This window comes from Notamacropus eugenii, chromosome 5, assembly GCF_028372415.1.
Source record: "Notamacropus eugenii isolate mMacEug1 chromosome 5, mMacEug1.pri_v2, whole genome shotgun sequence".
Classification (NCBI taxonomy): domain Eukaryota; kingdom Metazoa; phylum Chordata; class Mammalia; order Diprotodontia; family Macropodidae; genus Notamacropus; species Notamacropus eugenii.
Window position 1 is genome coordinate 64262037 of NC_092876.1, and position 72089 is coordinate 64334125.

Genomic DNA, 72089 nt, shown 5'->3' on the forward strand with positions numbered 1-72089 from the left:
AAGAGAGGGGGCAGGTCTCATGATCTTCCTCTCTGGCATCTCCAGCTTCTCTTCAGACATGACAGTGAAACAGTCTCCAGCTTTTCTCAAGCTGTCAGTCCTAATAGTTGCTCTCCAGAGTCATTCCTTATACAATTCTCTTTATAATGTTCCATTATAAAATGTTACCTATTCTCTCAAGTTTTTTCTCCTATTCTTTTTTTGTCTTCATAGTTTTTGTCAAACTATTCTCTTTTCTGTTTCTCAAAAAACTGCCAGTTCTAACTTCTGTTGTCGTTTAGTCATTGCCATTGTGTCCATCTCTCTCTGACCCCATGTGTGGTTCTCTTTAAAGAGATATTGGAGTGGTCACACTTTGTAATAAAAAGAATAAAAGTGGTAACTTCTCTCTATTGTTTCTGAATGTAACAAATATATAAGACAGAACTGATAGATAAATGGAATGGTAGATAAGTGGAATAGTGTTTCTAATGCCATTTCCTTTTCTAGCTCATTATGGAGGTGAGGAAACTAAGGCAAACACTGTTAAGTGACTTACCCAGGGTTACACAGCTAGTAAGTGTTTGAGACTGGATTTCAGCTCAGGGCTTCCTGACTCCAGGTTGGGCATTCTATCCACTGTACCAGTTCCAACTGCCATATCCTAAATATTCCTTTTGGAAAATTTAGGTATGTTGGAATATTAACGGTAATTACTACCTACCTGATGAATGGTCCATCTAATCTCTGCTTGAAGACCAGGAATTGATCTTCCCAAGGCATCCCATTGACTCCTGTGGTGCAACACTCCTAAGCAGCACTAATTGTTAGAAAGTTCTTTTCTTGACATTAAGCCTAAATTTTTCCTCTTAGCAACTTCTACCCATGGTTTCTTTTTTTGCCTTCTGGGGTCAGACACAACAAGCTTAATCCCTCTTTCCTGTGAAAGCCACTCAAATATCTGAACATAGCTCTTATATTTCCCTCCCTGTCTTCTCATCTCCAGCTTTGTATACTAGTCCTCCAGAGCCCAAATGGGTGACTTCAATTTCTGAATCCCCAGTAAAAGAAAAAGAAAAGTCCAGGAAAGAAGCAAGTCAGATTTGAGGACATTTTTGGACCTCATTATAATAAAAATGGTACAACAAGATGGAGAGACTACTACGCTTTACTGCATAGTAGGCTACTATGAACTGCACTGGGAGAAATGCTTATTTTCTCCTAAAAGCACTGGAACTTTGTTGGAAATGTTGAATGATTCCCAGATTTAACTGCACAGATAGTGGCATTCTTGTGGATCTGGAAAAATAGCTGGAATCATGCAGCTGCCCTTAAAAATGTGAACAATGAAAACTTTGGATTTGATCAATTAATTAGGGACAATTATTCATGACATGATGTATCTGTGCTCTGAGTAGTAACTGCTGGTGCCATCCTTGTAATAATGAGAGTAAAAGTGATAACTTCTCTCACTGTTTCTGAATGCAACAAATATACAAGCCAGAATTGGTAGATAAATGGAATGGTGTTTCTAAGTAGCTGATTTGGCCATGTATTCAGTTGGATTAATGTTATTAGTCTGGCAGTAAGTTTAGTGTTTATGTTCTAAGTCCACGAGATGGTTTTCTGTTAATGTTATAAGTTCATTAGATTGTGATTTTTAAAACCATTGTATTGAAGTGCAGTTGGAATAATTATTTTGGAACAATATCTGGTGGGCACCACCATCCTTCCAGTCACTCAGGCTCACCATCTTGGTGTCATCCTCAACTCCAGATCTTGGAGTCATCCAGCTCCACCCCATATATCCAATTAAAAGTCAAATTTTATCCTTTCTACCTCCCTAGTTTTTGAATATGTCTTCTGTTCTCCACTTACCCAGTTAATACCCTAGTGTTGGCCATCATTACCTTTTGGCAAGACTATGACAAAAGCCTCCTATATGGTCTCCCTCTTTTTCACCCCAGTCCATCCTTCACACATCCACCAAAGTGATATTCTAAAAACATAAATATGACCATGTCACCCTATCCCATTTCCTCCTACTCGATAAACTCCAATGGTTCCCTATTATTTCCAGGGTAGAATATAAATTTCTCTTTCTGACATTTAAAGCCCTTCACAAATGACAAATGCTGGAGGGGATGTGGGAACATTGGGACACTCATGCATGTTAGTAGAGTTATGACCTCATTCAATCACTCTGGAGAATACTTTGGAACTATGCCCAAAGAGCTATAGAATAGTGCTTTCCCTTTGATCTAGTAATACTACTTCCAGGTCTGCTTCCAGAAGAGACAAAAAGAAAGAGAAAAGAACTTATATGTACAAACATTTTTGTAATAGCTTTTTTTATGGTGGCAAAGATTTGGAAACTGGGGGGATGCTCATCACTTGGGGAATGGCTGAACAGGTGTGGTATGTGATTATGATGGAATAGTATTATGCTATAAGAAATGATAAACAGGATGGTTTCAGAAAAACCTGGGAAGATTTATATGAACTGATGCAAAGTGAAGAGAACTTTGTACACAGTAAGAGCAATGTTGTAATGATGATTAACTGGGGAAGATGGCTACTTTAATTAAGACAATGATCTAAGAACCCATGGTGAAAACCACTTCACCTCCAGAGAGAAAACTGATGAACTCTGAGCATAGATTAAAGCTTTTATTTTTCATTTTCTTTATATTTCATTTTGTTGTTTTTTTAAAAAATAACATAACTAATGGAAAGGTCTTACATGATTTCCCAGGTACAATTGAAATTGTATTTCTTGCCTTCTTAATGGGTTAGAGGAGAGGGAATGAGGGGAAAGGAGAAAATTTGGAACTAAAAATTAAAAATAAATAAAGGTCAAAAATTAATTAAGAAGAGAAAGGAAATTAAAAAAAACTTTTTTACAATCTAATTTCATTCTTGCCTTTGGGTCCCTACTGTTTATCACAGTGTAGGTTCACATAGTGAAGCTTAATTAATGAAAGGCAGCTTGGTGGAGTGGATAGAGGACTGGACTTGAAGTCAGGACTTGGGATCAAATCTTGCCTCAAGCACTGTGTGACCTTGGACAAGGCCTTTGCCTCAGTTTTCTCACCTGCAAAATGAAAGGTTGGGTTTAAATACCCTCTAAAGTCCTTTCCAGTCCTAAATCTGTGATTCAGTAAACTACTTGATTGATTCATCGGCACTGACTATATGACTTTAGACAAATCGCCTGACCCCTTGGGGCTTTAGTCTCTCCATCTGTAGAAATGAAGGTGGAGACAAGACACTCTCAGGTATTCCTTCCAGCTCCCCATCTCTGATCCTCATCATTATCCTTCTCTACACACTGTTTAATGGCCAGTTTCTAAAACATTCCTGGCCTGAATGGCTGAGTCCATTCTAGAGGATGCATTTAGTTCTATTAAAAGTGACTTGCCCATGGTCACAGAGGCAGAATCAGGAGTTGAACCCAGGTCCTCTGCTTCCCAAGCCCAGTGCTTTTTCCATTAGGGAAAACAAACAAAATAACCCTTCCAGAGGTGAGGATGGAGCCTCAGAGACCAGCAGGGGGCACTGTGAGCCAAAGCCTGAAGCTCAGGCTCTGACTGATGCAACATGTTCCTTTTACCGCTGCCTGGAAGCCTGTGAGATTGGGGGTCAGGACTGGGTAGGAGATGCCAGAAAACTTCTTGATGCCTCATAGGACTTCAGCATGATCTGCCATCTGGGAAGCCAAGAGAAAAGCATCCCAGGGTTAGAAGGAACCCGGAGCATACGGAGTCCTCAGTTACAGAAAATCACTCAGAATCCTAGAATCAGAGGGCTAGAACTGAAAGGGACCTCAGAGGCCATCTGGTACCACTCCACTATTTAGATGAGGAAACTGAGGCACAGGGCAGGATGTAGACTTGAGTGCTGAGTCCCCAGCAGTGGAACAGAAGGCACAGCTCTTACAGAACAGCAGTGAGGGTGGTGACAAATGGGCTATACAAAGGGGTGCCTTTTCTGCAACCAAAGTGGGAGGCCCAGGATCATGGGCCCCATTTCACAGAAGGGAAAACTAAGGCTAAAACTAAGTTTTAAATTCTCCAGGGTCATAAACTCATGGTTGTTCTTTGCTCTTGAAGAGGACATGACATCAGGCAGGGGAGCCATGACTTGCAAGGGAATTGCAAGAATTTATGTTACAGTAAGCATTTCAGTTTCTACCCTTCCTCCATGCTCCTCTTTGTCTACTGAAAATATTTTTAAACAAAGTTTAAGCTAAAATTATTTTTGAATTTTTGCTTCAGAGTATTAAGAAATATCTACATGGCAGTCATAATTTAAAGCTTTGGGGGTTTATGTTTTATTTGGATTTTGGGGGGGGCAATATGTGTTTTGCTGGCATATGCAGTGTGAACCCTCCCTTTGCTGGGAACATGGGAAAGCTGTTGAAAAAAATGAGAAGCCGTATGTGCATGTCCCTGATTTCTGTATCATTCTTAAATGAACATTTCATCATTGGAAAATGAATAGGAGTATCAAAAAAAATTTTTTTTAAAAAAAGGCACCACCTGCCCTTCCTTTCCTTCTACTCTTAATTCCTCCAATTTTGTTCTCTTTTACTTGTCCAAATCTCACTCATTCTTCAGGGTGGAGGTCAAAATTTCATCATTTTCATAAAACATTTCTAGAATCCTTCCAGGGTCACAGTGATTTCTCTCTGCTGTCACATCAGAGTGAGACTATGGTCCTCTTCCAATTTCTCTGAGGGCTTAGTTTAGCTCTCTCCTTTCCAACCAATCAGGCTAATAACAAGCATTGCTTATGTACTGATAATGTTTAATATAAAATTTTGGAGTAATTTCTTTGTTCTCTCTGAAGCAAACACAGAGAATGCCTCTTCCTATGTCAACAAAAGCCAGCCAAGGCTGACTTAACATTCCTTGGGAGACCTTTAACCTAAGACACTATCTTAAATAATGGGACATTTTTCATATTTTAATATTTTTAGACATATACTATGTTATGGCATGTTAGTGGTAAAGAAAACACAGACATCTTGGGTCATAATTTCTATGGGAAACTTTGTCAAACTCTGTTATCTTATTGTATTTACAACCTATGCAATTAAGAAATTCCTTTCTAATGGTCTAGTTAATCACTTATGGAGACCATAAATCTGAAGGACACAGAACACTTCTTTATCCTAAAACAGATTTAAGCCTGCCCAATTCTTTGTATTGGTAGCCAGAACATTTTCTGGCTCCATAATGCATTATGTTACTGTTTTCTTTAATAGTGAATTGATCAATTAATTAATTAAATCATAAAATGGATGTATTTAGCCTGTTGCCTTTTCTTTAACCAAGTTTTCAGGTCAACAGTACCTACTATGTGCCTGGAGCTTTGCTGGTCACTGGGGGTACAAAGACAAAAGTGAAACATTCCCTGCCCTCTAGAAGCTTATATCCTAATAAGGAGACAATACCCAAACTGTATAAGATAAATACAAGGCAGTGGGGCTGAATTTTAAAGGAAACCAGGCACTCGGAGAGAAGGTGAGGTGGGAGTGTGCTCTAGGAAAGGGCTCCGAGCAGTGCAAAGGTATGGAGATGCTGGACCACACCGTGTGGGAATGAGGGGATTCAAAGTCTGGGAACCTCCCTGAACTCCCCTGGAATTTCCCCACCTGACCTTTCATACTCAAATTTGCAGACAGTTTCCCTCTGAATCTTCCCACTTAATCTGACCTTTTATATTCAAATCTGTTGCCCTTGGCCTCGACTGGTCTTCCAAAGTCTGCTACCTCTGGATTGCCCCACCCGTTTCCCACCTAAACCCTCCATGGTCTGATATCACCTGATTGCCTCCAGCTGTTTCCAACTCTTGACCAGTCCCATTGGGGCCTCCTTGGACTTCTCCTCAAGACCCTCCCTAAACCCCTCCTTCCATCACCCTAGACTACCCCCAGATACCTCCTACAGTCTTTTCTGTATTTAAGTTCCCTCTAGCATCTCTGAAGGTGCTCAGATTCAATTCAGCTCAGACTCTGTCTAGCTGAGATTCTATCTGGCCTGCTTGTGAATACAAGCCTTACAAATGCTTAGGCTCCGTAAGAGTCAACCCAATATGGCAAATCTTTAATAAACTTGGTTTTTCTTTGGCTTTAAGAAAGCTTGAGTTGAATTCATTCAAGCAGGACCTGGCATGTCAGTATTTCGGGGTCCCCAGCACCCCTCAATCTCAACAGGAAGGGCAATGATGTATAAGTTTGGAAAGCTATGTTGGGACCAGGTTGTGAAGGGTTTTGAAAGCTAAACAGAGGCCTAATATTTGATCCTAGAGGTAATAGGGAGCCCTTGGAGTTATGGAGTGGGGGACTAACATGGTGAGACCAGTACTTTAGGAAAACCCCTTTGGCAGCTGTGCGGAGGATGGGTTGGAGAGAGAAGTGATTTGAGGCAGGCAGATGAATTAGGAAGCTAATGTGTGTTATACTTCTTTGTATGCATGTTCCATTTCCCCCTTTACACTTTAGGTTCCCTTAGGCCAGGACTAGGAAGTTCTTCATTTTTGTATCCCTGTGGGGTCAGTCACCATTGTGGTTGAATTGTGGCAATAGGGCATCAGTTTGGGAAAGTCCGTTGGCAGGATCCTGGAGGGCCCTGGATGCCAAGGCAGGAGCAGTGGGAAATACCCTGAAGTTGGAAACCTCACTCTGCCAGCCCCAAGTGTGACCTGGGACAAGTCATTTCAGCATTCTGACCTTCAGCTCCTCCAGAAAATGAGGAGGTTGGACATCTTGAGTCCTTTCCCGCTCTAAAATTCTATGATCCTGTGATTTAAAAAAAAAAAATGCTACCTTTTATTATGATTTAATGGGTCAGTCTTATCTCTTTAACCAGACTTAAAGTAATTTGAGAGCAGGGAATAGGATGCACACACACACCTCTGAATCCTCCTATAGCAACTAGCTTGACATTTATACATAATAGAATGAGGAAATGTAAGTGCTGGAAGAATCATCTAGTCCAAACTCCTCATTCCCCCTCAGAGGGGGAAACTGAGGCACAGAGTAAGGAAGGGAGTTGCCCGAAGTTAGCAGTTCAAACCCAAGGTTCCTGACTCTAGTTCTTTTCACCATTTCAATAAATTTTATTATTACCTGCGGCTTTCATTTAAGGTCAGACTGTAAGAGCTGAAAATAACTTTAGTGATGAACCCTTTCCTCCTTCAAACTCCCTTATTTCTGCTGAGGGCATTACCTTCTATTCCAGTCACCTAGGTTCACAGCCTCTGACTTTCCCTCACCTCCTATATTCAATAAGCTGGCAAGTTCTGTGGAATTTACCTCCAAATCTCTCCCACTTGTCTCCATCTCTTCAGTCATAAAATCACCAATCTGGTTCAGGTCCCTATCCTCTCTCACCTGGATTATTAAAGTAGCCTTCTGACTGGCCCCTCTGCCAATCTAGCTAATGTGTCTTGCCAATCTATGCCCTATTCTGGGGTGCAGCATAAAAAATTAACTCCTTAATCCCTCTAATAAATACTTCATATTTCTCTTGTTTTAAAATTTACAAAACAGAGCTCCCAATGAAGGAAATTTTTACTGATTATCAGATTGAGTCTCAGAGAAAGGAAATGACTTGCCCAGAGTTAAGGTCAACCTGAAAGTTAGGTTAAAAGAGGCAACAGGCAAATACATATAGTTTATTCCCTTAAAGGTGGTAGTTACATGGCCATGGAGTCAGAAGGAAAACCTCTGACTGCCAGATAGAAGAATGACCAGGCTTAAACATACTATACCAGGAGAAAGGAATTTTTTTAGTTGTAAATTTGGTGAGACAAGACAATTAATAAGGAAGAGTCAGTTGGAAATTAAGATCCTAGGATGTCTGTTTTCCTCTGTCTCTGTATATTAAGATAAGAAAAATCCCAACATTCTGGTTGTAGGCATCCCATCATAAACAGGTCTTTAAAGTTGCTATAAGGATAGCATTCAATAAATATTTTTATTTCCTTCATTTCATATTCCTCAAATTTTGTCAAATGTTGTGTTGAAATTCAGGTGTTAGTGTGTCTTCTTTTTCCAGGTTATTTCTCTTCATTTAAAATTTGTGCTCAATGACAATCAATTTTATAGCATGAGATTAATTGCTCTGACTCAAAGCATGAGGACATAGACATAAGATGTAGGAATCCCAATACAAAATTGAGTGGACATTTACAAACACGGTAGAATATGGCACTTCATTGCATCATAGGGTTTCTGGATTCGCTGCTAAGGACCACAGACTTTCTTTGCTTTTTTATAAAGTTAGGATACCACAGTCATATCAGATATCACAAATCTAAACCAGAATGTGGAACCCTGTACAACTAGGTGGCACAGTGAAAGGAGTGCTGGACCTGGAATCAGGAAGATCTGAGTTCACATCCTGCCTCAGACACTTCTGTGTGAATCTGGGCAAGTCACTTAACTCAAGTTAAGCCTGCCTAGTTTTCCTCATCTATAAATTGTGGATAATAATAGCTCCTAGCTTTCTTGGCATAAAGCCATCATCATTTTAGATGCCCAATCTCAGGATGTTAGGTGGATGTCCCTGACCCTGCAACTGGGAGAAAGGATACTACCCACTCACCATCAGTGAGTGGTAGAGAATGTCTTTGAAAATTTCTGTAAAAATCCCAGGCAATTCTCTAGTCTGCAAAGCAATCCCTGCTAATTCCTTGATGGCGTGCTTGTTTCCTACCTTCTGCCCATGCCAGGAGATTAGTGTTTCCTTTCCATAGATGTTATTATCCCCATTTTACAGATGAGAATAATTTCCTCCAAATGGGGTCATGGAGTGTTGAAATGACTGACCAATAACAAAATACTTAATGTTGTGCCAGTAGACACTTAATAAATGCTTGTTGACTTAGCTCAAGGTGATGGGATCCTATACCAGAGTGGCAGCTAGGTATATGGAAAAAGGATCTATTTGAAGGATGTTGTAAAGATAGAAATGATGAGACTACAACAGATTGGTTATGTGGGTGAGTATGATTGGAGAGTCAAGGAAGACAGCAAGGTTGCAACCCATTTGGGAAAACCATTAATAGTAATAGGGAAGTTAGGAAGATGGCAAAGTGTGGGGGGAGGGAAGAATTCAGTATTTGTTATGCTGAGTTAGAAATATCTTCAAGGTGTCCGGTTTCAGATGTCTGATAAGCAGTTGGTGATGTAAATCTGGAGGTCAGGAGAGTGGTTAAGGCTGTAAAAATAGTTCTGAGAATCATCCTAATTCACAGGATGATTTTAAGATAATAACTGAGCTCACAGGAGTCTATAAGATCACCAAGAAAGATAGAATGGGGGAGAAAAGAAGAGGACAAAGGACAGAACTTGGGGACAAATATGCAGCAAGGATACTGAGAAGATTGTTGAGACAGTTAAGAGCCAGGATAGTGCATTGCCCTTGTGTGGGTCAGAGACCACCGACTCAAATAAAAATCAGAGACTTCTCAAAGTAGAAACAAAGCAGCAAGATTTTATTACGATCTTGTGAGAAAGGGCGTGTCCTCTCTGATAAGTAATCAGGAGAGTGAGACAATTACAGAAGGGAAATATAGAGATTATATAGCCCTAACGCAGATTCCCCCCCCATCGCCTTTTACTCCCATTGGCTGGGAGGCAGTCTCGCAATCTCAACTTGACAGTCTACCCTGTGAATAGGGGACAAGGTAGCAGTGGAATAACCAATAGGCATTATGTTGATATGGCAACCTAAGAGGGCAAGGGGAGTTGTGTTATGCTGATATGGGGGGTTGTGTTGTGGCAACCCAATGGGGGGAATTAAGTTTCATATTTCCAAAAGTGACATGATTTCTGGGAAACGGTAACTTAGGCCTAACCATTTACTAAAAGCCTTCTGTTAAGCACTGAGAAGTCTTCACTAACTTCATTTCCATTCATCCTGAATATCTAGAGAGGAGAGAGTTTCCAGGAGAAAAGGGAGATTGACAGTGTCCAAGACTGTGAGGGATCAAGAAAGATGAGAACTGAGAAAAAGGGATATTAGATTTGGCTTTGGAGAATGCAGTTGTATTTGATTGATGAAGACAGATTGCAAAAGGTTTAAGAGAATGAGAGGAAAGGAAGTGATTATAAGTCAGGGATTGCAAATAGCTTTTCCTAGACATGCAGCTGTGAAAGTGAAGATATAGATAGGATCATAGTGAGCAGGGATGGAAGGGTTTTTTTCTTAAGACAGGGAAGACATGAATGTGCTTGTAGGCAGCAGGAAGGTAACCAGGAGATTGAGAGAGAAAAGAGATTTTTAATTGAAAAACATTTAAATAAACAAAAAAGAGATAGGGGAAATGATGCAAAGGTCAAGCCATATTCACAAGCATTTATTAAATGCTTGCCTCTGCTAAGGGCTGGAAATACAAAGGAAAGCAAAAGCAATCCATGTTTTCAAGGAACTCACAGGTGAATGGGGAGACTGTACAAACAACTGTGTACAATCAAGATAAAGACAGGATCACTTGGAGATGAGTAGTAAAGGGAGGGTACTAGCATTGGAGAGGAGTGCAGAGGCTGGAGAAGGGAAAGACCTCTAGGAAAAAGTGGAATCTGAGAGGAATTTTGAAAGAAGCCAGGGAAGACAGAAGGCATAGATTAGGATGAAGAGATTTGCATGTCAGCCGGTGAAAAAATCATGCAGTTGGGAAACAGAGTGGTGTGTCTAATTTCTGTATCTCTTATTAATCTCATCTTGGATGCAACCAATATCTCTATGCAGATGATTCTCAGATACTTTTATCCAGCCCCAAACACTTTTTCTAGTTCCAAGTTTAAACCACTGCCCATCTGACCTCTAACACCTGATACCCTGAAGATATTTCAAACTCAAAGTATCACTCAACTAATAAACATTCATTGAATTGTTCAGTCATGTCTGACTCTTTGGGGTTTTCTTGGCAGAGATACTAGAGTGGTTTGACATTTCTTTTTCCAGCTCATTTTGCTCACCTGTAAAATGAAAACTGATGCAGACAGGTTAAGTGACTTGCTCAGGTTTACACAACTAATAAGTGTCTGAGACTGAATCTGAGTTCAGGAAGATGAGTCTTCCTGACTCCAGGCCTGGTGCTTTATTAGTGCACCACCTAGTTACCTGTTTATTGATTGCCTACTGTATACTTGGCACTGTGCTTAAGAAAGTAAAATGTAGTCCCTATTCTCAAGAAGCTGAAAGTCTAATGGGAGAGACAATCTGAAAACAGCTATACACAGACAAGTTATACACAGGATAAAGTGGAGGTAATTAACAGAGGAAAGGCACTATAAGAGGGGTTGGGAAAAGCTTCTTCTAGAAGATGGGATTTTAACTGGGGTCTTGAAAGACATCAGGAGATAAAGGAATGATTTCTATGCTTGAGAGAAAGCCAATCATAATGAATGGAGATAAGAAATCTAATCTTGTGCAAGGAGGTTAATGTCACTGAATGACAGTGTTCATGGTGTTAAGGTGTTATCTGATGATGGAAAGGTAGAAGGGCCATTTTATAAAGTCTTTTTTAAAATTTTATTTAAAATTTATGAAGTAAATTTATTTAAAATCTATTGAGTAAAACAAGCATTTCTGTAACGTAGTATAATAAAAAAAGTTGATTGTATATGAAATTTCAAATCTATTATGTACAGTTTGCTATTCCTTTTAAATATATAATAAATTTTTCATGTAAATTTCTTCTTTCCCTCTTCCTCCCTCACCCTGAGATTGCTACCTTTAGGCACTGTTGACCTGAAAACTTGTTAAGAAAAGGCAACAGGCTAAATGCATACATTTTATGATTTAATTAATTAATTAATCAATTCCCCATAAAGAAAACGGTTACATAGCGCTATGGAGCCTAGAATCAGAACTGGCTGCCTTAGTACAGAAATTGACTGTCTTAAGTACATTTTGCCATGAGGAAGGAGTTCTCTTAGATAAACACATTGCAAACAAAGTGGTGTCTTCTTTCTGTAGCATGTCTCTGTTATTGAAGATAAGGAAAAGGTCCCATCACCCAGATAACAGACATCCTGTCCTAAACAGGCCTTAATAGAGTTTGACAAAAGCTGAAGTTTGATAATGTTTAATATAAATTTTAGACTTTAATAAGGGCCAAAGTTTGAATTAAGAAGAGTCTGGACCTAATAGTCTCCTTTGTTTAGAGGATGCCTTTTGATGTCAAGCAAATGGGACTCCCTTACTCCCTTATCAGACCCTTCTTCTAGCATCCTAGTGTGAAGAAAGGAAAACACAGATACCTTGGGTTGTAACTTCAGCTTTTGTCAAACTCTGTTAAGATAACAACTTCAAAGGCCTGTTTAGGACAGGAAGCCTGGTGGGATTTTCTTACCCAGCTGGAATCCCAAGGCCTGACCAACATTGCTTTGTTAATTGTCCTGTCTTACTGAATTTATGGTTTGCTTAATTAGGAGAGTTTCTTTCTCATGGCAAAATGTATATAAGCCAGAAGATTTCTGCACTGGGTAGCCAGAACATTTCTGGCTCCATAATGCATTATGTTACCGTTTTCTTTATGGGGAATTGATCAATTAATTAATTAAATCATAAAATGTATGCATTTAGCCTGTTGCCTTTTTTGTAACCAAGTTTTCAGGTCAACAAGTTACAACCCAGGCCTTATCACTAAGATGCCAGAAGAAGGGTCTGGTAAGGAAGTCCCATTTGTTTGCGTGACATCAAAAGGTATCCTCTAAGTTAAACAAAGGAGACTATTAGGTCCAGACTCTTCTTAATTCAAACTTTGGCCCTTATTAAAGTCTAAAATTTATATTAAACATTAACATTACAAATGTGTATATATATATATATATATATATATATATGTATATATATGTGTGTATACACACACACACACATATATTGTTAACCTGAAAACTTGGTTAAAGAAAAGGCAACAGGTTAAATGCATACATTTTATGATTTAATTAATTAATTAATCAATTCCCTATTAAAGAAAACGGTAACATAATGCATTATGGAGCCAGAAAGATGTTCTGGCTACCCAGTACAGAAATCTTCTGGCTTATATACATTTTGCCATGAGAAAGGAGTTCTCTTAGATAAACACATTGTAAACAAAGTAGCATCAGTTGGGTTTTATGATCCCAAGCTATGGGCATCTTCTTCCCGTAGCATGCCTTTGTGATTTAAGATAAGGAAAAAGTCCCATCATCCCGATTACAGACATCCTGTCCTAAACAGGCCTTTGAAGTTGTTCATCTTAACAGAGTTGACAAAGCTGAAGTTGCAACCCAAAGTATCTGTGTTTTTCTCTTACCACTAGGATGCTAGAAGAAGGGTCTGGTAAGGAAGTCCCATTTGCTTGACATCAAAAGGCATCCTCTAAGTTAAACAAAGGGGACTATTAGGTTCAGGCTCTTCTTAATTCAAACTTTGGCCCTTATTAAAGTCTAAAATTTATATTAAATATTATCAATATAAAATCATTCCATATGTACCTTTATTTATCAATTCTTTCTCTGGATACAGATCGTGTCTTCCTTCATATGTCCTTTGAAGTTAATTTGGATGTTTATAATCGTCAAAATGACTTAGTTTGTTGAGGGCCAGGGTGGAATGCTGTTGAAAAGATCAGGAAAGACCTTCAGGGAAACTGTTCTTTGAGACTGTGCTCATTACCATCCGGAATGGCTCTCCATGCCCTCCGGATGTTGCTGTCTCCTCAAGACAAACAGAAAACAAGGGATATGTAAAATATATGGCCTCTAGGCTAACAGTCTTTAAAGACAATAAGACGGGCCAAATCTCTGGGAGTAGAGATGAGCAGAATGTCACGTAGGCTTGCAGTTTCTGTCTGTAAATACCTTGACCCTCAGATCAATAAACGGAACTGGTCTATCTTTTCCTGCTTCCTGTGTCTCTTTTCTTCAACCACTTCACCGAGCCGTGTAGGGATGTGGGCAGTCTGCTACATCAGTTGCTCAAAGTTCTTAAAACAGTATTGCTGTTGTTGTACACAGTGTTTTCTTGGTTCTGCTCATTAGCTCTTCATTATCTCATTCAAGTGTATCCATGTTTTTCTAAAATCAATGAGTTCGTCATTTCTTATAGCACTATAGTATTCCATCAGAATCATATACTACAACTTATTCAGCAATTCCCCAATTGATGGGCATCCCTGAAATTTCTACTTCTTTGCCACCACAAAGAGAGCTGCTATAAATATTTTAGAACACATCCTTTTTCCTAATTATCTTTGGAAATAGACCAAATAGCTTATACTTGAGTCAAAGGGTATAGGCAGTTTAATACTCTTTGAGCATAATTTCATTTTTCTCTCTGAAATGGCTGGAGTAGTTTACAGTTCCACCAATAATGAATTATTGTCCCAATTTGAAGAGGAAACTACATATGGATCTAGAAGGATATAAACGTCTTCTAAATTCAGAGAGAAATAAGAGGGCAAGGGGATAGGGCAGGTTGGGGGGGGGGAGATTCTTAGAAGGATGGGTAAATTAAAGAATAGAAAGTCAAGGTAGCATGTAGAGGTAGAAGGGTGAGGAGGGATAGGGTAAATAGGGTGAGAAGAACAGTGAGGAAAAATAGGAAGGAGGAAATACACAACAAATAATTGTGGCTTAGAATGTGAATGGGATGAATTTACCCATAAAATAGAAATGGATAGCAGATTAAAATTTTGAATTTAACAATATGTTGCTTTTAGGAAACACAATAAAAATGAGAGATAAAAAGATAAAATAAAGGACAGGAGTAGAAGTTAGCATGTCAGAAAAACAGGGGTAGTAATCACGATCTCAGAAAAAGTTAAAAGTAAAATGAATTTAACCACAAGAGAAAAACAGGGAAACTACACTGTGTCAGCAATATTATTCAATATTGTTTTAGGCCATTAAAAATACCTATAAATGTAAAATACCTGAGCATATATTTGCCAAAACAGACATAGGAACAATATGAACATAAACATTAAACACTTTTTATATAAATAAACTCAGATGCAAACAATTGAAATAATATTTACTGTTCATGGGTAAGTAAAGCCAATATAATAAAAAATGACAATTTTACTAACTAATCTATTTATTTAATGCCACCCCAATTAAATTACCAAAAAAAAAAAAAAATCTTACTGAGTTAGAAAAAAACACAAAAGTTCATTTGGAAGAACAAAAAGTCGGGATCTTCAAAGAAATCAGGGGAAAAAGATATAAGGGAAGCAGATTCAGTAGTATCAGACCTTAAATTATATTATAGAGCATTGTTGAAGGGTAAAATGGATAATTTTGATTAGTTTAAATTAAATTCTTTTTTATAAATAAAACCCATGTAGCCAAGATTAGAAGGAATGCAGAATATTGGGGAAAAAAAACTTTCATAGACATTCTCTCAGATAGGATGTGATTGGGTTGAAATATTTACTGTGGCATAGAAAATGATATGCTGTTTAATTTAAAAAAACATGGAAAGACGGACTTCAGAAGGAAGATGCTATCCACCTTCAGATAGAGATGACAAGTGGAAATAGGCATAGTACAGTAATACACACTCATGTGTGAGTGTGTGTGTGTGTGTGTGTGTGTGTGTGTGTATTGTTGACCTGAAAACTTACCAAGAAAAGGCAACATGGCTAAATGCATACATTTTATGATTTAATTAATTAATCAATTCCCTATTAAAGAAAACAGTAACATAATGCATTATGGAGCCAGAAATGTTCTGGCTACCCAGTGCAGAAATCTTCTGGCTTATATACATTTTGCCGTGAGAAAGGAACTCTCCTAGTTGAACAAATCATAAATTTAGTAAGACAAGGACAATTAACAAAGCAATATTGGTCAGGCCTTGGGATTCCAAGCTGGGTAAACATATGTCTTGGAAATCCCACCACTAGGAAGTGGTAGGCTTCCTGCCCTAAACAGATAACTGACATGGGAAAGGGTAAACAAAGTTCAATAGAAATTACGACCTAAGATGTCTGTGTTTTCTTTACCATTAACATGCCATAACATAGTGTAGGTCTACAAATATTAAGATATGGAAAACGTCCCATTATTCAAGATAGTGTCTTAGGTTAAAGGTCTCCTTAAGGAATGTAGAGTCAGCCTTGGCTGGTTTTTGCTGACATAGGAAGAGGCATTCTCTGAGTTTGCTTCAGAGAGAACAAAGAAATTATTCCAAAATTTTATATTAAACATTATCAGTATGTATGAGGGAAATCTGTGTATATTTGTATATATCTATGTATATCTACATATATTCGTGATTAATTGTAGCCTTCTTTGGGGCAGTGTTGGGGTAAGGAGAGGTAAAATAAAGTAAAAAGTGGACAACAGAGGAACAACTACAAGGAAGCAAAGAAGACCTAGGTTTCCTTGAAATGGAAATTTACTGTTTTATATTGAATCCTCTCATGTTCTAATGTGTACTTGGTAATGTTTTCTTTTCTTTTCTTATTTTTGTATTTAAGTTTAAAATTAAAAAAAATTTGGTTAATAAAAAGAGGAGAGTTAAAAAAAAACTGTCCATTTTATACCTTACTCTGCCCTGTCTCTTGTTTATTCATAAATTATTTACTTATCCATAAGTCTGATAAGTAATATGTTCTATGTTCTTCAGATTTTCTTGTAATATTTCTCTTTATATCAAGGTCATGTATCCATTTTGACCTTATCTTAGTAAATGGTGTAAAATATTTGTCTATGCTCAATTTCTGCCAGACTACTTTCCAGTTTTCCCAACAATTTTTATGAAACAATAAAATCTTTTTTAAAAAAATTAACTTATTTGTTTTCAGTTTTCTACAATCACTTCCATAAATCCTAGATTTTCTCCCCCTCCCTATCTCCTCCTTCCCTGCCCCCTCCAAGAGGGCATGTAATCTTATATGGGTTCTACACATACATTCTTATTAAATACCTTTTTACTTTAGTCATGTTGCATGGAAAAATTAAAATGAATGGGAGAAACCATGAGAAAAACCAAACCAAACCAAAACATATGAGAAAATAGACTGTTTCATTCTGCAATCCAGTTATGTAGTTCTTTCTCTGGATGTGGATGGCATTTTGCCTCACGAATCCATTGGGAATTTTTTAGGTCTTTGCATTACTGTGAAGGACTAAGTCTACCAGAAAAATTCCTCCCACCCTGTGGTTGTTGCTGTTTACAACGTTCTCCTGGTTCTGCTCCTTTCACTCAGCATCAGTTCATCTAAGTCTTTCTAGGCCTCTTTGAAATCTTCCTGTTCATCATTTCTTATGGCACAACAGGATTTCATTACATTCATATACCACAACTTGTTCAGCCATTCCCCAATTGATGGAGTTCCCTTGATTTCCAATTCTTGGCCACCACAAAGAGAGCAGCTATAAATATTTTTGTACATGTGGGACCCTTTCCCATTTTTATGATCTCTTGGGGATACAGTCCTAGAAGTGGTATTGCTGGGTCAAAAGGTATGCACATTTCTGTAGCCCTTGGGGTATAGTTCCAAACTGCTTTCCAGAATGGTTGGATTAGCTTACAGCTCCACCAACAATGAATTAGAGTTCCAACTTTCTCACATCTTCTCCAACATTTATCATCTTCCTGTTTTGTCATGTTAGCCAATCTGATAGGTGTGATGTGGTACCTCAGAGTTGTTTTGATTTACATCTCTCTAATCAATAGTGATTTAGAGCATTTTTTTCATATGACTATAGATAGGTTTAATTTCTTCCTCTGAAAACTACCTGTTCATATCCTTTGACCATTTATCAATTGGGGAGTGACTTATATTCTTGTACAATTGACTCAGTTCTCTTTATATTTTAGAAATGAGTCCTTTATCACAGATGCTAATTGCATAAATTCTTTCCCAGTTTTCTACTTCCTTCCTAATCTTGGTTGCATTAGGTTTGTTTGTGCAAAAACTTTTCAATTTAATGTAATCAAAATTATCCATTTTGCACTTCATAATATTCTCTATCTCTTGTTTGGTCAAAAATTTCTCCATTCTCCATAAATCTGACAAATACACTATTCCTTGCTCCCCTAATTTGTTTATAGTATCAATTTTTATACCTAGATCATGTGTCCATTTGAACTTTATTCTTGTGTATGGCGTCAGGCATTACTCTGTGCCCAGTTTCTGCCACACTGTTATCCAGTTTTCTCAGAAGTTTTTGTCAGATAGTGAGGTTCTTATCCCAGAAGCTGGGGTCCTTGGGTTTATCAAACAGTAGATTGCTATATTCATTAACTACTGTGTCATGAGTATCTAACCTATTCCACTGGTCTACTCCTCTATTTCTTAGCCTGTACCAGGTGGTTTTGATGATTGCTGCTTTATAATATAATTTGAGATCTGGAAGGGATAGGCCATTTTCCCTAGCATTTCTTTTCATCAGTTCCATTGATATTATGGACCTTTTGTTCTTTGAGATGGATTTTGATATTTTTTTTCTAACTCTAGAAAATAATTATTTGGTAGTTTGATTGATATGGCACTGAATAAGTAAATTAATTTAGGTAGAATTGTCATTTTTATTATATTAGCTTGGCTTACCCATGAGCAACCGATGTTTTTCCACTTACTTATATCTGACTTTATTTGTGAGAAAAGTGTTTTGTAATTGTGTTCATATAGTCCCTGGGTTTGTTTTGCCAGGTAGACTCCTAGATATTTTATAGTGTCTACCATAGCTTTAAATGGGATTTCTCTTTTTATCTCTTGCTGTTGGGCTTTGTTAATAATATACAGAAATGCAGATGATTTATGTGGGTTTATTTTGTAGCCTGCAACTTTGCCAAAGTTGTTTATTATTTCAAGTAGTTTTTTACTTGATTCTCTGGGGTTCTCTAAGTATATCATCATATTATCAGATTATTGCCAAGAGTGAGAGCTTAGTTTCTTCTTTGCCTATTCGAATTCCTTCAATTTCTTTTTCTTGTCTTATTGCTGCAGCTAACATTTCTGGTACCATACTGAATAACAGTGGCAATAATGGACATCCTTGTTTCACCCCTGATCTTATTGGAAATGCTTCTAGCTTATCCACATTACATATAATGCTTGCTGATAGTTTTAGGTAGATACTGCTTATTATTTTATAGAAGGCTCCATTTATTCCTATGCTCTCCAGTGTTTTCAATAGGAATGGGTGTTGTATTTTATCAAAAGCTTTTTCTGCATCTATTGAGATAATCATATGATTTCTTTTAGTTTTGTGGTTGACATGATCAACAATGCTAATAGTTTTCCTAATATTGAACCAGCCTTGCATTCTTGGTATAAATCCTATCTGATCATAGTGTGTTATTCTCAAGATAAGTTGCTATATTCTTTTTGCTAATACCTTATTTAAAATTTTTGCATCTATATTCACTAGAGAAATTTGTCTATAATTTTCTTTCTCTGTTTTGGCTCTTCCTGGTTTAGGTGTCAGAACCATATTTGTATCATAAAAAGAATTTGGTAGGACTTCTTCACCAATTTTCCTAAACAGTCTTAATAGTATTGGAATTAACTGTTCTTTAAATATTTGATAGAATTCACTTGTAAATCCATCTGGCCCTGGAGATTTTTTCCTAGGGAGTTAATTGATGGCTTGTTCAATTTCTTTTTCTGAGATGGAGTTATTTAAGTATTCAACTTTGTCTTCTGTTAATCTGGGCAATTTACTTTTTAAAAAAATATTCATCCATCTCACTTATATTGTCAAATTTATGGGCATACAGTTAGGCAAAGCAGTTTCTAATTATTGCTTTAATTTCCTCCTCATTGGAGGCGAGTTCACACTTTTCATTTTTGATATTGGCAATTTTCTTCTGTTTTTTTAAATCAAATTGACCAAAGGTTTATTATTTTATTGTCTTTTTTTAAATAAAACCAACTCTTAGTTTTATTAGCTCAACAGTTTTCTTAATTTCAATTTTATTAATCTTTTGGTTTTCAGTATTTCCAATTTGATTAAATAATAAATTCTTTCCCAAAAATCTTAAGTCTTTACATTTGTCAGATACAAAGTTACTATATTTATTTGCTGCTACATTGTATATCTACTCTGTTTTGTTGATCTACCTTTCTATTTCTTAGCCAGTACCAGATATTTTTGATAATTACAACCTTATAATATAGTTTAAGATGTGGTACCACTAAACTTCTTTGCTTTACATTTTTTAATTATTTCTTTTGATATTCTTGACTTTTTGTTCTTCCAAGTGAATTTTGTTATTATTTTTCCTACTTCAGTAAAATAATTTTTGGTAATTTAATTAATTTAATTACCCTTTTTATTGCATCAGCCTTGTCTGCTCCTGAACAACTGATATTTTTTCAATTATTTAAATCTGATTTTATTTTTATAAAAAGTTTTTTAAGAATATAATTTTGCTTATCTAGTTCTTGAGTTTGTTCTTTAATCCATTTATTTTTAAAGATAAAGTTGTTAAATCTCCAATTAGTCTTTAATCTGTTTCTTTGGTACCTTACAAAATATAATTTTTATGGCATTGTGACCTGAAAAGGATACTTTTAATTTTTTTTGCTTTTGACTATAAAGTTTTTATATAATAACGTTGTTGTAATCTTTTTAGCTAGTATTTTTCTTAGACTTTTGGCATCCATATTCACTAATGAAATTGGTGTACAATTTTCTTTCTCTGTTTTTATTCTTCTTGGTTTAGATATCAATATCATATTTGTTTAATAAAAGGAGCTTGTTAGGTTGCCTTCTTTGACTATAATTTCAAATAACTTAATATTGGAATTAGTTGATCTTTAAATTTTTGATAGAATTCACTTGTAAATCCAACTGATTCTGGTGCTTTTTTCTTAGGAAGTTCATTTATGGCCTTTTCAATTTCTTTTTCTAAAATAGGTCTATTTAGATGTTCTATTTCCTCTTCTGTTAATCTAGGCAATTTATATTTCTAATATGTGTTAATATATGATCAATCTTTGTAAATGCACCACAAACCTCTGAGAAAAGGTTTCTGTTTCTGTTCAGTTCTCTCCAGCTATCTATCAAATCTAGCTTATCCAATGTTTTATTCACTTCCTTGACTTCTGTTTTATTTTTTTGGTTAGATTTGTTTAGTTCTGAGAGGGGAAGATTGAAGTTCCCCCTATTATAGTACTATCTATATCTACTTGTGATTCATTAAACTTTTCTTTTAAAAATGTAGCTGCTATGTCCAAAGGGCTATAAAACTGTGCATACCCTTTGATTCAGCAGTACCACTTCTAGGTCTGTATCCCAAAGAGATCTTATAAATGGGAAAAGGACCCACATGTACAAAAATATTTATAGCAGCTCTTTTGTGGTGGCCAAGAATTGGAAATTGAGGACATGCCCATCAATTGGAGAATGGCTGAACAAGTCGTGGCATATGAATGTAATGGAATACTATTGTTCCATAAGAAATGATGAGTAAGCAGACTTCAGAAAAACCTGTAAAAGACTTAGATGAACTGATGCTGAGTGAAGTGAGCAGAACCAAGAGAACACTATACAATTACAGCAACATTGTGCAATGACCAACTTGGATAGACTTACCTCTTCAGAGCAAGCAATGATGTAAGACAGATCTATGACCCACCAAAGGGTTTCGGGCAACCCACAAAAAATGTAGAGGAAAAGATCTTTTTTTGGACCACCCAATATCCTTTGGTATGCTGTAAGTGGCCCACAGGCCACAGGTTGTATAGGCTTGATCTTAGACAATTGCAAAAGACTAATGATGGAAAATGCTATTCATATCCAGAGAAAGAACTATGGAGTCTGAATGCACACTATTTTCTCTTTTTGTCGTTGTTTTTTCTTTCTTGTGGTTTTTCCCTTTGGTTCTAATTCTTTACAACATGACTAATGTGGAAATGTGTTTAATATGATTGTACATGTATAGCCTATATCAGATTGCATGCTGTCTTGGGGAGGGGAGGAAAGGAGGAGAAAATTTAGAACTCAAAATCTTAAATAAGTGTATGTTGAAAACTAAACATAAATAAATAAATTTTAAAATGTAAATGCTATAGTATTTGGTACAAGTAAGTTCAATATTGATATTGCTTCGTTATCTATGGTATCTTTTATCAAAATATTGTTATCCTATTTATATCTTTTAATTAAATCTATTTTAGACATAACTTTGAGATCATAATTGCTACTCTTATGTTTTTTGTATTAGCTGAAGCATAATAAATTCTATTCCAATCCTCCATTTTTTAAAAACTCTGTGCATATCTCACACTCTTAAATAAGTTTCTTGTAAACAACATATTGTTGGAGTCTGATTTTTAATTCCTTCTACTATCCATTTCTGTTTTATGGGTGAGTTCATCCCATTCACATTCAGAGTTACAATTACTATTTCTGAATTTTCCTCCAATTTTTACTTTTTACCCTATCCTTTTTACCTTATCTTCTTCCTTTACCCTCCTATTCCTTTTTCTACTCACCCCTCTGAGTACCTACTTTATCTTCTCCCCCACTCTCCTAAATCTTAACCTATATACCCTACTTAAAGGCCCTCCTGCACTGTCCTCTAGTTCTCTCATGTTTGCTTCCCCATATTTTGTACCTAATCTCTTTTGCTGATCACTACAAGTCCTGGAGACTTCTATAACCTTCTAGAGGTATATATTTTTTTCCCTTCAATCCACATCTTCTGAGAATAAGGTTCCAACATTACCAACTCTCCACCCTCACCTAGTTCCTCTGTATTGGTTCTTCCTTTCATGCCCCATTTTTATGATAATTCCTCCTTTTTATCTTTTTCTACCTAATTTTGTATTTTGGAATTGCCCCATCATACACAATTCAGTTCCAACTTTTCTTTGAAACTGCCCTAGTAATGATAACTTTAAGAATAGTGATAACATTTTCATCTATGAGAAGCAGTTTGACCTTGAGTCCCTTGCAATTACACTTTATTGTTTTCCTTATATTTCTTCTTTAGTTACACAAGTTGATCTTGTTAAAATGATTACATGATATAACAACGTGTCATTTTCAAAGATGGCCAATGACATTATGGGTGATGTCTTGTCTTGGCTTGTAAATTGAATTTAAGTGAGACAGAGTTGCACAAAATCATCAGCCTCACTATCTCTTGTAGAGTCATTGAAGTCTAGTAGCAGGATAAAAGTTTGGACAACTAGCATGGCCCAGGATGCAGTGGATGACTTTGAACTGGTATCTGAGTTCTTTTAATTTGAATTTCTCTAATTATTGATGATTCAGGGCAATTTTTTTTTCCTATGGATATGGATAGCTTGGATTTCTTGCTCTGAAAACTGCCTATTGCTATCCTTTGACCATTTATCAATTGGAGAATGAGTCTTATTCTTGATAATTTGACTCAGTTCCCCATATATTTGAGAAATGAGACCATCAGAAAAAAAACTTGCTCCAAAGATATTGCACCAGTTTCTTGCATTTCTAAGCTTAGCTGCATGCTTTATTTACCTCCAAAAAAGTTTTAAATTTTACAAAATCAAAATTTTCCTTTTTACTTCCTGTGAACCTCTTTTATTTGTTCATGATCTCTCCACTGCTCATATATTTTTCTTCCATGCTCCATTAATTTGCTTTTGATGTCACCCTTTATGTCTAAATCATGTACTCATTTTGAGCTTACCTTGCTATATGGTATAAGATGTTTGTCTAAGCCTAATTTCTGCCAGATGGCTTTCCAGTTTTACAGATAGTTTTTGTCAGATAGTGAGTTCTTGCCTCAATAGCTGAGATCATTGGGTTTATCAAACATTAGATTACTACACTCACTTGCTTTCATATATTTTGTACCTAATCCATCTAATTACACTAATCAATCTTTCTCACCCAGCACCAAATTGTTTAGATTACAACTTTGTAGTGTAGTTTGAGATCTGTTACTGCTCAGACACCTTTTCATTGATTCCCTTGATATCCTTGACCTTTTGCTCGTCTGGATGAATTTTGTAACTAATTTTTTCTAGCTCTATAATGTAATTCTTTGGTGGGTTCATATTGCACTAAATAAAATTTAGGTAGCATTGTCATTTTCCTTTGCACTTTCTTGAAATGTGATGTCAAGTCCCTCTCCCCTCCTTTCTTTTGTTCATGGATTTCAAGTAGTTCAATGATTCTCTTCTTAATCTAATTTTCATGTTGTTTTTTCCAATGAGAAGTTTAACATTTTCTCCCAGTATTTTGACTTTTGTTTCATTATTTCTTCATATCTCCTGGAATCATTAGCTTCCATTTGGCTGATTTTAGTTTTGGAGAAGTTATTTTCTTCAGTAAGGTTTTGTATTCCTTTTGTTGTCTGATCAATTCTAATTTCTAAGGAATTATTATGATTATGATTATCATTAGGCAGGGAGAAGGAAGTCTGTACACTGCCTTCCTGGTAGGATCTCTGCAAGTTGCTGACACAGGTTTGGGTCAGGATTTTGTTGGATTGGGTACAGCTGAATTTCCATAGACTGTGGCTGGACTCAGTACTGCATGTTCAGAGCAATTGAACTGCTGGATCCCTTTTGGGCTTGATTTCCTGACCTGTTTATTGAAATAAGCAATGGATTGCAGATTTATGTGAGGAGCTAAAGGGTAGAACTAAGTTCCTGATTTGCTTTTGGGCTCCAAGTCACATGGCTAAATTTCTAGAACATGTCCTTGTTTAATACAGTTAGGATCCCATTTCCCTGAGACTACTCCTCTCCTCCCTGGAACTATGACCTGGAACTGAGTAATGGGTGTCCCAACTACCAGATGGCTCCTGTTCTTGCTCTAGTTCAGGGGGCCCTGGTTTTCTTTCTGAGCCTGTGTTTCCTTCTCAGGGCTCTGATTCAGCCCCTTTTCCATCCCCAGTGTCACTGTGGTCATTTTCTCCTGACCAGACCCTGCCCATGTTGGCATAAGGTACTCCTTCTCTTATGTACTCCCTTTCAAATGTTCATTCCTTCATCTGATACCAGTTATATTGGCTGGGCTAAGGGTTTCACAAGGAACGAACACATATACTCAATTAAAAATGAAAATAACTTCACTTAAAATGATTGTGATTAGGAGAGATAAGTTTCTAGGCCGAAGGAAATAAATAGTTATTCAGGCATTATGTGAAAGCTAAATTAACAGGGTAAAATGGTTACCATCCAGAGGTACTGAGGTGGCAGAGTAGATAGGGTGCTGGACCTAGAGTAAGAAAAACCTGGTTTTTTCCTTCCTTCCTATCCCCAGACTTGGTACAATGTTTGATAAAATGCTTTTTTGATTTGATTAATTGATGAAGATCAGGTGCTACGGTCAGGAGACCTGAGTTGTGGTATCTGTGGCTACCACATTTGTGAGCATGGCCAAGTTATTGATCCTCAGAGAAATAGTAAACTCAGAGGAGATAAATTTCCAAACTGGAAGGGTCCTTACAGTTTATGTAATCCAGGGGTGATGAACCAGTGACCTCAAGGCCACCTGTGACTATCTGGAGTTGAAGAAGTTTCTTCAACCAGCAGCTGACAGCAAACTAAGAAATTTGTCATTACCCAGTCAAACCTCTACTTCCTTCTGTCTTCTAGTGCCTGTTCCCTACTTACCGAACTGAAGCATCTGACAGAGGGGGCAGAGGCAAGAGGAGACATCTATACTAAATAATTTCTGAGGTTAACTATATGGGTAAGGTCAGGGATACAATGAGATCTTCCTTCTGAAAAGCCTCTTTTCATGGAGGGAGGTGTAGGCTTATAAACCTGAGGTACTCACTGAGGTCAAACAGGATGCATTGTCCATTGAATAAGATGGAATAAAGATGCAATTTACTTATTGTAACGTTCATGTTTTTGAAGCAAAAATAAAAAATGTCCAAGAGTCACCAACATTGGCGTTGTGCCCTCAGGACACAATGCCTCACTCCACTTTCTGTAGTTTGAGGGTCCAGATTTTCATGTCTGCAATATGTGGAGAGAATTCAGGCAGGGCAATGATAAGACCCTTGCCCATTGAACCTTCTGACCACTTCAACAATCCTGAGTGTCCCAATATTGTTACCTAGAAAGAAAAAAAGAACGAGAGTAAAAAAGAACATTATATGTAACCAGCTCTAAAATTCTGAATCAAAGTGGGAAAGGATATTAACCACTATCTGGTCCATTCTCCTCAGACAGGTAAGAAGTTTGAGCCTCAGAGAGGGGAAGTCACCTGCCCAAAACTACAAAGTAAGTTCAAAACCATCTACCCATAAGACTGTGCTACCTAAAGACATAATAGCTAGAACTAATGTAGTGCTTGACATGTTATCTCATTTGATCCTTGGAATAATCCTTGAGGAACTTCTACTATCCTCATTTTACAGATGAGGAAACTGAGGCTGGAAGAGGCTTAGTGACTCATCCAGAGTCACAAAGCAAGTAAGAAGAGAAAAACAATCCAACCCCCCCCCAAAAAAATCTGCAAAGGCACAGTGGGCTGAGGTGATTTTTCCTACCTGGGAAAAGAAAAATTGTGAATAACTCTTTCAGTTCTAGAACAGACTAAATGACTCCTGGTCTATGCTGAGTCTTTTACATGGTGGAAGATGTGCTTCCAACCCAGGAAAGGCAAAATCCTAATAGGAATTTTCACTCACTGTGGACAGCTCCATGAGTGGGATATCTCTGCTTCAAAGGATGGTTCCACAGTAGGAGGTAACTTTCTAGAATAATGGGCAACATGGAAGGCTGCTTACCTTTGTGCTGTGTGTTGGGATAGGGGTGTCCAACTGTATCACTCCATTCTGTGGCCAGGAGGTGAAGAAGGCATACACATTATAGTCCTTCATGGTGTACCTGTAGAAAACAGCCAAACTTATCCAAATGGAAGCTTCACCTTAAACTAAAATATTTGTAAAAGCATTTAACTTATCAGAGTCCATTTCCATAGGTAGGGATCTTCTGATTCAGTGTTAGTACTGTGTCCTGTGCACCAGTGATGAGTAGGACTGTCATATCACCAAATAATCACAATCATTTGTTAGGGGGAAGGGGAAGAATCTGCAGAAAGCAAGGCAAAATATCTATTTGGATCAAAAGCATTTGCAGATTAAATGAGAACGATAAACAGGAGTGAGATGGAAATGAAAAAGAAAAGAGACTGGGAGTCAGAAGACTTGGGTTTGAGCTCCAGCTCTGCCACTTCCCTTGTGATCCTGGGAAAAATCCTTTCACTTCTGACCCTGCATTTCCTTATTAGAAAAATTAAAAGGGTTGAGAATAGATCTACAAAATAGCTCAAGGGTTCATAGTTTCCCTTTGGGAGAAAGACTTCATATTCTCTGGTCACTTGGTACACTTGGAGCTATGAAGATCATGCCAGTTTTAGACTAGGGAACCCTGAGATTCCTACAGCCCTTCTTTTATTGAGTTTATAGAGTTAGTGACAAAGTTGAGCCTCAAAAACCTAGATCTCTTGGCTTCCAATCTAGTGTACTCTTCCCATGTATGGCTCTGTCTTAAGCCACTTTTTACCTATCATTTTTAAGATCACAGCCTCTAGAGAGGGTTGTCACTCATCTAGAACATATTATATCAAGGAATACATTAGAGCAGCGGCTCTGAATCTGGGATTCATGTACCTCCATAGATTGATTGCAAGGAATGCATCAATTTTCATAGGAAAAAAAAGTGTGCTTGTTATAATATCATTGTTTTTTTTTGTAATCTGTGGTATTTTTTGAATATTAAAAGCCATTTTTCTTAGAAAGGGTTCCTAGGCTTCACTGGACTGTCAAAGGTATCTATAGCACAAAAAGGCTAAGACACCTTGAGTCAGACCAAGATGCCAGGATTTGCTGAATACTTTTCCAGAAGAATTCAACCTGAGGGAAATCAGAAAGCTTCTGAAGACTGCTGGGCTCAGCACGGAGGGGAACTCAGGGAGGCTCTGTTGGACTTGGGGTATATAGTAAAACTATGTCTGTATACAAGAGAGATCCTCCCTTGGCATGGGACAATACAGAGGAAGGCTACTTACCATATGGTGGTGTTATTCTTTTCCATTTGCACCCTCCACGGCTTAGAAGCATAGATCCCCTCCCCATTGGTTTTCAGCCAGCTCCCCACAGAAAGGAGTTTTTCTTCAAAGATGGGGGGAATGATCCCATCTCTTGTGGGTCCAACATTGATCAGATAGTTGCCTCCAAAAGTCACAACTTCAATCAGTTCCTGGAAAGAAATAAAGAGTGAATTGCCTCACCTATTAACAGCAATGCTGGAAACATTGCTCAGAAACTCATAAATGTTAAAAACAACCACTAAACAGCCTTGGGCATGTTTTGTTTTCTTAGGCCCTTAGAGATCATGGAGGTCAGACTCATACAGCCAAAAAGCCCCTTCAAATTCAGATCAAGAAAGATTCTTAGAACACAGGACTTTTGAGTTGGAAGGGACCTCAAGCAAACTCATTAAATATTTTTCAGATTCCTACTATATGCCAAGTACTGAGATAGGCACTGGCACAACAAGTTAAAAAGAGTAGGGGCAGCTAGGTGGTACACTGAATAGAGAACAGGCCCTGGAGGACCTGAGTTCAAATCTAGCTCAGATTAACTGTGTGACCCTGGGTAAGTCACTTAACCCTGAATGCCTCAAAAAAAGAAAAAGAACAGCACAGTCCCTACTCAAAAGTAGTTTCCATTACAAAGGGAAAGATAATATAATGATACATACATCAATCCAAAATGAATGAATACAAAGATATACAGAGTAGTTTGGAAGAGAAGGCACAGGGGGTCAGGCAAGTTCCCATGGAGAAGATAGAGTCAGATCTGGGAAGAAGACTCTTAGAGCCCATATGTCCTGAGAATCCAGAATTTCAGAGTTGGGAAGGTTCTTAGAATAAAGAATGTTAGAACAGGAAGAGACCTTAGAACTCAATACCAGAGCTAGATAGTTTCTTTCAATACAGAGGATGAACTAGTTCAATCTCCTAATGGTACATAATGACTATACCTTGTAGCTAAGACCTGAACCCTAGTCTCCTGATTCCTAATCTTCCTACTATATCCTTCCTCTCTCCACCCTGGTTCAGGAGACCAAAGCTAAAGCAGCTCTTACCGAAATGACTTCTACATCAGTCATAACGTCCTTGCTCTCCATGTCTCGCCGATACCCCCAGGAATATTTATCAAGGGTGGTGCACATCTCCCACTTGCGTTTTGGAAGAACATCTGGCTTGTATTTATCATGACAGGTAAGGTAACCTCCATGATTACAAGGATTACCCTTGCCCCATCGATCATTAACCACAACTTGATCCTGAAAGAAAGGTAGAACTAAGTCACCAGGAATGAAATTGACCAGGTTTTCTTAGTTGATTTTTGCAATTCAAGAATGTATTCTGCTAAGTAAAGCTAAACAAGCCCTATTCCTTCCCTAGTCCTCACAAGACAAAGATGCACAGCCCTTCACCACTCTAGCTTCCTTCCTCTGGATGTGCTAGCTTATCCTTGTCCTTCTTAAGCTGCGGTGCCTAGAATTGATCTTCTGGATGAGGTATAAAGGACCAAATAGTGGGACTATTCCCTCCCTATTCCTAGAAGCTCAGACCCTGAATGCAGTCCAAGATTCCATTAGCTTTTTGTTTTTTGGTCTTGCTTTAGTTGCTGACTCCTATGAATCCTACAGTCCACTGAATTTCCCAGATCCTTTTTAGAACAATTGTTGCCTGTTAATTCCTTCTCCTTCCCTGTGCTGCCTCCCCCCCCCCCCCTTTGGCCTCCATCTTATGCTAAGATGACAGGGGAGACTTAATATTCATCCCTATTCATTTCAGGCTCTAGTCATCTGGTCATGTTAGTTATCCTTCCGAGCTTTCTTCTAGACATGTTGGGACCCATCCTATGCATGGATCATACATACTATCTTGTTCTATAGTTGTGTGCCTGTCATTTATTTCCTCTACTAGATTATCTTATCAATAGTGTGAATATAGTAGGCATTGCATAAAACATCTCTGCCTGAAATGAAATGAAATTTACATTCCTAAGCCTTGGCACATTCAGTGATCCTGCCTCAGACCTAAAAGGCTGTTCTAAATGTCACTTAAGACTCCATGCTAGGGAATAATTCTTTTCAACATCTTTCAGGAACAATGTGAATGTACAGGAACTTGAATTTCTTACTCTTTGCCGAGTCCCACTAAATATCTCCAAAGCAGCATGCTGAATCCTGCTTTCTGAGAAAGTTTCCTTATTTCCCCATCCAGAATTTTTCTGACCAGTCATAGAAGGGAAGAAAGGATATGTTCCAGGTCTGTAACAGCAAGGACCCTGGCATACACAGGAGGGCCTGCATTAACCTTACAAGGCCCTGGCTCATTCAACCTTCTACTGTCACAAGTAGTGCTTCACCAGTCACCTGCCTTTACAGGGCTGTCATTGTACAACCAGGCGAGGAATTCAGTGGAATTCCAGTAAGTGTCAGGGGCTTCCCATTCTCCATCAGACCAGATCAGGTCAGGTTTGTACCTGAAAGACACATGGAAGGGTCACATGCTGGAGGAGCCTTTACAATCTAGAGCAGCAGTGGGGTCCAGGTGACCTAGCAGTGGACCAACAGTCAAGAGATCCAGGGTCCAGGCCTGGCTAAAGCACTTATGAAGAACCATGTAACCTCAGGCAAGAAATTACACTGTTTGAGCCTTATTACCCTCATGTGTAACACTGGAACTAGATTACTCTCCTTCCCTCACACAGGGTTGAAAACATGGATGTGAAGTTTGTAGAGGGGCAGCAAGGAGCAGTGGTCAGAGGGCTACCTTAGAGTCAAGAGGATCTGGGTTCACTCAAGTCCTGCCCCTGGACCATAGTGGCTATGTGGATCTGGAAAGCTGCTTCATCTCTGAGTGCCCTCAGATACTCTCTAAGAAAATGCTGTTTGCCTTGGGAAGTAAGCTCTTCACTGGGAGATCCCTACACCAAGGGAGTGACATACTTGGCAGAAAAAAAAGTTTTGAAGCCAGAGTGCTATTCCCTGAACCCATCCCCAGGGCAGTGTTAGCTGGTTTATTCTAGCCCTTCACTCCTTAGTAAAGAGGCAGTCAGAGCTCAAGTGGAATCCCCTAAGAGGATATTTCTGAAGCAACAAAAACCAACTGCCTGCACCTCCCATTTCTCTAACCCTTCAGAGTAATAAAGCTCCATGAAATGAGAAGAAAAATAGAAATGCCCCAACCCAGTTTTAGAGAGGAAGAAAACTGAAGGCTTACCTGGTCACAAGATCAGCCATTTCTGGCAAGACCTTGGCCTTGACAAAATTCTGGGTTGTGAAGTTGTTTTCCTTGTCAAGCATATAGAGGGGATGAAACCACTCCAGGAGTGAGTGGTACAGTCCATAATGGATATTCCTAAAAAGATGAAACAGAAAATAGAATGATCTCACATGGAATTTTTTAAAGGCTACTTAATAAACACAAATAGTAGGATCTTCACACATGCATTATGTAGTGTGAAGTCAATAAACTGAGGAATTAGAATCCAAAACAAACATAAATTCCTTTGCAGTACAGAGACATTGGAATGAGTTGCACAGGAGGGATTCAATTAATCAGCAACATGTACTTATTATAGGTGAACTGCAGCAGATGTGTTGAGACCTACATTCTTGGAATGATGCCATTAGAGAATACTATTAGAAGCAATATTTACCCAGAGGTATAAGCACCCTGCATTATGGTGATGGACAAGAAATTGGGACAGCAAATTGGGACTTTTTTCTCTCCAACTTGTGCAAACATCTATACCACCTTCCTCAGGATTGTAACCCCGCCCCCCCATCCTCATTAGCATCTCTATCTTTCCTTTCTTCCCAGTTAACTCTCTTCCTTTGGTTCTTTCTAGGCTATAAGAAAATGCTTCTATTCCTTCATTTACAAAGAAGACAGATAAGATGGGAGCTCTACCCTAGAGAATCTTCTGTAAATAGTTCCTGCCCTCCATTAGTTCAAATGGCTCAAACATTTGGACTCCCCTACTCCATGCCTTTTCTAGAGTATCCATAAAGTCAAAACTATTTTTCATTAATACTAAGGTAATTTAATTTCTAATAAAGTAACTATTGATAGATATCTCCCACATAAACAAAAACTCTTTGAGGTGGTCCTCAATAACTTCAGAGTGTAAATGAGACCAAGATGAGAACCACTGACATATTAGAGCCAAATCTAAGTTGAGTGTGTCTAATGCTTTGGGGGATGGAGGTGGGGTGACTAGTTACTCAAACTCAGAAGCACTTGGATTCACTTGCCCTACCCTCCTCAACTCAAATTCTAATTTTTCTTTAGTTCAAGATCAAGGCTATGTGTGAAGTGTCCTGGTTTGAGTGAGAAAATTGGGGCAAAACCTAGGGAGGAATAAATGAATGGAGGAGCATGTGGTAGGGAATTGCCCAATCAGAAAGCAAAGACTGGAGACACAGAAGGGACCCTTCAGCACCATCTAGTCCAACCCATCTATGACAGGAATTCTCATTATTATACAGCCAGCCAGTGGTCATCTAGCCTCTGCTGGATGACCTGAGGAGGGGTCATCCACCCTGTGGAAGGCAACCCATTTCACCTAAGATTGCATTAGCAGTTCTGGCTTCTATATGATACCAGTGATGCATAGTGAGCTGGCAGTTCACTAAAACTCCAGATCTTTTTCAGAATTATCTAACCATAGCTCTAAACACATCCCTAGGACCAGAGAAGTCCCCACCTCAATGGATTCTTTCCTAGGCTTACAAAGATATGATGACCCATTTTGTGCAGTTTCTTTTCACCAGACAATTGCCACTTGTAGCCTGGTCATCCTTGGCTTTGGACAAATTGCTAAATCTCAAATAAGCAGAGCCAGGACAGAACAATGCTCAGTGACAGTGAGACTATCCTGAAGATTATTCTAGACACTTGGGAAGACAAAGGGGGGCAAGATGAGGAAAATTGCAAGTGATTGAATGCCACAAAGGGGAAGTTAAGTGCTGACAAACACACTTACTTCTTTCGGAGGAAAGATCCCAGTTCACCCACCAGATCTCGGCGTGGCCCTACATCCATAGAATTCCAGTTCCAAGATGTAGGACTGGGCCAGAGTGTATAGCCTTCATGATGCTTGGTGGTCAGTACCACATACCTGTGGAAAACAAAGCTCTGTTTTATTAATGCTTTCTTCCTGCTCAAGTTCTTTTGCATTTGTTTCTGTGTATATACTGCCTCAGTGAAATGTAAGTTCCTTGAGGGCAGGAGCTATTAATTTTTGTCTTTGTATCCCCAGGGATTGGCACCAATGCCTGGTAAAATTTAGGTGCTTAATAAATGCTTATCAAAGTAACCATTCATTTTACAGATGAGGAAAGTGAGGCTCAAAGAGGTGAAGCAATTGCTGACCTATGTGTCAGGCGCTGGTCTGGTCGCTGTGGATACACATACAATCTATGAAACAACCCCTACTCCCGAGGAGTTTGCATGCTAATCCACAGTCAGCTCTTCTCCTCTCAGAAACTTCTTGCTACCAGGGAATACAAAATACTGGATAGAGTCCTTGACCTGGGAGTCAGAAATACGTTAAATTCCAATCTAGTTACTGTATGATCTTGGCTAAGTCTGTCAATAAACAAATTAATGAGCACCTGCTATGTTCGGGACACTGTTCAAAGTACTGGGGATTCAAGTGAACAAGGTCCTTAAATTCCCTGAGTTTATTTCCTTATTTGTAAAAGAGGAATAAGAATAGGATAAAAGAGGTAAAATTTATAGAGATCTAAGTCTTAGTCACATTACATAAGTACATAAAGAAGTCAGGGCTGCTCGCTCTGCTCTTTTCTGTAACTCTCCCAGTAGGAAGCTGTACGCCTTAGTGGCGCAGCCCTGGCAAGCACTGGGTTTGAATTCAGTGATCCTGGGCCCAGACAGCTCCGCCCCCACCCCAATCTATCTAGGCGTATTTCCTCATCCGATTGCTGGGATCAGGTTGGCCCTCGGTTGATCTCACCTGGCTCCGGACGCCTCGAAGATTTCCGCCCACTTTTGGGGGTTGAAGAACTTAGCCTCAAAGTGGGGGCCGAAATCGGCGTAGGAGAAGCCGGGAGGGTAGTTCTTGTTCATGAAATATTCGTAGTCTGGATCTTTTTTGCCCTGCCAGAAATACCAGAACCACTCGCTGCCCCAGGACGGCACCGAGTACACTCCCCAGTGCACGAACACGCCGAATTTGGCTTCGTCGAACCAGCGGGGCAGCGGCCGGGCGTCCAGGCTCTTCCAGTCCGGCGTGTAGCGCGCCAAGGCTGAGGCTGCCAGCAGAAGCAACACCAGAGGCCTGAGCTGGACAGCTCCCATAATGGTTGAGTCTACCTTGTCTCTGCTGCAGGTGAGCCCAAAACAGCCTCTTAAGTAAGTAGAGGGGAAGCCCTGCCCCTGCTCGTGGGCTCCACCTCCTCTCCTAATGATTGGCCCAAGAGGGAAACCTCGAGAATCCGCTTTGGGCTCCACAGACCTGGGAGGTAAGAGAGAGCAAGGCCCTGGGGATAAAGATGGTACTGATAGTAGTAAGCATTCTTGTTAATAATGAGACTGCATATCCGAGTCTGACAAACCGAATGGCCCCTTTAGGCAAGCTCTGAAACCAAGCAGTTGATTTGCTCATTTCTAAAAAAGGCCGAATCATAGAAATGGGAAAGGGTTCCACATGTACAAAAATATTTATAAGCAGTTCTCTTCGTGGTGGCCAAAAACTGGAAATCAAGGGGATGCCCATCAATTGAGGAATGGCTGAACAAGTTGTGGTATATGAATATAATGGAATACTATTGCGCTACGAGAAACGATGAACAGGAGGACTTCAGAGAAGCCTGGAAAGACTTATATGAACTGATGCTGAGTGAAAGGAGCAGAACCAGGAAAACTTTGTACACAGCAACAACCACAGTGTGGGAGGAATTTTTCTGGTAGACTTAGGTACGTCAGTGAACTGCATGGACTTAAAAAATTTCCAGTGAACTTGTGAGGCAAAACACCTTCCACATCCAGAGAAAGAACTATAGAATTGGATCACAGACAGAAAAAGACCATTTTCTTTTGTATTATGTTGTGTTTTGTTTTGTTTTATGGTTTCCCCCATTCATTTTAATTCTATGCAACATGCATTTAATAGGAATGCACTTGTAGAACCTATATAAGATTGTACCCCATCTCAGGGAGGGAGTGGAGAGGGGAGAAATAAGGGGGAGGGAGAGGGAAAAAATATAAGATATATGGAAGTGATTGTCAAACATTGAAAATAAATAAAATAATTTTTTAAAAAAAGGAAAAAAAATAAAAGAGACCATTTCATTTTACATAGCTTCTACCCTTTTGGGGTTTTGGGAGCTATTGTCATCATCTTCTGTGACTGAGCAAAGCGTTTGACCTCTTTGGAACTCTTTTTTCCCCTCTATGTAAAAGAGGGTATTTATAGGTCATTTCTCCAGGGGTTGTTGTTAGCATCACATATTTATAAAGCACTTTTAGACATTGGAGATTAGATAGCAGGGAGTCTCCAAGGGACACTTCAGCATAGTGAAGGTCTGCAAGGACAAAAAAACAGACTCTAAGATGTCTTCATTCATTCCTTCATTCATCATACTGACTGTCGTCCCTTTCAAGCAGTTAGACATAAGGGAATACTTTTGGGAGCAATAGAATGAGCATTAATTACTTTTCAGCCTACTGTAATCTGAAGATAGCATAGCAGAAATTTTTTGTGTTAGAACAGGGTTGCAGAAAGAACTATCGATAATGATTTTTACAAGGCAATGACAATAAAAATGGGAGGAAGGTAATTCTGTTTTCATGGAGTGAAATCAAATTATGGGGTTCTTCAATATTTTGTCTAAAGTATTTCCTGAGAAAGGAGTAGCTGCTACCCATCTTCTGGCAGAGAGGAGGTGGACTCATGTGCAGATTGTGGATTTGGACAAATAGCTGGGATCATGTAGCAAACTTCAAAAAACTGAACAATTAAAACTTTGGATTTTAGATTGTACTTCTGAAAAACAAATCCCTCTGCACAGACATCCTGTAGTTTTTGGGGAAAAAGATGCCAAGGTTTGTTTATGGTTGGAATTTTTTAGACTGCATGATGCCTGTGCAGAGAGATTTGTTTTTTGAAAGTAATCCTGGAGGATGCCCAGGGAATTTAGAATTAGGTATAAAAGATAGAATTTATGAAGCTCTTCAAGTTTTGCATTGTACATTACTTATATTATTATCATTAGATCTTCACTACCACCCTTGTGAGGTACATTCTCTTATAATATGCATTTTACAGATGAAGAAAATGAGGCACAAAGAGTTTAGTGACTTGGTTAGGTGATTGCCATAACATCCCTGGGAGGTAAGTGCTATTATTATCTCTGTTTTACTGATGAAGAAACTGAGGCAGACAGAAGTAAAATAAATGGCTTTGCTCAGGGTTACAAAATGAGTTAGTGTTAGAGACTGGGTTCTAACTCAGGTCTTCCTGACTTCAGACCCAGTGCTCTACCTACTGTGCCACTCAGCTGTCTCAACTGTGAACAGGTCTTGGCAACAGCTTGGAGGGTAAGAGATAGTGCAGGAAATAAGATGATTCCTAGGTTTTGAGCCTGAGGATAGGCAGATTTCAAAATGGGAAGCATGTAGATAGCAATTAAATCCATGGAACTGATGAGATCAAGTGAAGTAAGATAGAGGGAAAAGAGAAGAGGGCCCTGGGGGACATCTATACTTAGAGGGCACCTCCTGGATGAGGATCCAGAAAAGGAGACAGAGAAGAGCAGTCAGCTAGGTAAGAAGAGAACCAGGAGAGAGCAGTCTCTGGAAAACCTAGAGAGAAGAATATCAAGGAGGAGAGAGGGATGGATACTGTCAAAGGCTGCAGAGAGGTCAAGGACAAGGAGGATGGAGAAAAGACCATTGGCTCTGACAGCTAAGAATCATTAGTAACTTTGGAGAGGGCAATGTTGACATTCCAATGGTAAATAGAATGCCATAGCTGCTCAATTCTTTCTGTTTTCTGTGCAAAGAAGAATGAGTTTTCTCTTAAAAATGATTGAACAATGACTAAGAGGGAATTGATACCCTGGATAAATTGTTGTTGTTTTCCTATGTTTTGGAAGAGGACCAATGGCATCACAGGTGAAATCTTGACTTGCACATGAATTGGATTTAAGTGAGGTAGAGTTGCACAGCCTCACAGAGTCACAAAGTCCAGAGGCAAGACAAAAGTCAAGGTGACTGGCAATGGCTTGAGATGCAGTGGATGACCTTGATGTGTTCCATGTCTGACCAAGCTCTAAGGCTCTCCAGCATCTGCTTCCTCTGCCTTCATGGCCACTGGAACAAATGGTTTTCATCTGGCTATTCCACTGGAGGCGTGGTGGTGGTGGTGGGTTCTTTACATGCTTGGGGCAGACACCCCCTACCTCACCACAAATTTGAGGCCTGTCAGTTACCCTCAATCTGGTTTAGCCATCTGCTGAGATGGTTTACTGGGGTGTAGATGTTGCTCATGCTATAACTTCTTGGGTGAGAGTTAGGTGTCAGGTGTACACCAAAGGTAGATGAGCAGCCCTGAAAAATGAGGATAATTAGGAGATGCCAAGAGAATATCAAGGTGCCCTGAATTAATCCAAGTCCCTTGGCTCAGATGAACTACATGCTCATTCCTGAGAAAACTGGTGACTATGATTGCTGAGCCATTTCCAGTAATGTTTAAAAGATCATGGAGAATGCAAGAGGTACCATAAGATCAGAGAGTCACAAATGTCCTGATTTCCAAAAAAAGGAGGACTTGCCAACTGAGTTGAGAGTTTGCAAACTATAGGCCAGTGACTTTGACTCAGTCAGTCAATAAGCATTTATTAAGCACCTACTACATACAACAATGAGGTCAACAAAACAGCTCTGTAGACCTTCAGTTTGGTATTTGGTCTAATACCTATTCTCTCCCACACTTTCCATTGATGTCTCCCCAAATCTGAGCTAGCTCTGGCAATACATGCATACATCAGCCTCATGATCAATGTATACATCTCTGAAAAGTACACTGCTGTGATGGCAGGCAAAATAGGATCTTTTGCTGTTTTTGTTTTAGTATAATGAAGTGCCTCAGATTGAATTTTGCCTTTATCAATCAAGAGTCTTTACTAGGAGGAAAGTACAGAAACAAGAGTTTCTTTAGCTAGAAAGAATATATATATTTGTATTGTTAATTATTTTAATGTGATTAAAGCTCTTCCCCATCCATTAAGGGACCTGCCCATTAAGGGGATTTTGATTAGGGCAGATTTGTGGGAAAGCCCAAGCCTTTTGTTAATGAGGTACTGGTTCTCAAGGGTTGCGATGCCCTCTAGCTTTAAAAAAGGTATAAATACTCTGTTGAGGTTTTACTTTGGAGCTTACTGACTGGAAGCGTTTGTTTGGCCAGATGAGAATTCTGGGAAGCCACTAGGGAGCCCTCTCGCTTTGAAAACCCAGATGTCAGTGCTTCCCTCTCTGGTAACCATGCTCAGACAGTTGGACCAGTCTGTTGAATTCAGGCAGGGGAAGCCAAGTCTGTTGATCTTTGATTTCTCTGTATTTTCTTTGAAGTTCAGGATGCTGACTCTCCTGAACTAAGTGAATGATATATATGTGTGTGTGTGTGTGTGTGTGTGTGTGTGTGTGTGTGTGTGTGTGTGTGTGTGTGTGTGTGTGTGAATACTTGGTTAAAGGAATGATACATGTGCTTCATTAAAGTGATTGTTAACCCCTTGAAAGTTGCTTTCTTTTTATGAATGCAGATCTAAGAACCTGTGATAGCAGGGCCCCTGTGTATGTTGGGGTGCTTACTGATACAACTACCAAGATAAGTGAACTTATCCACAGCATTCAGAACTTCTCCATTCACTGTAACCTATGATTCCCTGTATGGATGGTGTGGCTGATGGAGCACCTCTGCTTTCTTGGTGTTAATTGTTAGGCCAAAATTAGCACAAGCAGCAGAGAATCAATGCATACTATGTCACATCTCAGCTTCAGAGACTGTGTTGAGTGCATAATCATCTGCAAACAGAAAATCATGCGCCAACACGCCTTCCACTTTGGTCTTGGCTTGTAGCCTTTTCAAGTTGAAGAATTTATCATGAGTGTGGTGGCATTTGACAACATGGCTGAAGATATTATGCTAAAAAGCATGGGAACAAGCACATAGCCTCACTTTGCTCCTTTGGTGACTGGGAAGTCATGAAAGCATTGTCCACTATCCAGAACCTGGGCAAGCATGCTGTCATGAAATTGATGTACAATATTGATGAACTTCTCCAGGCAACCAAGTTTTGACATAATTTTCCATAAACTCTTATGACTAACAGTGTCAAAGGCCTTGGTCAGATCTACAAACATTTTGTACTGACCTCTTTTCTGTACCTGGCATTTCTTCTGTCAGGCAGCAAATACCATATTGACTGTTCCCTGGCCCTTTCTAAAGCCACACTGGCTCTCAGGTAGATGACCATCTTACAGAAGAAGGATTAGCCTATAACAGAGGACTTTAGCAAGAATCTTGTCAACAATGTCTAAGCAATGACTACAATAACTATGTGTCAGGCCCTGTGCTAACCACTGGAGATACAAAGAAAGGCAAAAGAAAGTTCATGCTGTCACAGTCTACTGAGGGGCAGAGGAACAACAAAAGCCACTATGTAGAAACAAGATAGAAAAAATTAATTAGAGATGATCTCAGAGGGAAGGCACTAGCAATAAAGGGTGCTGGGAAAGGCTTCCTGTAGAAGATGGTTTTTTTTGTTCAGTCTGTTTTCAGTTGTGTTCAATTCTTCATGACCCCATTTGGGGTCTTCTTGACAAAGATACTGGAATGATTTGCCACTTCCTTCTCCATATTATAGAGGGGGAAACTGAGGCAAGCAGCATGAAGTGACTTGTGCAGGGTCAAACAGCTAGTAAGTACCAGAGGTTGGATTTATACTCAAGAAGAGGAGTCTTCCTAACTCTAGGCTTAGTACTCTAGCCATGTGCCACCTAGTTGCCCCTAGAAGATGGGATTTTAGGTGGGACTTTAAGGAAGCCAAGGAAGACTAGTGGTGGAGATGAGGAGAGAGAACATTCCAGGAAAAGAGACAGCTGGTGAAAAATCCAGAGCTGGGAGATGGCATGTGTTATTCAGTGAAAAGCAAAAAGACCAGTGTCACTGGATGGAAGAGTCTGGAGAGGTGGAAGGTGGAAGAAGACTGGGAAGGTGGCAGGAAGGGCAGTTTATGAAGGACTTTGAACTCTCAACAGAGGATCATGTGTTTAGTCCTGAAGGTGTTAGGGAGCCACTGGAGTTTATTGAGCATGTATGGGGTATGGTGGTGACATAGTTTTTTCCTTAAGGAAGATCATTTTGGCAGTGTAGTAGGTTCCTGGGAAAATTCTAGAATGAATGATTAAAAAAAAAAAAGAGTTGGCAAACATTTAGAAAGTGAAGCGGTGAATCTGAGGAGCCATCCTGACTTCCTTAAAGACTGGTCAGGCCACACTAACATCACTTTCTTTACAGCTCTACCTCACTCAAATCAAAGTCGTATCATCATCTCCTTGATGTCATGGTCCTCTTCAAGAATGAAGGACACGGTACAAACTGTGAGTAGTCAAAGTTACCTGAATGAGGACCCAACTGATCAGTTCCAGTTGGGCAATTCCGTTCCCCTCCCCTCCCCTCCCCTCTCTTCCCCTCCCCTCCCCTCCCCTCCCCTCTATTCCCCTCCCCTCCCCTCCACTCCCCTCCCCTCCCCTCCCCTCCCCTCCCTTCCCCTCCCCTCCTCTCCCCTCTCCTCCCCTCCCCTCCCCTCTCTTCCCCTCCCCTCCCTTCCCCTCCCCTCCCTTCCCTTCCCCTCCCCTCCCTTCCCCTCCCCTCCCCTCCCTTCCCCTCCCCTCCCCTCCCTTCCCCTCCCCTCCTCTCCTCTTCTCTTTCCTTCCCCTCTTCTATTCTTCCCTTACCTCATGGTATAAGGCAAATTTTGATCACCAAAAGCTACCTAGTTAACTTGGGGTTTACTGGCTAGATTTCTTTCTCAAAGACCAAGGCTTAAACCCACTTCACTCTGGAACTCATGGATTGGACAACAATAGGTCCCTGCCCAAGCTCCACTTAATGGTTGTTTTTTTTGGCCCTCCAGGCTCAGAGAATGCAAATAGTAATTTTTTCTCTTTTGGCTAGCAACCCTGAGGGTCTTCCCCTCCCAATTTGATTTTTTTTTTTTTTGATGAAAAGGGCCATCCCTTGGCTCCCTTCTTCTTTTTTTAATTAAATTATTTTGTTTGTTTTCAGTGTTCTACAATCACTTCCATATATCTTAGATTTTTTTCCCTCTCTCCCCCTCCCTCCACCTCCTCGTTCGCTCCTCGAGATGGCATACACTTTTATATAGGTTCTACACATACATTTCTATTAAATACATTTTCACCTTAGTCATATTGCATAGAAGAACCAAAATGAATGGGAGAAATCATAAAACAAAACAAAACAAAACATAATACAAAAGAAAATGGTCTGCTTCATTCTGCGATCAGATTCCATAGTTCTTTCTCTGGATGTGGAAGGCATTTTGCCTCAAGAGTCCATTGGAAATTTTTTAAGTCCTTGTATTGCAATGAAGTGTTGTCTACCAGAAAAATTCCTCGCACACTGTGGTTGTTGCTATGTACAAAGTTCTCCTGGTTCTGCTTCTTTCACTCAGTATCAGTTCATATAAGTCTTTCCAGGCCTCTCCAAAGTCTTCCTGTTCATCATTTCTTATAGTATAATACTATTCCATTACATTCATAATACCACAATTTATTCAGCCATTACCCAGTTGATGGGCATCCCCTTGATTTCCAGTTTTTGGCCATCACAAAATATAATTATTTTTGTACATGTGGGATCCTTTCCCATTTTTATGATCTCTTGGGATGTAGTCCTAGAAGCTCTATTGCTGGGTCAAAGGGTATGCACATTTTTGTAGCCCTTTGGGCATAGCTCCAAATTGCTCTCCAGAATGGTTGGATCAGTTCACAGTTCCACCAACAATGTATTAGTGTTCCAACTCTCCCACATCTTCTCCAACATTTATCATCTTCCTGTTTTGTCATGTTAGCCAATCTGATAGGTGTGATGTGGTACCTCAGAGTTGTTTTGATTTGCATGTCTCTAATCAATAGTGATTTAGAGCATTTTTTCATATGACTATAGATAGCTTTAATTTCTTCCTCTGAAAACTGCCTGCTCATATCCTTTGACCATTTATCAATTGGAGAATGATTTGTATTCTTGTACATTTGACTCACTTCTCTATATATTTTAGAAATGGGGCCTTTATCACAGACACTGGTTGCAAAAATTATTTCCTAGTTTTCTGCTTCCCTCTTAATCTTGGTTGCATTGGGTTTATTTGTGCAACTTTTCAATTTAATGTAATCAAAATTATCCATTTTGGACTTTATAAAGTTTTCTATCTCTTGTTTAGTCAAAAATTTCTCCATTCTTCATAAATCTGATAAATACACTATTCCTTGCTTCAATAATTTGTTTATAGTATCAATCTTTATACCTGGATCGTGTACCCATATTCTTGTGTATGGTGTCAGGCATTGGTCTATGCCCAGTTTCCACCACACTGTTATCCAATTTTCCTAGCAATTTTTGTCAAACTGAATTCTTATCCCAGAAGCTGGGGTCCTTGGGTTTATCAAACAGTAGAATGCTATATTCGTTGACTTCTATGTTCCTTCTGGCTCACTTCTTAAAGAGGCCTATTCACTGAATGGGTGTTGCCTCACTCAAAGTGAGAACCTGAAAAGACCTTAGCTTAAAAGGGGCAAGGTCTCCCTTTGGTCTAAGAATTCAGGCATGTTTCACTGGGGAAGCTGGTAGGATCTGAAACACAGAAACAAGAAGGTTTGCATCCCCTTATCCTCTTGACCACTTCAGAGTCAATCAATATTTATTACATGCCTATTATGTGTCAAGTCCTGTGCTAAGTCATGGGTATACAAAAAGAGGTAAAGGACTGTCCCTGCCCTGAAGAGCTTACAATCTGATAGAATCCTTGAGGATTTCATCAATGTTACTCAAAAGAAACAAAGAGAAACGAAGCCTGGGTTTCTACCCTTAATGGTCCTGGTTAAAAGACTATTGAGCAGGTAGGTGGTATGGTGGATGGAGTGCCAGGCTGAAGTCAGGAAGACTCATCTTCCTGAATTCAAATCTGGCCTCAGATACTTACTAGCTATGTGACCCTGGGCAAGTCACTTAACCCTGTTTGCCTCAGTTTCCTCATCTGTGAAATGAGCTGGGCAGACCACTCCAGTATCTTTGCCTAGAAAATCCCAAATGTGTTCATGAAATGTTGAACATGATTGAAAAATGATTGAACATGAGAAGACAATTATCATAACTGTCAAAGAAAAAGGTGCAAGTCCGACAGAATCAATGTTATTCTAAACCCAAGCATATTCTAGCTTGTAGAGAAAAATGTCCAAACTAGCATAGTCCTTAGATACTTCTCAACCCTAAGATAATTTGAGGGGGCATTCGTAGGTATCCTGAACAAGTAACAGGCTATCTGTTAAAGTAGTTTGAGGTTAACATTCCACTCATTTTATCTTCATTCTTCAATGATCCATTCCTCCCTGGAGCTTTCCCCTCTAGGTTTGAAAGGCTCTCCTCCCAAGGATCTTTATCTTTGGATCACTTCAGGAGTCGGGGTGGGAAGTGGGGAGGCAAAGACCTTATCTGGACCCCAGTTAAATCTGGTTATCAGTTTTAATACTTTTTTTTTTTTTAATAGACTTAACTTTTGTTCCATCCACTTTCCTAAAGGGAAAGAATGGGGAGGATTTTAGGTGGGACACATTTCTTAATCTTAACTAAAAAGGAGATATTTAACATGCTTCCCCTGGTGATTAGACAAATTTCCCCTCTATATTCTGTTTGAATTATTGTCATCTGGAGATCCCAGTTCAAAGTGTAAGAGGCTGATTGTTATATGGAACAACTATGTATTCTTCAAATTATATAACCCGCTCATGGTCTTAGACTCTAACAGAAAGTTGAACCAGAAAATTTCATGGTGGGAAGCGACCCTGAAGGATTATCTAGTCATCTTTCAATAAGGAAAGGAAACTGAGGCCCCAAAAGTAGGTATCCTTTGCATAAACTCACAAGGTTGGTCCAGCCTGCTGACACAGACATACTGTGGTGTATTCCAAAGAGACTGGATTAGGTCCCTGCTCTGACTCTTCTTAGCTGCATAACTTTGGGAAAGTTCTGTTCCCCTTTTGGGTCTCAGTTTTTTCATCTGTAAAATACTGATGATCCTTGAATTTTCTACCTTTCAGGTTTGCCATGAGGAAAAGTTCTTTATTAGAAAGTGTAAGGTATGGTGTGCCATCATTCTGACTAGGAATAACACTCTGAGAGAGGAAATCTTTGAACACTACCCAGACCTTCCAATCCAATCAAGTCTGGGGCCTGGCAGGTCTGGATCTTCAATAGCATAAGGGGGCCAGAATCTGGAGGGGAAGGATGGTATAGAGTCCAGCTGGCTCACTCAAGGGTCAAAAAGAGGAAGGGAGAAGAGTGTAGATGGGTGAGAATGATGGCTTGGGAAAGAACAGAGGAGTGGAGGAATTGGAAGTCACTGAGTGCCTCTAGACCTTTCCAAGAGGACTCTCCTGCCCCTCAGGTCTGGTCATCTCAGCAGAATCCTCACCAGACTGGACAGAAAATCTCATGACACTGACCTCCCCTTCTTCCAATCTGACTGAAGGCAACTTATCACACTCTGGGCTGCTCTCCATTTGTGCCCTCTTAAGCTTAGAAGCATAGATTCCCTCCCCACTGATGCTTAGCCACATCCCCACAGAGAGGAAGGAAACAAGCATTTATTAAATACCTACTATCTACCAGCAGTATGCTAAGTGCTTTCCAAATATCACCTCATTTAATCCTTATCACAACCTGGGAAGTAGGTGCTATTATTAATTCCATTTTATAGGTGAGGAAACTGAAGCAAACATCAGCTAAGTGATGTGCCCAGGGTCACACAGCTAGTAAATGTCTGAGGCTGGATTTGAACTCAGGTTCGACTGGAGTCTTTCTTTTAAGATGCAGACAAGCGCCCTCTCTTTTGTTGGCCTGAGCAGATGGTTACCTCCTAAGCTCACTGTCTGGACTAGTTCCTGGAAAGAAAAAAACCAGTCGAATGTCTCACCCATTAAGAAAAGTGTCTGAATCCTCCTTTCCAGAGGTGGGAGGGCCACAAATGTGGTATATCACACATATTTTCAGGTTTTTTGATGCATGGATCAGTTTTGCTGGTTTTTCTCTTCTTTTTCTTAAAAAAATGGTATTTGTTATATGGGAAAGCTCTCTAGGAAAAGGGAGCAATACGAGGGGAAATTTCAGTGATGTAAAAAGATATTCATAAAAATTATTTAAAAATTAAAAAAGAAGAGTATCTGAAATCCTGCTCAGAAATACAAAACAATAGCTACATAGCATGATCAGGACGTTCTCTCTGGTCCCTGCTGAGAGGTATTCTTATTCCATTCATTCTCATTCACTTTGCCTCAAAGGGCTCTGGTGAGTCTGCACGCCATTATTCTGGATTTTTTTTTTAACCTGACACCTTCCCAGGTGTCTTTGCATTCCTTGTCCTTGTTAGTCTCAACTGCATTATAATGTTCCATTACATTATTTTAACTCAATTGCTTCAACTCTTTTACTTATTTCCCCATTGCCCAGTTCCACTTGGCCTGGGCTACTCTCTTTGTCAGCTGCATGCTCTCCTCCATATCTCTACTTCTGATGGAGTAGACCTGTCTCCAGGATGTGATACTCCAAGCATGTGAAGGCTTCTCCTGGCAGAATGGCCCGTGAGAACAATTTGTTTCAACAGACATGGAGGTGGTGGAAGCAGGCACTGTGGAGCTCTTAGAGCTTGGTCAGACATTGAAGATGCCAAGGTCATGCAATACCTCCTGGGTCATTGCCAGTCATCCTGATTTTTATATTGCCAGTGGACTTTGATGACTCTGGAAGAAAAAGTAAGGCTAATGACTTTTGTGTATCTCTGCCTCACTTAAGTTCAATTCATGCACAAGTCAAGACTACCCCATGATATCATTGTTCCTCTTAGAAAATGAAGAACAAATATTGATTTCTGATGGACTTAACCCTTGGATCCACCATCATTTTGGTAGAGGACCATTTACCCCCAGATGTGAGATACAACAGCATCTGACTTCCTTTTTGCTATAGTGGGGGAAAAGTGTCATCTCTGATGTGTATTAGTGGTGCCCCATTGGTTTCCCAGTTTCTTAATCTTCCTTTGGACTTGATGGCATTTTAATTGGGTGCTTTGCTCAGTGGCTGGTACATCATAAGTGATTAATGTGTGTGTGTTCGTCCTTCATTGTGGAAGAAGACCATGCCATCAGAGAAATAATGATATGACTTGCACTTGACTTTGTTTTGAGTGAGGGAGGGCTGTGCAGGTCACCAGCCTCATGTCTCCTCCAGAGCCATCTGAATCCAGTGACCAGAGATTCACCAGGATGACTGGAGATGACCCAGGATGAGGCAGTTGGGGTTAAGTGACTTGCCCAAGGTCACACAGCTAGTGAGTATCAAGTGTCTGAATGTTTATTGACTAGACTAGTAGGGAAATGAGATTTGTTAGCTGTCGCCTTCATTCTCAATCCTTTGAGCATTATATTTGGCTGATGGGGTGAAGCAAGGGGAGAAAAGAGTCCGGTAGACATTGTTATTTGTACATTCTCAGAACCAAGAAGCCAACCCCTCCACAACACAGCTATTATTTACGTAGTAATAGCTTATGGGCATTGGGATAAGGAACTTAATCACGGAGGTATACAAAGTTAGAGAATTGCTAAAAAAAATACCCCAAAGATGCCCTTAAATTAGTCCTGAGTATATGACTTTATTCTCCTGAGTCAGTCTCCAAACTTTCAAATGCTTTATAGGTTTGATGATGATGATAAGATCCAACATTTATCTAGCTATTGTTAACCTGACAACTTTGGTTAAAGAAAAGGCAACAGGCTAAATGCATACATTTTATGATTTAATTAATTAATTGATCAATTCCCTATTAAAGAAAACGGTATCATAATGCATTATGGAGCCAGAAAAATGTTCTGACTACCAATACAAAGAATTGGGCAGCCTTAAATCTGTTTTAGGACAAAGAAGTGTTCTGTGTCCTTCAGATTTATGGTTTCCATAAGTGATTAACTAGACCATTAGAAATGAATTTCTTAATTGCATAGGTTGTAAATACAATAAGATAACAGAGTTTGACAAAGTTTCACATAGAAATTATGACCCAAGATGTCTGTGTTTTCTTTACCATTAACATGCCATAACATAGTATATGTCTACAAATATTAAGATATGGAAAACATCCCGTTATTCAAGATTGTGTCTTAGGTTAAAGGTCTCTTAAGGAATGTTAAGTCAGCCTTGGCTGGCTTTTGTTGACATAGGAAGAGGCATTCTCTGAGTTTGCTTCAGAGAGAACAAAGAGATTATTCCAAAATTTTATATTAAACATTATCACTATTTATAGGACTTGCAAACTACTTTACATATATTTTCCTCACAACAATCCTGGGAGGTAGGTATTATTGTTATTACCCACATTTTACAGATGAGGAGAACTGAAGCAGACAAAAGTTAAGTGACTTGTCCAGGGTCACATAGCTAGTAAATGTCTAAGGCTGATTTTGAACTCAGGTCTTCCTCACTGCGGATCTACTGCACCACCTAGCAACCTTAAAGATGTTAATATTTAATCAGAGGTCTTGTTCAGCCTTGTTTATCATTGGGGTGTTGCATATCTAGAGCCCTTCTTACAAGCTTCCAGGGACTAATGAAATAGTTCTCTGTGGGGAGGGATCTGGTGATCACAGCTGGGTAGGATTTGGGAACGAGAGAAGATGAAATCTTTGAAGAGGGGCTGTCTATCTATGAAATGCACCAGCAGGCAAATATAGCGGGATTGGAAAAGACTTCTATTATCCCTTTTGTACATGCTATATTTTCTGTGGCACAAAATAAAGATTCTCTTGTGCCAGAGATTTGCAGATATTTCCTTAAGTGCTTCTATGAAGACTGGAAGATGCTCTGAGCCACATGTATGGTTGCAGATGCATAAACATGAGTTACATTCTGAGATTTCTTAGAGTAAACTCTGGATGCGCCCACTGTGAGCCAAAGGCAGGGATCCTTTAGGGTTGACCCAAAGGCTGAATCTGCTCTGTGCAAGTATAAAGTCTGGGAAGCAGGGACATGGGTAATCCATCATTATTGAAATGTGAGAAGACTGAGCACTCAAATATCTGTCTGACAAAGCAAGGGGTGAAGTAATAAGAAAATGAGCTGATATTCAAAAATACTTTGTCTAGTTTTCTCTTCTTTCTTTTGCACCAGAGTGGCAGATTTAAATGAACATTCCCTCTCCCCGACACCCTCCACATCAAAAGACATAATGGAAGAAGCCATAGATGGAGTCGATGGGGAGAACCAATGTCTCAAAGTGAACCAGAATGTTTCCAAGTTGTCAGGGCTCTTCAGAGAAGCTTTGCTTTGCTTTGCTTTCTGCTGTTAAGCTCACTACATGGTCTTGCTGATGGGGTACAAGCCCAAGCCAAGAGGTTTTCCCCTTGGATCAGGAGGACTATTGTCACATTTGTCTGCAAGGCCCCAGAAAGTCTGGCCTTGGGTGGGTGGGGCTCCTAGGATTTCCCTTCCATCTCTCTCAACCCCAATACTCCTTATCTGATCAACATTTAGCATTCTCTTCCTTTGACCCTAGCATCCTTTGATGTTCCCAACTACTTAGCATTCTCTTGAAGTTCAAGTTGACCAGCCTGGTTTGTAGATTTTCTGGACTACCAGCCACTCCCATCAGAAACCTCCCAGGGGTTGATCTATGAAGACCATCCCTGGGACCCCAGGCTACCTGGTGACACCTGCTTCTGGCCCAGGCCCTCCATTATCTGATATCTCCTGATTGCCTCCAGCTGTTTCCAACCCTTGACCAGTCAGCCCCTCCTTGGACTTATCCTCAAGACCCTCCCTAAACCCCTCCTCCCATCACCCTAGACTACCAGACCACCCCTAGATCTCTCCTATCGTCTTTTTCTGTATTTAAGTTCCATCTCACCTGCATGGAGGTGCTCAGGTGGGATCTAGCACAGACTCTGTCTAGCTGAGATTCTATCTGGCTGCTTAAGATTCAACCCAATATGGTGAATCTTTAATAAACTTTTTCTTTGGCTTTAAGAAGGCTTGAGTCGAATTTATTCAAGCAGGACCCGGCATGAAACCTCATCATTGCCATGGAGAAAATACTATTTCAAAGCTTTTTTTATAGTCCAGTAAATGCAGTGAATGAAATTCCCACAAAAACAAATTATGTAACACACAGCAGCACTTATTCTACAAGAGATGAAATGGAAAAAGTAGTTACCTACTGGCCTGTTCCTCACAAAGGACCTTCCAACACCCACTTTTCCTGGCTGTTCCTCATGCCTGGAATGCTGTCACTCCTCTTCTCTAACTACTGACCTCTCTATCTTCCTTTAAGTCCAAACTAAAACGCCACCTTCTGCAGGAAGCCTTCCAAACCCCCTCTTAATTCCAGTGCTTTCCCTCTGTTAATTATTTTCTATTGATATGTGTATAGCTTGCTTTGTATATATTTCTTTGCATATCTTTGCATGGTTTGTAATCCAAGCAGAGCAGAGAGGGGGAGTCAACCAGAGAACATGCCAGAGTTGAAAGATCTCTCCCCTTTGTTGGGCCTAGAGGCCGAAGGGGTACCCGAGCCTTTCTTACCTGTCGTCCAGGTCTTCGGAGATCAGTCGGATAACGTGTTGAGAGAAGAGACTTTCCAGAGTCAAACAAGGGTTAGGCTTTATTCAGGGTCTTAGTTACATGTGCAGGGTGAATTCTTCCTCAGGAGAGAGGAATCCTCCTCCCCCCAAGGGGCTAGGATCGTACAGCAAGAGGATGGGAGCTGAAGATGGGGGGACCCTCTTCCCTCCAAGGGCCCCTCAGCACGAAGAGCGCCTTCAGGCTTTCCTGTCCCTACTTAAGCTCTCCCGGCCGCATAGTTTGCACGTGAATACCGTGCGTGCTCTCAGCCCCTAGCTAGTCAACAACAGGTGTGCTCAGACCATGGGACAATCTCAAGGGTGGGATGCTCTCCCCAGCAAGTTTCCCACTGAGAAGAGGTGGAAATGCACGAGATAGCTCGTGTTTCACGCCTCAATTCCCAGCTGTTTCCTGGGGGGGCCTCATGAGAACTCTGAGATTTAGAAGTCCTCACCTTTACCTGCCTGAGACTGTCCACGTGAAAACTGAGCTTACACCCCCAACACCCCTTCTTTCCATTCACATGTTTATCATCCTAAGTAGAAAAGGAGAATGATGTGAGAGTTACCAGATTTGGTAACTGTATACATGGGGTGAAATAGAATGAGGAGTTGGGGATGACATTGAGGCTGAAAACCTGAGTCATTGCCTGGAAGATTTGTGGTGCCTCCAACAATGTCTGGAAGGGTTCTGAGATTGGGGTAGGGGTTAAGATGAGAAATTGAATTTAGGACATTTTGAGTGTGAGATATCTCTGAGGCACCCAGTTTGAAATGCCCAGTAGGCGGCTGATGATATGTGACAGGAGCTCAGCAGAGATATTTTGTGCAGGATATATCAATTTCTATTTCAGTAATGATAATTGAACCCCATGGGAGCTGATGAGGGTCACAAAGAGAGGGAGTATAGAAGGAGTAGAGATGAGGGCCCAAGACAGAGCCTTGTTGGCTGTCTTTAATTTCTGAAGAGGACCAATGACATGACAGGGTGAGATCTTGACTCATGTGTGAATCAGATTTATTTATTTATTTTGGGGGGAGACAATTGGAGTTAAGTGACTTGTCCAGGGTCCCACAACCAGTGTCTGATGCTGGATTTGAACTCAGGTCTTCCTGATTTCAGGGCTGGTGTTTTATCTACTGTGCCAGCTAGCTGCCCTGTGAATTGGATTTAAGTGAGGCAGAGCTGCACAAAGTCATCAGCCAGACTCTCTCTGCCAGGATCCTTGAAGTCCAGGGGCAAGACAAAAGTCAGAATAACCGGCAAAGGCCTCCGATGCAGCGGATGATGTTGGTGTCTGATGTCTGACCAAGCACCTGCTTCAGCCACCTTCATGGCTGTTGGAACAAGTTATTCCCACTCTCCCATTCCACCAGGGGATGTCTTCAAATGCTTGGGGTAGACACCCCCCAACTCTCTGACACTTTCGAGACCTTTGGGTTACCCTCAGCTTAGTTTATTTAGCTCATTTGCTGAGACAGTTTGCTGGGGTATGGCCACTGCACATGCTATACCTTTTTTGGAGCCTCAGATGAGTGTTGGGTGACAGGTGTGATGAGGTTAAGGGGTGCTGGGGACCCCAAAATACCGACAGTCCGGGTAGTGCTCGAATGAATTCGACTCACGCCTTCTTAAAGCCAAAGAAAACAAAGTTTATTAAAGATTCGCCATCTTGGGTTGCCTCTTAAGGAGCCTAAGCATTTGTAAGGCTTGTATTCACAAGCGGGACAGACACAATCCCAGCTAGACAGAGTCTGAGCTGGATTGAATCTGAGCGCCTTCATGGAGGCGAGATGGGACTAAATACAGAAAAGACTATAGGAGGGATGGGGTGGTGGTGGTCTGGTAGTCTAGAGTGATGGGAGAAGGCATCTAGGGAAGGTCCTGAGGAGAAGTTCAAAGAGGGAATCCAAGGAGGATCAAAGGCTGGAAACAACTGGAGGCAATCAGGAGACATCAGACTATGGAGAGTCTAGGTGGGAAGCAGGTGGGGCAATCAAGAGGTAACAGACAATGGCCACAGATTTGAGTATGAAAAGCCGGGTTATGAGAGGAGATTCAAGGATAATTCAGTTTGAGTATGAAAAGCCAGGTTAAGTGGGGAGATTCTAGAAGAATTCAATTTGAGTTCCCAGAGTCTGAACCCCATCTGGTGGACACCAAAGGTGGATGACTAGCCCTCACACCACAGGTGCCAGTCCTCCCTGAACACCCCATTAGAAGCCATCTAATCCACTCCTCTCATTTTACAAAGGAGGAAATTAAGGCTCACAGAGGTGAAGGGACTTGCCCAAGGTCACACAGCTGGAAAAAGGCAGAGCCTGGATTTAAATTCAGGACTTGGGACTCCCAACCTGGTGTTCTTTCTTATGTACTCTGCTGACTGACTTTCAAAGGGAAAGTAATGTGGTGGTTTTTCTTGAGGAAGAAAGAGAAACACTTTTGAAAAGAAGGGGCCATCAGGAAGCTGAGATGAATGGTAGGAGGGTGACAAAACTGCGTTCTCAGCTGAAAAAGTTCGTGGGTATGTATCTCTCTCTCCCTCTCCCCTTTATCACCTTTGAGGTTCACACCCCCTCCTGCCCCTGCTGCCGGGCTCTGGCCAAAGGCAGAAAGAAACTGGTTTCTAACAGCATTCTGAAGCCACAGAAACAACCAAGGGGAGGGGACAGAGAATGGGGCCAGCATCCCCACAGGGGCCCTGACATGAGGGCTCCTGCTGAGTCAGAGGATTAGAGGACCTCAGTCACAGCCATGTGTCTTCCATGAGGAAGGAGACAGAAGATTTGGTCTGGCACGACTGGGATGGGTGGAGGGAGAGAAGAGGGCTGGGAGAAGAGCTCGTTGGAGTCATAGATCTGGGTTCAAATCTTGGCTCTGCATGATCACTTAACCCATCAGAGTCTTCATGAAATGAGGGAGGTGGACTAAAAACAGCCTCTGAAGTCCCTTCTAGTCCTGAGTCAAGGATTTTATGATTCTGGAGAAAAGACAAGATCTTCCACCTCTCCCAGAGCAGCCTAGACAGAGGACTACACCCTAAGCAAGGCAGCTAGGTGATTCAGTGAGCAGAGCATTGGGCTTGTAGTCAGGAAGACCTAAGTTCAAATGCAGCCTCAGACACCTACTTGCTGTATGACCCACTAAGTGACTTAAGGAAGTCACTTAATCCTGTTTGTCTCAGTTTCCCCAACTGTAAAATGGGGATAGTAATACCATCTACCTACCAGGGTTGCTATAATGATCCAAAGAGATAATAATTGTAAAGCACCTAGAACAGTGCCTAACACATAGTAAGTAATAAATATATATTATGTATGTAGATATATGGTAGCTATTATTATTGAGTCCAAATGGAAGCACTAGGGTACCTTGATGCTCCTAACTGGCTTGCTTGTATTCTCCACACAAAACACTCAATCTTCCATCCCATCTGGAGACTTTCTTTTTTGCATTTCACTTTTTCTCTTTTAGACCTTTAGCTTTTAGCTTTTGATGGAGTCTCACTTATAAGAGATATAGAAATTAGGAGAAATCTTAGTCTCCTAGTCTAAACCCCAAAGTCCTAACCTCAAAGGGTCTAACCCTCTTGTCTGAAGGATAAAGAAACTAAGTGACTTACCTAAGGTCACGCAAGGGGAGTGGCAGGATTTGAAGCTTCATGCTTATTGCCTCATATGCCTCTCAATTCACAGCATGCTTATTTTTTCTACAGATTGAGAAAGACCCTAGCAGGTTGAAGAATATATGGGAATGGAAGATGAGTTCAGTTTGGGATATGTTAAATTTGAAGCAGGTAGGACAGCTGGGTAGAGGGATCTTCATTTATCTTCGGTAGAACTGCAATTCTCCTCACTTCCAATCTAGGGCTCTTCTCATGGAAATGCCATGTGTGAGGGGGCATCTATGTATCTGCTAGAGTGCCCAAGAGTGATGGAAAGAGCTGGCCTGGAGCCAGGGACAGAACTCTTGGAAGAAGGAGTTTGTGTGTATGTGTGTCCACAGCATTTAGCACAATACCTGGTATGTAGTAAGCCCTAAATAAATGCTTGTTAACAGACTGACCAAGGATAACCAGAGGGTCAGTACCGCACAGGATGATGAAAAGGAGTCGGACAAAGGGTTAAACATGAAGGAGGTGAACCTCAAAGTGAGAGGGACAGTGACAAAGGGGCAGCTGGAAGTGGAGATGAGTAGCAGGGAGAGTGACAACTCCTTCCAGTCCAGCGTAGGAGGGCCCTGAGAGAAGGAACACAAAGTAAGATGATACCGTTCAGTCATTTCAGTCGTGACCCCATTTGGGGTTTCCTTGGCAGAGATGCTGGAGTGGTTTGCCATTTCCTCCTCCGGCTCATTTTACAGACAGGGATAGGATCTTAGAATTTGAGCTGGCAGCTCCTCCTGATGATAGTAATGGTACTGATAAGCATTATGTAGTGCTTAGAACATTATACATGTGAACTCCTCTGATCCTCATAACCCTGGGAGGTAGGTGCTGTTATTATCCTCATTTTACAGATAAGGAAACTGAGGTTAAGTGACTTGCCCAATGTCCCTCCACTATACGTGACATCAAAAAAGGCCCTCATTGCCTCAGGACGGAGGCCCGAGGGTCAAATCTAGCCCAATGCCTGCTTTCCTATGGTCCAGTATGTTTGCCAGGAAAACTCCAAATGGGCTCACAAAGAGTCAGGCATGACTAAAAAATGACTAAACTAGCTCACTAGCTATGGAAAAGCCTTTGACATAGTACAACATTCATTTGTGTGTTTTTAAATTTCATTTTTAATTTATGAAATAAAACAAGCATTTCTGTAACACAGGATGATAAAAAAAGTCGATTGCACATCACATGTACAACTTGCTATTCCTTTTAAATATGCAACAAAAATTTTCAAGACATTATCATGTCTTTGCTTCCCCCACCTAGAGATGGCCACCACTAGACACAAACAGGCACACACACATTTATATGTACACACATATGCATATACATACATATATATGTGTGTGTGTACAAATATATGTAACGTCATTCCATACATACTCTGTATTTATCAGTTCCCTGGATGCATTTGCAATAGTCAAAATAACTTATTCACTCAAAGTTGTTCTCAAAACAATATTGCTGTTACTGTTCATTTCACTCGTCACAATTTTGTGCAAGTCTTTCCACATCTCTCTAAAATTGCTGAGCTCATCATTTTTCATAGTACAGTAGTATTCCATCACAGTTCATACACCACAACCTGTCAGTCATTCCCCACCTGACAGATATCCCTACAATTTCTGTTTGTTTACTACCACAAAGTGAGCTGTGATAAATATTTTAGGATATATAGGTTCTTTTCCTTTTCTCCTAATTATCTTTGGAAATAGACCAAGTAGGGGCATTGTTGAGTCAAAGTTTCATACAGTTTTTGGGGCATAATTCCAGATTGCTCTCCAAAATGGTTGGATCCGTTCACAATTCCACCAACAATGAATTAGCATCCCAATTATCCCCAGCTCCTCCAACATTTGTCACTTTGCCCTTCTATCATTTTAGCCAATCTGATAGGTGTTAAATGATATCTCAAGGCTATCTTAATTTGCGTTTCTCTAATCAATAATGATTTAGAGCATTTTTCATATTACTGAATTGTTTTGATTTCTTCATTGTAAAACTGCTTGTTCATATCCTTTGACCATTTATCAACTGGGTAATGACTCATGTTCTTACAGATTTTACTAAGTTCTTTATATATTTTAGATATGAGACCTTTATCTGATTAACTGTCTATATAAATTTTTTTTCCAAGTTTTCTGCTTTCTTTCTGATCTTGGCTACATTTGTTTTACTTGGGCAAACCCTTTTTAATTTAATATAATAAAAATTATCCAGTTTATACCTAACTTTGCTCTCTAGATCTTGGTTATTCATAAATTGTTCACTTATCTGTAAGTCTAATAGGTAATATGTTTCATGTTCTAATTTTCTTGTAAAATTTCTCTGTATATCTAGGTCATGTATCCATTTTGACCTTATATTAGTAATTTAATTAGTAAATGGAGTAAGATATTGTAAATCTTAGTAAATGGTGTATGATATTGTTCTATTTGTGTTTTCTTTTTTATTTACAAAGTATAGGTATAGAGAGATTTTAAAAAAATATCAAGGATTGAGTGAACTTCAAAGGAGAAGTTACTGAGGATGGTGGTAGGGGAGAACCTAGAAATGTCAGTGGGTAAGCATTTATTAAGGACTTACTTCATGCTAGACACTGTGCAAAACAGTGGGAATACACATACAAACAAAAACAGACAGTTCCTGCCCTCCAGTGGTTTACTTTCTAAGGAAGACAACACAGAAACCAGATCTGGAAAGCAGAAGGCAGAGAGGGGGTGAAGGTACCACAGTAGATATCTGGTGCTGAAGCTCTGAAAGACCAAAGCAGATCCAGGAGGAGATGGAGGGCCCCTCTATGGAATGAGCTCCCTAGGAGTACTTGCCAATGGGCTAGCACCACAGAAAGATGTTGCAGGGTGAGACTACAGCTGAGATATGGAAGTTCAGAAAGGGAGAAGAGCAACCAAGAAGGGAATGAGCAACCAACAAGTATCCCAACTACCCTGATGCAACTATTGAATCAGGTTCACTGACTGAGAGTTAGTGCCTGTTGTCTGGTCATTTTTTCAGTTGTGTGCATCTCTTCATGACCCCATTTGGGGTTTTCTTAGCAAAGATACTAGAGTGGTTTATCATTTCCTGCTCCAGCTCATTTTACAGATGAGGAAACTGAGGCAAGCCAGGTTAAGTGACTTGTCCAGGGTCACACAGCTAGCATGTATCTGAACACAGATTTGAACACAGGAAGATGAATCTTTCCAACTCCAAGCCCAGCACTTTATCCGCTGCACTATCTCATTGCCCACCTTCTCATTAGAAACCTTGTTTTCTATTCTGATCTACCCTACAACATTTTCTTGACTATCAGATACCACTAACCAGCTATGTGACCTTGGTGAAGACACTCCCCTCTGGTCACAGTATTATCTTTGTGATATATTGTTGTAAACATGTTAATTTTTGCACCAATATTCATTAGGCAAAATGGTCTAAATCTTTTTTGTTTTGATTCTTTGTGGTTTAGGTAACAAGACCACATTTGTGTCATAGAAAGAATTTGGTAGGACTCCTTTTTTACCTATTTTTTTTTCAAAGAGTTTGAGAAGTTACAGGTGGGGCCAAGATGGCAGAGAGAAGCCAAGAAGTTGCCTGAGTTTTACGCAGCTTCTCTCAGGAATAAGATTAAATCAAGCCTCTAAACAGATTCTGGAGTGACAGAATCCACAAAAAAATGGAGTGAAACAATTTTTCAGCTGAAGATAATTTAGAAGGATTTCAGGAATAAAGAGTAAAAGGGGAGCAAAGCCCAGGGCAGATGGTGACTGGACAGATCAGAGGGAGTCTCTTAGCCACTGCACAGATCCACAACCCTTAATCCTGGCTCGGCAGGTCCCGGTAAGGCTTCCATCCCCAGTGTAGAAGCCCACTTGTGAACCCCGGAACCCCAGCACAACAGGTACAACTAGACTGGGCCACACCCAGCACAATGGGCAAGCCATGAAACACCTGAGGCCCTGGTGTGGAAAGCCAATGACCAGGCCCCTAGTACCCAGAATAAGAAGTTTGGTATAGTGCCCTCTGTGCGCCAGGAGCAGAGCTCGACTTTAAAAGTCACAGAATAGGCAGAAAAATTAGTAAGAAACAGAAAAGAAATATGAAAAAAGACAGATTACATGTATCATTTTTTCCTATAAGAACATAAATAGTTTAACCTTGTTAGCAGCTTTTGATTTCTCACTCATATTTTCCGTTTTTATGCTTCTTGAGTCCTGTGCTTGAATGTCAACTTTTCTATTCAGTTCTGGTCTTGCTATCAGGAGTACTTAAAAGACTGCTATTTCATTAAATATTAATCTTTTTCCATGTAGAATTTATACTTAGTTTTGCTGGGTGGGTTTATTTTTGCTTGTTATCTTACATCCTTTGACTTCTGGCATATTATATTCCAAGTCCTCCTTTTCTTTATAGAGATGGCTGCCTATTCTTGTGTGATCATGACTGTGGCTCTTTGGTACTTGAATTCTTTCTTTCTGGCTGCTTGCAGCACTTTTTCCTGGATCTGGGTGCTCTGGACTTTGGCTATAATATTCCCGGGAGTTTTTACTTTGGAGTTGTTTTTTTCCAGAAAGTGATTGGTGAATTTTTCTAATTTCTTCTTTGCCCTTTGGTTCTAAGATATTTGGGTAGTTTTTCTTTACAAATTCTTGAAATATGATATCTAGACTCTTTTTTTTGATCATGAGTTTCTTAAATAATCTTTCCTCAATCTATTTTCCAGATCAGTTGTTTTTTTCCCTATACTTTGTTCCATTTTTTAAAGTCTTTTGACTTTGTTTTAGTATTTCTTGATGTCATATGGAATCATTAGCTTCTTTTTTGCTAAGTCCAATTTCAAAGGAGTTATTTTCTTCAGTTAGGTTTTGTATCTCTTTTTCCATATTTTTCTTCCATAGTTCTCATTTAGTATTTAAAAACACTTTTAAACTCCTGTTTTAAGTCTCTAGGAATTTTTGTTGAGCTTGTTTCCAAAATCCATTTTTCTTTGAAGTTTTCTCGGTAGATGTTTTCAAGTCATTGTCTACTTCTGTGTTTGGTTTTGAGCTTCCCTGTCATCACAGTGGCTCTTTACAGCTGGGTTCTTTTTTTCATTTGCTCATTCTTCTAGCTACTTCTGGATTTCAGATTTTATGTTAGTGTTGGACCATGCTCACTTCTACGGGGTGGGATATCTGGTCTAAGCTTTTGTCATTTTACATCTTTCTGCTGCCTTCAGTCCAAGTTCAGTTCAGTCTAAGTTTGGTAGTCCTTCTGCTGAACTGCAGGCAGTTCAATCTAAGGGCCTGCCAATCTTCAGTGCTTCCAAAGTGGTGTGTTCCAGGTTTGAGCTGTGTAAGTTTCTGAACCAAGTTTCGATTTGTTGACTTGTGTGTGGTTGAGTTTCAGTAAAGTGCTTTTGGACTCAGTCACTGTGAGGCCACTGGGAGTTCTGTAGGTTTAACTCCTCTTTGGTTTCCTGCCTTGGCTATTCCAAAGCAGGATTATGCAGGGTTAAAGGTTAAATGGGCAGCTAGATGGTGCAGTGGATAAAGTACTGATCCTGAAGTCAGGAAGACCTGAGTTGAAATCCAGCCTCAGACACTTACTAGCTGTGTGATACTGGGCAAGTCACTTAACCCTGTTTCCTCTTCTGTAAAATGAGCCAGAGAAGGAAATGACAAACTACTCTACTCCAATATCTTTGCCAAGAAACCCCAAATGGGGTCCCAGAGAGTTGGACACGACTGAAACAATTCAGCAGCAGAAACAAAAGGTTAGAAACAAAAAGGTTAGAGAAAAGTTCTTTCTTTTCTCTAGGATTCAGAGCTAAGCAGCTAATTTTCTGGAACTTGTTCCTTGCTCAGTAGATTGCCAGGGCTCTGCCCCCTTATGAGCACTCCTCTCCACCCTGGAACTGTGACCTAGAACTAGGTAATAGGTGGCAGAGCTGCCAGATGGCACCCATCCTGCTCCTGGCAGTAGTTCACAGTCCCCTGGGATCTCTTTACGACCTGGTGCTTCATGCTCTGATTTTCTCTTAAGTCCCTTTCTGCTCCTGGGTACAGAAATGTTTTGGGCCACTTTTGCTGTGCTGTGCTTCTGGCCAGTTTCCACCCCAGTGTTCACAGTCCTCTCTTATGTTACCCTGGGCTGGAAAACTGACTCATCATGACTTTTTTTTTGGTATAGCCCATTTTCTAGTTTGTTATGGAGGAGGTATACTGGATGAACTAGGCAAAAATGGTTCTTACTTCACCATCTTGACTATGCCTCTCTCTGTATCTTTTAATCTTTTGTATGTGGGAACTACCACATATTTATTAAGTATTTTAAGGGGAAAAGGGCTGATAAATTAACATTAAAAATTTTGTGAATGCAATTTGGAATTTCAAGAATTGAATTCCTAAATATCCCACATTTCAAGTCCTATTTCTTTTAGGTGAGGGAATATAAAAAATAATGTACTTATATATTATACAGCATCTAAACTCATGTATAGTTTTAGTAAGTTATAGTAAAATAATAATTTCATGTTATAACATAACAGAATTTTACGCCTTTGAAAAATTTATATTGATATTTTGAAATGTTCTTATATTATACATCATAAAAATACCTGTTTATAAGTAATAATTTATCAGTGAGCTACTAAACAGTTTAACCACTCTTGCTAATTTCTATGACTGATAGGCCTAAAAACCCTACAAAGTATGACAGAGTAATTATGAAAAATTAGTGCAATCACTTAATTGATGCTATAACTAAAAGATACTATAATATAAATATCAGATCTGAAACTGTAAACAAAACTGTGGTGCTTAATACAGACCAACTATAACAGGGAAAAAAAAACTGTGTTTGATAAACCCCACATAATTGCACTTTAAAAGTCCTTTCAATAGTTTTCCATAATTAACCAGTTTCCCATGCTGATAAATGCATATTTGCTATGATTCAGTGGAATCAATTTGTGTATTAATTTTTATCATCTAAATAATATCCATAGCTATGATTAAAAAAGAAAACACGTTCAAAAGGGATCCTATGATCCCTATGAAGCTTCTGATATCTTTCACCACTTAGTCAAATGGTTTTACTGTTCCTTTGGTTTAAGAGTAGATAGACCATAGGTTGGAATTTTAGCTTTGATAATCTTAAGGCAGCTACTTCCATCAGTCTAATACCAAACTGGTGGTCTACAGAGCCATTGTGCTGACCTCATTGTTGTATGCCTGTGAAACATGGACAGTCTACCAGCTCCATGCCAGGAAACTGAATCACTTCCATTGGAACTGTCTTAGGAAGGTTCTGAAGATCACCTGGCAGGATAAAGTACCAGGCACTTGAAGTCCTTGCTTGAGCTGAACTGCCAAGTATTCAAACTATGCTTCAGAGAGTGCAGCTCCAATGCGCTGGCCACATTGTTCAAATGCAAAATGTATGCTTGCCAAAAAGTCTTTTTTATGAAGAACTCACATGGGGCAGATGATTACATGGTATTCAGAAGAAGCAATACAAGACACTCTCAAGGTCTCTCTCAAGAACTTTGGATTTGATTGTGCAACATGGGAGACACTGGCACAGGATCATTCAACATGGTATGCCCACATCAGAAAGGGTGTTGTGCTCTATGAGCAAAGCAGAATTCAGACAGCACAAAGGAAACATAGGATGTGCAAATTTGGAGTAACCACCCCAAATATTCACACGGACTGTCTGTGCCCAACCTGTGGTAGAACATTCCGAACTCATATTGGTCTGATCATCCACAGTCAGACACACTGAAACTTCACTTTATTATGGTGATGTCATTTTGGTCCTCTTCAAGAATGAAGGACAACAACCAACCAACTTCCACCATGTTGTTTTAGTTTTTGTAAAGCAATGATGTTTGGCTCTTTGAATTTCTTATCCATTAATCTCTTGGAAAGATTTGTAAGCAAATGCTTCAGATGATCATTCAGAGAAGGCTCAACACCACTCAATTTATACTAAAGTATTCCATCTCCTTTCAAACACTTCACCACCAGCATGACTCAGAGGTGCCTTCAAGACAGGAATCAGTCTAGGTGGCAAGGGAACAGTTTTTTCAGTAGCTCCTTCAATCAAAAGTAATTCTTCAAAACCTTCTTTTGATACAAATGTATATGGGTGTTTAGTCTCTCTTAGACCCTCTGCTAAAGTAATAAGAAGAAGATCAAATGGAAGAGTTTCAGAACAGTCCCACCATAACTTGTGTTTTACTGAACCATGAACCAACCTATAAAGAAGACCTCCTTTGGAGTAAATAGCAGTAAAAGCAGAAAGAGCCTGTGACTGATCACTAAATGGGTCAATAGTTGTAGGATTGAGTTTATCACTTGCCTGAAGATGAGATTTCTTTATAAAATCTAGGGAACTGTTGGAGGGTAATGATTTGTTTTGGTGTACTGCAGTTCTAGGTTTCACTGTGGAAACTGATGAAGTTCTTTGTTCATAGGGCCCTGTCACTCTACGTCTCATCTGTAGGCTTTCATGACTCTCAGATTTCTGCATTCTTCCTTTCTTGTTGGTTGCTTTTGATCTCCAGGAGCACAGGCCTCCACTGCAGCCATTCTGCCACATAGCTCCTGGCCTCGAGTCCCTAAGTCCCCTCATACAGGCTGTGATTGTCACAGATGTCCAGTCCAGGGCCCTTGGACCGGGTACCATTCAAGCCAGCCTGGATTTCCCGTGTTTTTCTCTTTATTATTTTTCTTCCCTTTCTGTCTATCCTAGACTTTTATTCTTTGGCCCATGATTTTTATACTTAGCATTTCTTCAGTCTCTTCATTATGAAATTTAAGCTTTAGAAGAACTATTTTAAGTTCTGTCTTCCAAACAGATTCTATGTTATTGCCTAGTAGAGCTACCTCTACCCCAATACTCCATTTTTCTTTTTTGCCTCACCCTTAGAAATAGCAATTCCTAAAAGTTTTAAAGAGGATATTGCCTCATGGTAGGAATTTTCCTATAGCCCTGACTGTGTAATTTATTATTAACTTGTGCCTTCCCTGTAGACATTTCCCCTGGGTCCCTCCCTAACCTGTTACTCTTCTGATTTTCTGTTGCCCCTGAGAGCTCTGATTCCCCTTCTCTTGAGACAGCATGAATGGTCTCTCTAAGCACTAAATCCCTGAAAATTATACTCATTGTAGAGTCCTGAGCTCCCTTTATATACTATCTCTCTTCTCTCACGGGAACACTCATCAATGGTGCACTCCCAAAACTGAAACAAGATTTTTCTTTTCTCTCTCTTTTTCAATTCTCTTTGCCTTTTCACCAGTTCTCCTGTAGGCTCATTTTCCTAGACTATGGGAATCATTTCTCCTTTGTTGTTAGCCTTTGACTTGGCTGAGGTACACCCCATACTTCCCTTTATTGTCCTCCTCCCCTCCCCCTTTTTATGAGCTCTCTCATTTATAATTTAGTACCACAGGGAAAAAAACCCCCCAAAACCCAAAACATTGATTCACCTCTAAGTGAGGTGTGAGGTTTTCCTCCATATTAAGAGGAAACTAGATAGCTCAGTGGATAGAATATTGGTCTGGAAGTCCCAAGTTCAAATCCTGCCTCAGACACTTAGCAACTGTAAGTACTAGCTACCCTGGGCAAGTCACTTAAGCTCTGTCTGCTTCAATTTCCACATATGTAAAATGGTTGATGATAATTGTACCTACCTTTTAGGTTGTTATGACACTCAAATGAGGTAATATTTGTAAAGCACTTTGTAATCTCCCATTAATCTTCAATTGTTTCCTATCTCCTTGCTCCTTTCTGACTGAATATAAACATGCCCATGTCTCCCTTATATTCAGAAAACCTTCACTTGATCTGCCCATCACCACTAGCTGTCATTCTCTCTGTTTCCTCCCACATGTGGTCTAACTACTTGAGAAGACTATTTATATAACCAGTGCCTCTAATTTCCTCTAATTTCCTTTCTTCTCACTTTCTTCTTAACTGCACTCTGATGCCTGACCTCATCATCAGTTGAAACTGCTCTCCAAAGTTACCAGTAATCTCTTAATCATCAACGTTAATGACTTTTTCTCAGTTTTCATCATATTTTTTTTTATCTCTCTGAAGACTTTGATACTGGCAATCAATTTATTCTTCTTGATACTTTCATAAATTTACATGAATCTGTTTCTCTTGTTTCTCCATCCACCTATTTATTAGTCTCCTATACAGGATCTTCATTCAGATCATTCACAGTAAAGATGGGTGTCCCCCAGGGCTCTGTCCTGGATCCTTTTCTTTTCTCTATGCTATTTCACATGGTGATCTTATCATATTGTGAGGATTCATCTTTTGTCTTTATGCAGATGATTGTCAAATCTATTTGTCCAATCCTAATCTTTCTCTTTCTTGATCTCCAACTGCCTATCAAATATCTTGAACTGTATGTCTGGTAGGCATCTTAAACTCAGTATGTTGGAGAGGATTTGGGGAAGACAATGGAATAGGTCAGAAAACTTTTGGCTCTCTAAATTTCCTTCACAAAAAAAGACAGAATATCACCTCAGAGCAGCAGAAATAAAGCAATTGTTCTCCTAAAATAATCTGAGGAGACCTCAGGAAAGATTCACTCCAGGCCACCTCTGTAGAATTAACAAACAGGCCACGGGGTCAGGCAGTTATGTCTAGAGGCAGCCTCAGTCTTAGCAACTTTCATTTCACAGACAGTGTGAGGGTCTGACAGCTGAGTAGGAAAAGACTGAAGGACCCTCCACTGTCGTGGGATGCCAAGCACAGCTATGCTGACCAGATGCATCCTGGGCTGTGGCTGAAGGGAGAAGAAGTTAGTCCACACTTGGTGAGTGCAATAGCAGAGGGATGGGAACCCTGTTGGCTGTGGGCACTTGCAGGAGAACGGAGTTCCTGGTTTCATTTCTGGAGCAGAGAGGACAAATGTACCTTGCAGCCATGGGAGGGACAGCAGGGAGCAAGATCATTTGAGGAAGAGTGTGACTGGGGGCCCTATCTGTGGTTTAGGAGTGGAGAGGAGAGCCCAAGTTTGGGCCTCCCTACCCCTGCCCCAGTAGACCTCAGAAAAATAACAGTAAGAATGATGCCCTGAGGGTTTGGGCATCATTCCCCTGAGCTTGGGACTGCAACCTGATTACACTAGTAGCTGCTAAAAATAAACAAACAAATGAATGAATGAATTTTTAAAAATGAGTAAGCAAAGGAGAAAGAACCCAATTATAGATAGTTACTTTTGGGACAAAAAAAACCTGAGTTCATATTCAGAGAAAGATAACGGAGCTAAAAACCTGCTTCTTTTTCAGTGAGAAGCCTCAGATGTGTCCTTAGAAGAACTTGAAAAGGAATTTAAAAATCAAATAAAAGATATTGAGGAAAAATTAGGGAAAAAAAGAGCAATCCAAGAAAATCAAGAAAATTATGAAAAGAAAGTCAACCAACTTGAAATAGAGAATCAAAAACTTAGAAAATAATTCCTTGAAAATTAGAATTGGGCAAGGGGAAACTAATGATGTTCTAAGATACCAAGAAATCATAAACAAAATCAAAAGAATGAAAAAGTAGAAGAAAATGTGAAGCATCTCATCAGAAAAATAACTGATTTGGAAAACAGATCAAGGAGAAATAATATAAAAATAGTATTACAACCTGAAAATTATGATGAAAAAAGGAATCTTGATGTAATATTATAAGAAATTATCAAGAAAAATTGCCCTGAAGTTCTTACAGGGTTGGGGAACCTGTGGCCTCAAGATCGCATGTGACCCTGTAGGTCCTCAAGTGTGGCCCTTTGACTGAACATAAACTTCACAGAACAAGCAAATCTTTTTATTAAGGGGAGGCCTCAGGTTCCCACCCCTGTTAGAACAAGAAAGCAAAGTAGAAATAAAAAAACCCCACCATTACCACCTGAAAGGGATCCCAGGAAGAAAACTTACAGGAATACCATAGCCAAGTATCAAATCTCCCAGGTTAAGGAGAAAATATTGGAAGCAACAAGAAAAAAATAATTTAGTTATCATGGAGCTACAGTAAGAATTACACAAGACCTAGCTACTACTACAGTAAAGGATGATAGATCTTGGAATACAATATTTGATAGAGCAAAAGAGCTGGGGTTACAATCAAGGGTAACTTGACCAGCAAAGTTAAGTATAATATTGAATTTAAAAAAAGGATATTTAATGAACTCAAAGACTTTCAGGTTTTTGTGACAAAACCCCCAAAACTTAAGGGAAAATTTGACATGATAACATGCAGGAGAAATACAAGGTAAACATTAAAGACCAATTATAAGGCACTCAATAAAGTCAAATTGTGTACTTCATGTAAGTGAAAATATTATCAGTCATCTTATCATTGTCATCATTATTTGGGTAGTTTGAAAGAAAGGCATGGGCTGAGCTGGCTATGATGTATTGTTAAAAAAATAAAACTATGTAAGGAAGATGTAAAAATGAGTAATTATCTCATACAAATGAATCATAAAAGGAAAAATTGATATAGAAAAAGCTAATCAGAGGGAGAGCAGGTAGTGCTGGAACCTTACTCTCATTGGGAATGAGTTAAAGAGGGAAATACATACATACATACATACATACATATGTGTGTGTGTATCTAGAAGGATATAAAATTTGGAAATCTAATCTAAATTCAGAAACAAGAGGGCAAGGTGATAAGATGAGGGGAGAGGATAAGGGAGGGACTCAGAGGGGTGGATAGGTTAGGGAATAGGAGGGCAAGGTAGCAGGTAGAAGTAAAGCAGAGGAGTGAGGAAGGATAGGGTAAATAGGGTGACAAGGATAGTAAGGAAAAACAGAAAGGAGGAAAATATATAACAAGCAATTATAGCTTAAAAAAAGTGAATAGGAAGAATTTACTCATAGAGTGGAAAAGGAGAGCACATTAAAAATTACAACTTGACCATATGTTGCTTTCAGGAAACATGATAGAAATGACAGATACACACAAAGATAAAATAAAAGACAGGAGTAGAATTTAGTAGATAAAAAAAAGCAGGGATAGTAATAATTTTCACAGAAAAAAATTAAAGTTAAAATAAATTTGATCAAAAGTGAAAAATAGAGAGAGTATACCATGTGTCAGCAATATTATTCCATTTTTTTTTTAGAACATTTAAAATACCTAGACAGGACCAAGATGGTGGAGTAAAAGCAGGGACTTGCTACAGCTCTCCCTCCAAGCCCAGCTGAACACCAGTAAAAAAAGACTCTAAACAAACACTGATCTGTAGAACCCACAGAAAGATGGAGTGAAGCAAATCTCCAGCCCAAGACAGCCTGGAAAGTAAATGGGAAGCATCTATCACATCAAGCTGGGAGCAGAGTGCAGTCCAACATGGGCGGCACTAGCACAGAGGGAACTGAACAGGTCTTGGGGGAACTGAATCTCTGGCAACTGTGACAGTTTCCGGATTTCAAAACACCAAAACGCCGAGGACAAATTGGAAAGTCAGTGGAAAAACCTGTCTGAACTAAGTAAGAATGGTCCAGCCCCAGCCCCAGGGCAGCAGAGGAGGTGGAGGAGCCCACAGCAGCCACAGTGAAGGCAGAGGCAATGCCTGTTTCTGGAGCTCTAGGCCCACAGATTGTTGGAGAATCAAGCAGCTGACCGTACACCTCCCCACTGCCACTAGAAGCAGAGAACTACCTTGACAAAGTGCTCAAAAGTCAAGTAAATGGCTGGGGGAATGAGCAAAAGCTAGAAAAAGAATCAGATTGTAGAATTTTACTTTGGGGACAAGGAAGACCAAAACATGCAAACAGAAGAAAACAAAGTTAAAGCTCCTCCATCCAAAGCTTCCAAGAAAAATAGGAATTGGTCTCAGGCCTTGGAAGAGCTCAAAAAGGATTTTCAGAATCAAATAAGAGAAGTAGAGCAAAAGTTTGGAAGAGAAATGAGAGTGAGGCAAGAAAATCATGAAGAATGAGTCAACTCCTTGCTAAAGGGGAACCCAAAAAATGCTGAAGAAAATATCACCCTAAAAATAGACTAACCCAAATGGCAAAAGAGATTGAAAAAGCCAATAAAGAGAATGCCTTAAAAAGCAGAATTGGCCAGAGGGAAAAGAACGTTCAAAAGCACGCTAAAAAAATAATTCCTTAAAGATTAGAATGGAGCAGATGGAAGCTAATGACTTTGTGAAAAATTAAGAAATTATGTGCGTATGTGTTTGTTCTTCGTTGCTGAAGAAGACCATGCCATCAGAGAAATAATGACACGACTTGCACTTGACTTTGTTTTGAGTGAGTGAGGGCTGTGCAGGTCACCAGCCTCACTTCTCCTCCAGAGCATCTTCTAAATCCAGGGACCAGATATTCATCAGGATGATTGGACATGACTCAGGATGAGGCAATTGGGGTTAAGGTCACACAGCTAGTGAGTGTCAAGTGTCTGAGGTGAGATTTGAACTCAGGTCCTCCTGACTCCTGCACTGGTGTTCTATCCACTATACCACCTAGCTGCCCCAACAGAAAAACCTCTAATAAAGGTTCAATATACAAGACATACAATTAAAACAGATGTAGACATATATAAAAGACCAAAAGCCATTACTCATATATATGTGGACAAAGACTATGAGCAAACACAAAACCAAAAGAATGAAAAAAAAAACCCAGCAGACTTTGTGAAATATCTCATTGGGAAAAGAACTGACTTGGAAAACAGATCCAGGAGAGATAATTTAAAAATTATTGGACCACTTGAAAGCCATGATCAGAAAAAGAACCTAGACATAATATTTCAAGAAATTATCAAGGAAAACTGCCCTGATATTCTAGAACCAGAGGGTAAAATAGATATTTAAAGAATCCACCAATTGTCTCCTGAAAGAGATCCCAAAAGGAAAATTCCTAGGAATATTATAGCCAAATTCCAGACCTCCCAGGTCAAGGAGAAAATATTGCAAGCAGACAGAAAGAAACAATTTGAGTATTATGTAAATACAATCAGGGATAACACAAAATCTAGCAGCTTCTATATTAAGGGATTGGAAGGCTTGGAATATGATATTCCAGAGGTATAAGGAGCTAGGATTAAAACCAAGAATCACCTACCCAGCAAAACTGAGTCTAATACTTCAGGGGAAAAAGTGGTCATTAAATGAAATAAAGGACTTTCAAGCATTCTTGATGGAAAGATCAAAGCTGAATAGAAAATTTGACTTTCAAACACTAGAATCAAGAGAAGAATAAAAAAGAAAACAGGAAAGAGAAATCATAAGGGACTTACTAAAGTTGAGCTGTTTACATTCCTATGTGGAAAGATCATATTTGTAACTCTTGAGACTTTTCTCAGTATTAGGGTAGTTGGAGGGATTATATATACGTAGAAGGAGGGCACAGGATGAGTTGAATATGAAGGGATGATACCTAAAAAAATAAAATTAAGGAAAGAGAGAGGAATATATTGGGAGAAGGAGAAAAGGAGAAATAGAATGGGGTAAATCATCTCTCACACAAAATAGGAAAGAAAAAACTTTTTCAATCGAGAGGAAGAGGGGGAAGATGAGAGGGAAAGAGTGAACCTTACTATTATTGGCATTGGCTTAAGGAGGGAATAACATCAATTTGGTGTGAAAATCTATCTTACCCAATAGAAAAGTAGGGAGGAAGGGGATAAGTAGGGGCTGAGGGGATGATAAAAGGGAGGGCAAATGGGAGAAGGGGGTAATCAGAAATAAACACTTTTGAGGAGGGACAGGGTTAAAAGACAGAATAGAATAAATGGGGGGTAAGATAGAATGGAGGGAAATTAGTTAATGTTTCACAACATGACTATTATGGAAGTGTTTTGCATGATTACACATGTATAACCTATATCGAATTGCTTGCCTTCTCAGTGGGGTATAACCCATATAGAATTGCTTGCCTTTTCAGTGGGGATAGGTGGGGAAGGAGGAAGGGAGAGAAGCTGGAACTCAAAGTTTTGAAAATGAATGTTAAAAATTGTTTTTACATGCAGCTGGGAAATGACATACAGGCAATGGGGTATAGAAATCTATCTTGGCCTACAAGAAAATAGAGGGGATGGGGATAAGAGAAGGGAAGGATGTGATAGAAGGGAGGGCAGATTGGGGGAAGGGGTAATCAAAATATACATTGTATTGGGGAAGGGTGAGGGAAGAGATGGGGAGAAAATTTGAAACTCAAAATCTTGTGGAAGTGAATGCTGAAAACTAAAAATAAATAAATAAATTTTTTAAAAAAGAAAAAAATAAAACACCCAGACATTATAAAATACTTGAGCATATACCTGCCAAAACAGACCCAGGAACTATATGAACATACACATAGAACACTTTTTAAGCAAATAAATTCAGATCTAAATAATTGAAGTAATATTTATTGTTCATGGATAGGTAGCACCAATATAATTTTTAAAATGACAATTTTACCTAACTAATCTATTTATTCATTGTCATTCCAATTAAATTATTAAAATTATTTTACTGAGTTAGAAAAAATAACAACAAAGTTCATTTGAAAGAACAAAAGGTCAGGAACTTCAAAGAAACTAGGGGAAATCTTAACATGTAAAGGAAGTAGATTCAGCAATATCATACTTTAAGCTATTTTATCAGGTGAGCCCATTGTTGAAATGTAAAAAGGATAATTTTGGTTATTTTAAATGAAATTTTTCTTCTATAAATAAAATTGATTTTGATTGGTGGGTCATTGTCCTTCATTTTTGAAAAGGATCAAAATGACATCACTAAGCTAGAGTCAAGTTTTCAGTGTGTCTGACTGTGGCTGATCAGACCAACACAAATTGAGAATGCTCTATCACATGTCTGGCGCAAATAGTCTATTTGAACACTTGGGGTGGATAGTATAAATTTGCACATCCCGTGTTTCCTTTGAGCTATTTCAATTCTGCTTTGCTCATACAACACAGCACGTACTCCAATGTGGGCACGCCAAGCTGAACAGTCCTATGCCAGTGTCACACAATCAGTTCCAAAGTTCTTAAGAGAGACCTTGAGAGTATCCTTCTATCAATTCTTCTGACCATCATGTGAATGCTTGCTCTGTGTGAGTTCCTCATAAAATAGTCTTTTAGGTAAGCTTAGGTTTGGTATTTGAAAAACATGGCCAGTCCATTGGAGCTACAGTCTCTGAAGCAGAGTGCGATTGCTTGGCAGTTTAGTTTGAGAAAGAACTCAGAGTCTGGTACCTTATCCTGCCCAGTGATCTTCAGAATCTTCCTAAGTCAGTTCAAATGCAAGTGATTCAATTTCCTGGCATGGCACTGGTAGACTGTCCAGGTTTCACAGGCATACAACAATGAGGTCAGCACAACAGCTCTGTACTATAGACCTTCAGTTTGGTAGTCAACCTAATATCTCTTCTCTCCCACCCTTTCCATTGGAGCCTCCCAAACACTGAGCTAGTTCTGGCAATGCATGTATCAACCTTATGATCAATGTGTACATTCCTGAAAAGTATACTACCAAGGTATGTGAACTTATCCACAGATTGTGTGACATGGGAGTTGCTGGCACAGGACTGTGTAGCATGGCATGCCCATATCAGAGAAGGTTCTATGCTCTATGAGCAAAGCAGAATTGAAATAGCTCAGAAGTATAAGATGCGCAAATTTAGAGAATCCATCCCAAATGTTCACAGGGAGTATATGTGCCTAACCTGTGCTAGAGCATGCTGAGCTTGTATTGGTCTGATCAGCCAGTTGGACATATTGAAACTTGACTCTAGCAATAGTGATGTCATTTTGATCTCTTCAAGAATGAAGGACAACCACCAATCAACCAATATGTAAATATATCCACACATAATTGTAGCCTTCTTTGGGGGAGGATAGAGAAAGGGGGAAAAATGAAGTAAAAAGTGCACAGCAGAGAACAGAAGAAAATCAACAAGGAAGCAAAGAAACGCCAGTCAGCTTTGAAAACAATGTGTAGCATTTATTATATAGGTTTTCTTGAAATAGAAATTTATTGTTTTATATTGAATCCTCACTCATGGTCTGCTGTGTTCATGGCAATGTTTTCTTTTTTCTTTTCTCCTTTTGTATTTAAATTTAAAATAAAAAAAATTACCAAAACAAATGCAACATGTCCAAAACTGAACTTAATATCTTTTACCCCAAATGTTCCCTCTCCTCTTTCTGACTTCTCTCTTACTGTCGAGAATACCACCATCCTTCCAATCACCCATGCTCACAATCTAGGTGACATCCTTAACTCATTCCCCATATCCAATCATTTGTCAAGTCCTACTGTTTCTACCTTCCTAAAGACAGAATCTCTCTCATGTATGCCCTCTCCTCTCCTCTGGTAGAGGCCCTATTGCCCCAAGCCTTGACCGTGGCAGTAACCTGCTGTCTTTTACTCATCCCCCTTCATTCTAGCCTCCTTTCAGTTGATCTGCCTCAAGCACACACAGGTGTGACCATGTCACTCCCATATCCAGTCAATGCTTGTGGCTCCCCATTGCCTTCAGAATCGAATAGGAAGTTCTCTATTTGGCTTTTAAAGC

General features: G+C 39.6%; 1 protein-coding gene and 1 pseudogene across 1 annotated transcript; both read right to left on the reverse strand.

The window, feature by feature from the left end:
- Nucleotides 1-25757: 25757 nt before the first annotated feature.
- LOC140504406 (tissue alpha-L-fucosidase-like) lies at nucleotides 25758-34351 on the reverse strand. The gene is made up of 8 exons (XM_072609293.1): nucleotides 33966-34351; nucleotides 32973-33107; nucleotides 31205-31342; nucleotides 30359-30464; nucleotides 29053-29253; nucleotides 27971-28161; nucleotides 26688-26787; nucleotides 25758-26011 (listed from the first exon to the last, which is right to left on the reverse strand). Exons 1-8 carry the CDS (start codon nucleotides 34307-34309, stop codon nucleotides 25871-25873), a joined length of 1356 nt encoding a protein of 451 aa, XP_072465394.1. The 5' UTR covers nucleotides 34310-34351; the 3' UTR covers nucleotides 25758-25870.
- A 27197-nt stretch (nucleotides 34352-61548) lies between these two features.
- On the reverse strand, nucleotides 61549-62133 carry LOC140508590 (PACRG-like protein pseudogene; annotated as a pseudogene).
- Between the last annotated feature and the right edge of the window lie 9956 nt (nucleotides 62134-72089).

Coding starts and splice junctions, on each gene's coding strand:
- LOC140504406 (XM_072609293.1), bottom strand. CDS start 34,309: ATGGGAGCTGTCCAGCTCAGGCCTCTGGTGTTGCTTCTGCTGGCAGCC. Junction 33,108..33,965: donor TTCGAGGCGTCCGGAGCCAG/GTGAGATCAACC, acceptor TGTTTTCCACAG/GTATGTGGTACTGACCACCA. Junction 30,465..31,204: donor ATGGCTGATCTTGTGACCAG/GTAAGCCTTCAG, acceptor TGTGTCTTTCAG/GTACAAACCTGACCTGATCT.